General features: G+C 44.4%; 4 protein-coding genes and 1 pseudogene across 4 annotated transcripts; 1 reads left to right on the forward strand and 4 right to left on the reverse strand.

The window, feature by feature from the left end:
- Positions 1-21,420: 21,420 nt before the first annotated feature.
- Positions 21,421-21,969, reverse strand: LOC136548393 (uncharacterized). Its single transcript, XM_066539942.1, has 2 exons — positions 21,646-21,969; positions 21,421-21,543 (listed from the first exon to the last, which is right to left on the reverse strand). Exons 1-2 carry the CDS (start codon positions 21,967-21,969, stop codon positions 21,421-21,423), a joined length of 447 nt encoding a protein of 148 aa, XP_066396039.1.
- A 1,402-nt stretch (positions 21,970-23,371) lies between these two features.
- LOC136551331 (uncharacterized) lies at positions 23,372-26,732 on the reverse strand (annotated as a pseudogene).
- Positions 26,733-34,704: 7,972 nt separating this feature from the next.
- LOC136551332 (rapid alkalinization factor-like) lies at positions 34,705-35,552 on the forward strand. The gene has a single exon (XM_066542901.1). The coding sequence runs from the start codon at positions 34,928-34,930 to the stop codon at positions 35,291-35,293; it is 366 nt and encodes a 121-aa protein (XP_066398998.1). The 5' UTR covers positions 34,705-34,927; the 3' UTR covers positions 35,294-35,552.
- A 1,955-nt stretch (positions 35,553-37,507) lies between these two features.
- LOC136551333 (rho GTPase-activating protein 5-like) lies at positions 37,508-40,668 on the reverse strand. Its single transcript, XM_066542902.1, has 5 exons — positions 40,352-40,668; positions 40,104-40,224; positions 39,877-39,996; positions 38,526-38,756; positions 37,508-38,429 (listed from the first exon to the last, which is right to left on the reverse strand). Exons 1-5 carry the CDS (start codon positions 40,666-40,668, stop codon positions 37,773-37,775), a joined length of 1,446 nt encoding a protein of 481 aa, XP_066398999.1. The 3' UTR covers positions 37,508-37,772.
- Positions 40,669-54,654: 13,986 nt separating this feature from the next.
- On the reverse strand, positions 54,655-56,688 carry LOC136551334 (uncharacterized). The gene is made up of 2 exons (XM_066542903.1): positions 56,290-56,688; positions 54,655-56,173 (listed from the first exon to the last, which is right to left on the reverse strand). Exons 1-2 carry the CDS (start codon positions 56,551-56,553, stop codon positions 55,007-55,009), a joined length of 1,431 nt encoding a protein of 476 aa, XP_066399000.1. The 5' UTR covers positions 56,554-56,688; the 3' UTR covers positions 54,655-55,006.
- Positions 56,689-72,089: the final 15,401 nt, after the last annotated feature.

Here is a 72,089-nt window from a genome sequence, read left to right on the forward strand (position 1 = left end):
TGGCCCCCATGATGTAACAGAAAAGGAAATAGGAAAGAGTCCAGAAACCAAATGTTTTCTATAGACCGGACGCTCTGGTGGCAGCGACCGAACGCTGCCACCCATCGTTCGGTCGATTCCAAGGAGGTCCAAAACCCCTAGAATCATGACCGGATGCGTCCAATCACCACTGACCGGACGCAGGCAGAGTCCGGTCAATCCTGACTTCGTCTTCTTCGCTTGATTGGACGTTGGATCGCCATCTGATCGGATGCTGGGAAGGCACTATTTCAGCATCCAGTCCCTCCTTCTCAGCAGCAGTTCACCTCCTGTGAACTAACTGGACGCTAGACTTCAGAGTTCGGTGCAGCATCCAATCACTCTTTTTCCTGCAAATCTTCAAAGTCCTTCGTGCTGTCTGTTCCCAATCAAGTCCCAACTCCAATAAGATCCAAATAAACACTAATTGGGACTGATGTGAGTGACCTCTCTCAAACCCTCAATTTTTTTTAAAATATTTTTCCTTAGGCTATAATTCTTTTTAAGAAAATAGGCAATAAGAGGGCAATTGAAGATAAACGACAAAGCAACACTCATGCATGTGCAATGCAATACTTGAAAGTAAATCTAGTTGCTTATCAAGTTTGATCCAAGGTTAAGCTTCTTCACACGCTTTATGGCGGTTATCTTAACCATGTTAGACGAGCCCTATATGCATTACCAAAGATTAAACATGTTGTATATTACAATGCAATGCAAGGGACAACACAAGCTCATTTTTTAGTGAAGTTACTAAAATCAAGCACATTGAGCTCATTCCGCAATCAACAAAAAGTCACCTCATCTAGCGGTTTAGTGAAGATATCCACCAATTGATCCTCGATCCTTACACCTTCTAATGAAATATCATTCTTTGCAACATGATCTCTAAGAAAGTGATGATGGATATCTATGTGCTTGGTGCGAGAGTGTTGAACCAGATTATTTACAAGTTTTACCACACTTTCATTGTCGCACAAAAGAGGTACTTTTTCTAGAACTACACCATAGTCTAGCAAAGTTTGTTTCATGTAAAGTATTTGTGCACAACTAGCACCCGCGGCAATGTATTCTACTTCAGTGGTGGACAAAGCCACACTATTTTGTTTCATAGAGGACCAAGACACAAGTGATCTACAAAGCAAATGGCACCCTCCGGATGTGCTTTTTCTATCCACTTTGCAACCGACATAATCCGAATCGGAATAACCAACTAATTTAAATATAGCTCCTTTAGGATACCACAGGCCAATGCTTGGTGTGTGCTTAAGATGCCTAAGGATTCTTTTAATGATAATTAAATGAGTTTTCTTAGGATTAGCTTGAAATCTAGCACACATACACACACTAAACATGATGTCGGGCCTAGATGCGGTTAAATATAACAAGCTACCAATCATGGAGTGGTAGAGAGTTTGATCAACCATGTTACCTCCCTCATCTAGGTCGAGATGGCCATTAGTTGGCAATGGTGTCTTGATTGGCTTACATTCATCCATCTTGAATCTCTTGAGAAGATCATTTGTATATTTCTCTTGAGAGATGAAAATCCCTTCTCTCATTTGCTTGACTTGAAAACCAAGAAAGAATGTAAGCTCTCCAATCATTGACATCTCAAACTCCTTCGACATCAATTCATCAAACTCTTTGCAAGAATCTTCATTTGATGATCCAAAGATGATATCATCAACATACACTTGACAAATGAAGATATGCCCATCAAGCTTCTTGGTGAATAGTGTGGTGTTGACCTTCCCAATTGTAAAGCCCTTCTCAATGAGGAAGTCCTGAAGGCGCTCATACCAAGCTCTTGGGGCTTGCTTAAGCCCATATAATGTCTTGGACAATCTATAAACATGATTAGGATATCTAAGGTCTTCAAACCCAGGAGGTTGATCAACATAGACTAGTTCATTAATAAAACCATTTAAAAATGCACTTTTCACATCCATTTGATATTAGTTTCATGTCATGATGTGATGCATATGCAAGGAGAATACAAATAGCTTCTAGTCTTGCAACCGGTGCAAAGGTCTCTCCAAAATCCAAACCTTCAACTTGAGAGAACCCCTTTGCAACTAGTCTTGCCTTGTTCCTCACAACAACATCTTGATCATCTTGCTTGTTGTGGAACACCCACTTTGTTCCAATGACTCTTGCACCTTTTGGTCGCCCTTCAAGAGTCCAAACTTCATTGCGGGTGAAGTTGTTCAACTCTTCATGCATGGCATTTATCCAATTCGGATCTTGAAGAGCTTCTTCTACCTTAGTAGGTTCAAAGCAAGAGACAAAAGAGTGTTGTGCAATAAATGAGGCAAGTTTTTGTGAGCGAGTCATTACACCCTTTGATGGACTCCCTATGATGAGATCTTGTGGATGATCTTGTAGTAGAGGTGTGTTTCTTCTATTGACCACTTGAGGAGGGGGTTGTGGAGCATCAACATCTTGTGCTTGTACCATCATTTGATCATGAGAGACATGAGTGTCTTCATTTTCTACTCTCCCATCTTTATCACCATCTTATGGCACATTTGATGAAGAAGGTGGATCAATTATTTGTACATCATCTTCATCATCTTTAGGCTTGATGTCTCCAACTAGAATGTTCTTCATAGCCTCCCTCAATGGTTCATCACCTACATCATCAAGATTCTCATGTGCTCCTTGGGAGCCGTTAGATTCATCAAATTCCACATCATATGTTTCTTCAACCAAGCCGGTGGCATGATTAAATACTCTATATGCTTTGGACTTTGATGAGTAACCAACAAGAAAACCAATATCACAACATCTTTGAAACTTCCCTAGGTGTTGCCGCTTCTTGTAGATGTGGCATTTGCAACCAAACACCCTAAAGAAAGAGATGTCTGGCTTCTTCCCATTGAGCAACTCATAAGGTGTCCTGCCAAGAAACTTTTGAAGGAATAGGCGGTTTGATGCATAGCATGCGGTGTTGATAGCTTCCGTCCATAGAGCTTCGGGGGTGTTGTACTCATCTAGCATTGTTCTTGCAAGAGCGATCAATGTCCAGTTCTTTCTCTCAACTACACCATTTTGTTGAGGAGTATATGTTGCGGAGACCTCATGCTTGATTTCAACTTCATCACAATAGGCTTCTATGTTTGTGTTGTCAAATTCCTTCCCATTGTCACTTCTAATCTTCTTGAGCTTCACTTCAAATTCATTTCGTGCTCTCTTAGCAAACTTCTTGAAGCAAGATGCAACTTTGAATTTGTCATGAAGGAAGAATACCTATGTGTATCTTGAATAGTCATCAATAATCACAAGACAATAAAGATTTTCTCCCAAACTCTTGTATGTTGTTGGTCCAAATAAGTCCATGTGAAGGAGTTCTAGCACTCTTGTGGTTGACATGAAAGCTTTTGTTGGATGAGTATTTGCAACTTGCTTGCTGGCTTGACATGCACTACAAAGCTTGTCCTTCTCAAACTTCACATCCTTTAACCCTCTCACCAAATCATTCTTCATTAGCTTCTTGAGTGAGCTCATCCCAACTTGAGCAAGTCTTCTATGCCATAGCCACCCAAGTGTTGTTTTGGTGAATAGGCATGTCTTCAAGTTAGCATCTTCAGAGGTAAAATCCACTAGATATAGGTTGTTGTATCTAAATCCTTTGAATATCACTTGATCATCATCCTTTTTAGATACAACCACTTTCTTCTCGATAAACAAGCATTGGAAGCCAAGATCACACAATTGTCCAACAGATAGCAAGTTATAGCTCAGTGAGGTGAACATACGAGGATCACTGATCATTTGTTGTGTGCAACCACTATCAATAACCTAATGACTTCCACCGGTCTTGTAGTTCACCTACACACAAGGGATCAAGCTTTAGAAACCTAAACTTATTGAGGGCCCTTCACCTTCTCAACAAGTGACTTTGCAATCCAAATATTCTTAGGCCTATCCTTGTTTGGAGGTCCTAAGAACATGACTTTCATCTTTCCACTAGAATCCTTTCTAAGCATGTAATGAGTATTGAAGGCAAAAGGTCTAGCATGCTTGGGCAAGGGTTGTGGTGGTGGAGTTTGGCACTCATGGGCAAAGTGGCCTTCTTGTCCACACGCCAAACATCTCTTTGGCTTTGGCTTTGACTTGTGTTGTTGTTGAGCTTGAACCTTCTTCTCTTGGTTTGCCAAGTACCCAATGCCACTTCTATCCATCTTCATGATGGTGTTCATTAGTAGCTCACTTTGAAGATGCTTGCCTCTTGTGAACTTGCTCAATCCAATCTTGAGATGCTCTTTCTCCAACTTGAGCTTCTTGTTCTCTTCCTTAAGAGCATCATTATTTTTCTCTTTCTTAAGCTTCTTGTTCTCTTCTTTGAGCTTCTCATTCTCAAGAGTCAAATCACTATCATGATCAAGAGTTTCTAGCACAATAGTGTTGTGGCTTTTGATCTCTTCAAGATCTTTCTTGAGCTTTTCATTGTCATTCTTGAGCTTGACAAACTCATCATAATCATCGGCCTTGACCACTTGCTTGCCCTTGCTACTAGAACTTTGCTCAATGCTCTCAATGATCAAATCATCATATGATGTAGCTATATCAATCTTAACAACATTGTTAGTAGCATCATGTGGCTCATTGGATAGAAATTCTTGAGCAATGACAAGATTATCATGATTAATCTTAAGAGTATTATATTCTTCTTTTAGCTTGTTGTGGCTAGTGATGAGCTCATTGTGTATCCTCTTAAGTTTATCATGTTTATCTTTAAGCTCTTTCTTAGAAGATTTGAGCTCCTTGAGTTTGGATGATATAGCATCATTTGCTTCTCTAAGCTCAACACTAGCCTTTTTGGCTACATCACATTTAGCTAAAAGAGAATCATTCTTAGCTTCTAGTTTTTCATTTTTAGCTCTACTCTTTCTAATGATATTAGTGTATTGATTTTGCAATTTAACAAGATCATCATAAGAAGATGATTCATATTCATCATCATCACTATTGCTATCATCATTGCTAGCATGTTCATCACCACTACTATCATCATTTGATACCTTGCGATCACCCTTGGCCATAAGGCATAAGTGTGTAGAGGATGATAGTGGTGGTGGTAGTGGAGATGATGAAGAGTCAATAACAATGGCGGCCACCTTCTCATTGTCACTATCATCATCAGATGAGCCACTAGATGAATCAATGTCCATGAGCCAATCACCGATGATGTATGCCTTTCCACTTTTCTTCTTCTTGTGGAAGTCCTTCTTCTTGCCATCTCTCTTCTTGTATGGCTTGTTTTTCTTCTTCTTATATTCTTCTTCATTGTTTGAGTCATCTTTCTTGCCCTTGTACTTGTTCTTGTACTTGTCTTTCTTGGGCTTTGTGCATTGATGTGCTAGATAACCAAGTTCTCCACAATTATAGCAATCCATCTTCAAGATTGGCTTCCTTTTAGAGCTTGTGAAGAACTTCTTCTTGCCATTGAACTTGATGCCACTCTTGTTGAGCTTCTTTAGCATCTTGGTGGTTCTTTTCACCATGAGAGCAAGGCTTGCATCATCAACTTCATCATCACTTGAGCTATCATACTCAAGCCTTGTTTTGCCCTTCTCTTGGCTAGCATTGAATGCTAAGTCCTTTTCTTTCTTCTTAGTGGAGGATGAGCCATCTTATGGTGTGATATGCATGTACATCTCATGAGCATTGATCTTTCTCAAGATTTGTGTCGGTGTAGCGGTGGAAAGATCACCTTGATGAAGCACGGTCACAATATGTCCATATTTGTTGATGGGGAAGACACTCAAGATCTTTCTTACAACATCGGATTGTTGCATTTGAGTGAGTCCCAACCCATTGACTTCCTCTACAAGAACATTCAAGCATGAGTACATTTCATTAGCACATTCTTTAGGAAGCATCTCAAAAGAGTTAAGCTTTTTCATGACAAGATGATAGCTTCCTCATGCCCACTCTTTGTTCCCTCATGGAGCGCACAAACGTCCGACCATAGTGCATGGGTGTCTTTATGGTTCCTCACCCGGTTGAACACATCTTTGCAAATGACTCTAAAGATGGTGTTTCGAGCCTTTGCATTCCATTTTTCATAATTCACCTCATCGCCTTGTAGGTGTGTATCATCCCGAGGTTTTGGGAAGCATTGTGAGGCGGCTCCAAGTATTCCAACATCTAGAGCTTCTAGATACACCTCCATGCGGATTTTCCAATATGGAAAATTATCCCCCTCAAAGATAGGAGGAGGTTCATCCCCTTGAGACATCTTTCTCTAGGCGGTTAAGCCTAAAATTATGAGCATGAGGCTCTGATACCAATTGAAAGGATCAAGATGCCCAAGAGGGGGGTGAATTGGGCTAATTCGAAATTTCTTTGCAATAATTAAATCCTACGGTTAGCCCAATTAACCCCTTGTGCCTAGAAAGTGTTTCTATTGATCTACCACACAAAAGTTTAGCAACCTATATTCTAATTCTACTCTAGCATGGCAATTCTATGAATGTAAATGATAAGAATTAAATTGCTCAAAGTAAATGCACAAAGTAAAGAGAGAAGGAAGAACACGGTGATGTTTTGCCGACGTATCGGAGAGTCGCCACTCCCCACTAGTCCTCGTTGGAGCACCCACGCAAGGGTGTAGCTCCCCCTTGATCCGTGCAAGGATCAAGTGCTCTCTATGGGTTGATTCTTTGACACTCCATCACGGTGAATCACCCACAACCCCTCACAACTTGAGTTGGGTCATCCACAAGCTCCATCGAATGATCACCAAACTCCCAATCATCACCAAGCCATCTAGGTGATGGCAATCACCAAGAGTAACAAGCATGAACTCTCACTTGACCATGACAAGCCTAATGAGAAGGGTGGATGCACACTTTGCTACTCTTGCTTTCACTAATGAGGGCTTTCTTTGGGATTCTCATATCTCAATCACCTCACTAGGACCTTGCCCTTCTTGACACTCTCAAAGGTGTTTCTTAGTTGTTGGAATGAGCAAAAGTAAATCCACACACGAATGGAGGAAGTATTTATAACCATGACAAAAAAATGAACCGTTATATGCCTCTGTGGGGTGACCGGACGCTTCGGTCATGTTGACCGGACACCGATTAGTTCTCCCTGAACTCTAGTGTTTAAGTTGTGACCGGACGCGTTCGGTCATGATTTTCCCTCTCTAGAACCTTACTGGAGTCGATCGAACACTGGGACTCAGCGTCCGGTCACTTCACCTCTCAGCGTCTGGTCGCACCAGATGATTTCACCTTGATCAAATGAACTGACCAGACTCTGTGCCAGCGTCCGGTCACCCCGGAGCCAGTGTCTGGTTAGTATTTGACCTTCCATTCACTTCCAACTCTCGATCATATGTGAATGAAGTTTGCTCCAATGGATCTAAGGGCTTTTTAGGAGCTACCTAGTGCTAGATTTAGCAAGTGTGCTCCACACCTAACTCACTAGACTCACCAAGGTCAAGCTACCCATCCATACCCCCTTAATAGTATGACCAAAGAAAAAAAACAAAGTCCTAAACTACTCTAAGTGTCTCTTCCACTCTAATCAACACTTAGAACTAGTCCATCCTTAACCTTGTCATCCATCCTTTGAAAACCAAAATGATTTCCATCGTAGGGGCATGACCACCATGATAGCCCAATCGATCTCCATTACCATGACCTAACTTAATTGCTTCTGCAAAACACACGTTAGTCATAGTAATCATGTATTGTCATTAATCACCGAAACCCAACTAGGGGCCTAGATGCTTTCAGGCCCCTTTTTTCTCTTCGAAAACAATAGTAACACATTTTCTTTTTCTTCAACACAAAAAAATAGGACTGAGTAGTAAAGAACTAAAGATCTAGAACAAAACCTAAAATGACGACAACAACGACATAACAAGGGACGACCATTCAATAAAGCAAACTGAAATTAAAAAATATTATGATGGCACAAAGGGGTTGTAGGACAAGGAATATGTGGCAGTGTATTTTTTTTGGCTTTTTTGGACTTTAGGTAATGCAAAAATAGATTCAATCTAAAGGGGAAAACAAAGGTATACCTAACGGGCAACAAGGTCTCTGATACCACTTGATGTAGACGAGGCCCGATCTTCCAATAGGTACGATAGTGTCGATTGGTGGAGACTCAACGTTCACGATCTAGGCTTCGAACCAAGACTGATTCGGACCCTCGCAACCATTACACCACTGCTCCATTGGTTATCAACCACGCAAACACGATTGACCTCGCTGAGAACACAAGCAAGAACAGGATGAATGCAATCTGAAATTGTAAATAAATATGAGGCTTATGATAATAAGAAGGAGTTCAAGTCTTTATTCAAAAGAACTAATCACCACAGGCGAACAAGATCAAGAACTGGGGCCTTGGCTCACAGCAAGCAGCCTTGACGGCACAGTTGTAGCAAAACGATGTCTGTTTCATAAGGAAATCAAGAACTAAACAAAACCCAAACCCTAAGGAGAGCGATGACTGCTAATTATAGTCTTGGGCATCACCCCCTGGACGCGCCCCCTAATGGGCCTAAACATGATACACAGTCCAATGGACCAAAAGACGGTGTCGCAGCACCCTGGCAGATTCTGGACGCTGAATTATTTCAACAATTTTCATTGATTTCGAAGAGCTTTTGCTGTGAGACCACCTGCATTGGCTTCCTTGTCTAATTAGCTTTCCATCCATATATGGATCGTTAAAAACAGAGTCCAGATGTGTCCTAGGTGACCAGTTTAAGGCAGACTAGTCCTAAACTCCGAGATGGGCTCGAACTTGAGTTGCTTTGGGCCTCCACCTCGGGGACTCGAACTGAATTAGCCTCAGGCCTCCTTCTTGACTTGGAAACCCTTGTTGGTTTCCTACCCCTCCATACCATGTGCCAAACATGGTCATATGCATGGGTGTCATGTCCTCATCAGACCTTGCCATATCAATAAGTGTTCTAGTTTTCCTCTCAACAAGGCCATTTGATTGTGGAGTGTACTTAGCCGAGAATTGATGTCTAATTCCAAATTCATCACACAACTCATCAATTCTAGTGTTCTTGAACTCACTACCATTGTCACTTCTAACTCTCTTGATGGTTGTTTCAAACTCATTGTGTATGCCTTTGACAAATGATTTGAATGTTGCAAACACATCACTTTTGTCCACTAGAAAGAATACCCAAGTATATCTAGTATAATCATCCATTATCACAAAGCCATATTTGTTACCACAATGCTAGTGTATTGAGTTGTCCCAAACAAATCCATGTGTAATTACTCAAATGCTTTTCTTAGGATGGGTATTTCCAACTTGTTTGCTGGCTTGACAAGAGCTACAAAGCTTATCCTTCTCAAACACAGTATCTTTCAAGCCTCTAACCAAGTCATGCTTAACCAATCTATTCAAATGTTTCATTCCAACATGACCAAGCCTTCTATGCCATAACCAACCCATGCTAGACTTAGTGAACAAACATGTAGATAATTTAGCTTCACTAGCATTCAAATCAACCAAGTATAGATTTTTATGTCTAAAGCCTTTGAAGATCAAGTTAGAGCCATCTACACTTATGATCTCTACATCATCTACCACAAATATGCATTTGAAACTAAGATCACACAATTGAGCCATGGATAGCAAGTTAAAATTCAAGCTCTCTACTAGCAACACATTCAAAATACTCATGTCATTGGATATTGCAATCTTACCAAGCCATTTGACCTTGCCTTTGCCATTGTCACCAAATGTGATACTATCATAACCATCATTGCCATTGGTGTTGATTGAGTTGAACATTCTTGCATCACTGGTCATGTGTTGAGTGCACCCACTATAAAGAACCCAATGCCTTCCTCTGGCTTTGTAATTGACCTACAAAAGAAGATCAATTCTTTTTAGGTACCCAAACTTGCTTGGGTCCTTGAGTGTTAGTGACCAAGCTCTTTGGCACCCAAATAGCTTTCTTCTTTGAGCCCATCCATGGTGTGCCGATGAACTTAGCTTTCACACCATTTGTACCCTTAGTAAGCACATAGAAAGAATTAATTTTAATTGAGGATACATTACCATTTTTGCTCTTGTTCTTGCATTCATGCTCTTTATGACCAACTTGCTTGCAACTAGTGCAAAATTGACCATTGTTCTTCATAAAACTAGTCTTGTTAGGAGCAAAGGCCACCTTGCCTTTCTTGGGGGTATAGCCCAATCCCTCTTTATAGAGAGAAGCTCTTTGGCTACCTAAGCACATAAGCAAGCGGTCCTCACCACCATAGGCCTTAGCCAAGGTGTGAGTGAGCTCATTGACCACCTTCTTTAGGGTCTCATTCTCAACCATTAGTAAGGCATCACAAGTGAAACCATCACTACTAGATGAGGTGGAAGTAGAAGTGCTACAAGAAGGGTTAGTGGGAGCAACAATGATAGGCGTATATAATGATTCATCAATTAGATCACAAGTTAAGCCTACATTACATGTCTCAACATGCTTCTTCTCATTTTGCTCATCAAGCAAAGAGGAATGAGCTTTTTCAAGCTTCTTGTGAGCCTTGCCAAGCTTCTCATGGGCTTCCTCTAGCCTCTCATGAGATGCATTGAGCTCATCAAAGGCTTACTTAATGGCTTTTAGTTCCTTACACAAGCTTTTGCGTTCTCTTCTCTTAATGTCAAAGTGTTCTTTAGTATCATCTAGCATGTCAAGTAGTTCATCCTTAGTTGGTTCATCATCATCACTATCACTTTCATTTTCATTATCATGTTCCTCATCACTTCCATCATCACAAGTTTGTACCTTAGTGGCCTTAGCCATGAAGCATGATGGAGTGTCGAAGAGAGAAGGCTTCTCATTAATAGCAATGCTTGCAAGGGCCTTCTTCTTGGTGGTCTTGTCATTATCACTATCATCATCATCACTTGAGGAAGCATCACTATCCCAAGTGACCACATATGAACCACCCTTCTTCTTCTTCTTAAAGGTCATTTTGTCCTTCTTCTCTTTCTTTTTATTCTTGTCCTTCTTCTCGTTCTTCTTGTTGTCATCACCGTTGTCGCTATTATATGGGCATTGAGCAACAAGATGATCCTTGCTTCCACAATTGAAGCACCTTCTTGACTCTTCCTTGTTCTTGGATGAAGATTTCTTCCTTCTAGCACGGTAGCCTTTCTTCACCATGAACTTGCCAAATCTCTTGACAAAGAGAGACATCTTCTCATCATCATCATCATCCCATGAACTATCATCTTCACTTGATGTGTCTTGCTTTGCCTTGCCCTTGGATGATGTGGCCTTGAATGCCACACTCTTCTTCTTGTCATCCTTCTTCTCATCTTTCTTCTCCTTCTTTTCTTCCTTCCCATTATCATCTCTATATGTGTCATTGGTCATTATATCTCCCAACACTTGGTTTGGTGTTATGGTGTCTAAACCACTCCTCACTAGAATAGTGACCAATATGCCAAATCTTGAAGGTAAGCATCTCAAGAACTTGTGGGAGAAGTCCTTGTTCTTCACCTCTTCTCCAAGTGCTTTGAGATCATTAACAAGCACTTGAAGCCTATGAAACATCTCTAACACACTCTCATTCTCCTTTATCTTGAAGCTTGCAAACTTCTCCTTGAGAATGTATGCCTTTGCACCCTTCATGGCTTGAGTGCCCTCAAATCATTCCTCCAACTTCTTCCATGCCTCATGAGCTCTCTCAGTGTTCTTGATTTGCTCAAATGTTCTCTCATCCAAAGCATCATGGATGGCACTAAGAGCAATGCCATTATTTTGGAGAAACATTTCTTCGGCAGCGGTGGGAGCCTCTTCATCATCAATCTCAATCTTGGACTCTACCACCTTCCAAACCTTTCTATTGATTGACTTGATATAAGTTGTCATCTTAGCCTTCCAATAGGGATAGTTTGAGCCATCAAATTGGGGTGGCTTCTTAGTGTTGTTGATTTGAGCCATTTTTACACCGAAGGTTGTTAAGCCTCAAATCACAGTGACCATGACTCCGATACCACTTGAAAGGTCCTAATGGCTAGAGGGGGGAATAGACTATTAAAAAATTCTACAACAACACTTAGCGAACCGGTTAGACAATTATGAGGCGATGCAAGTGTTGCGCTAGCCTACTAAAATTGCAAGACACCTACCACAATTCTAGTTTCTATAGTTTCTATCCACACAATGGCTATGTCACTACACTAAATTAGTATGCTCTCAAAGACTAACTAAAGAGCCACACTAACCAAACTAACAAGCTCTCCCGACTAGCTACACTAAAGAGCTTGACAACTAGTTTGCGGTAATGTAAAGAGAGAGAGCAGGTTGGTTATACCGCTGAGTTGATGAATGAACCAATCAATCACAAGAGTGAATACTAATGAAGACCAATCATCTTAGAATCAAATGATGACACAATGATTTTTTATTGAGGTTCACTTGCTTAGTGGTAAGCTAGTCCTCGTTGTGGTGATTCACTTACTTGGAGGTTCACGCGCTAATTGGCATCATACGCCAAACCCTCAATAGGGTACCGCACAACCAACACAAGATGAGGATCACACAAGCCACGAGTAATTTACTAGAGTACCATTTGCCTCTCCGCTGGGGAAAGGTCAAGAACCCCTCACAATCACCATGATCGGAGCCAGAGACAATCACCAACCTCCGCTCGATGATCCTCGCTACTCCAAGCCATCTAGGTGGTGGCAACCACCAAGAGTAACAAGATAATCCCATAGCGAAACACGAACACCAAGTGCCTCTAGATGCAAACACTCAAGCAATGCACTTGGATTCACTCCCAATCTCACAAAGATGATGAATCAATGATGAAGATGAGTGGGAGGGCTTTGACTAAGCTCACAAGGTTACTATGTCAATGCAAATGGCCAAGAGAGTGAGCTAGAACCAGTCGAACGGTATTTATAGACACCCCTAAACAATAGAGCCGTTGGATTAATTATTGGGCTGACTGCGCATCGACCGGACGAGCAGGTCGTGTGCACCGGACGCATTCGGTGGGTGACCGAACACATCAGGTCACCTATGTCTAGTCGCTGTCTGACCACCATGTGTCCCATTCAAATGAAGTAGTCGTTGCTGCCATGAGTCCCACACTCAACTGAGACCGGACGCATTCGGTGTGAATGACCGGACACAGGAGACTTAGTGTCCGGTTGAGTCCAGAGAGCTCTCAGAACCGCTCTAGGCCGACTGGACATGGGAGACGCAGCGTTTGGTCGAGTCCAGAGAGCTCCCATAGCCAATCTAGGCCGACCAGACGCGTCCGGACACTTTAGACCAAACGCTCCCAGAGTCCGATCAATTTTAGCGCTGCACACCCGAGACTCGCTGGTTCACACCGGATGCATCCGATCGCTCTCTGAAATCTAGTACCGAGCTATGTCACATTGACCTGATGCTGAATAGTAACTCCTTAGTGTTCGGTCACTCCACTGAGCTAGAGTCCGGTCATTAATACCGGACGCGTCCGGTCGCCATACTGGACGCGTCCGGACACTCTGTGACCAGCGCGACTAACTCATTTTCAACTCTATCTTCTTTACCCTTGCTCAAATGTGCCAACCACCAAGTGTATCACCTTGTGCACATGTGTTAGCATATTTTCACAAATGTTTTCAAGGGTGTTAGCACTCCACTAGATCCTAAATGCATATGCAATGAGTTAGAGCATCTAATGGCACTTTGATAACCGCATTTTGATACGAGTTTCACCCCTCTTAATAGTATGGCTATTAATCCTAAATGTAATCACACTCGCTAAGTGTCTTGATCACTGAAATGAAATGGCTCCTACCACTTATACATTTGCCTTGAGCCTTTCATTTTTCTCTTTCTTCTTTTCAAGTCCAAGCACTTGATCATTACCATGGCATCACAATCATCATGTCATGATCTTCATTTGCTTCATCATTTGGAGTAGTGCTACCTATCTCATAATCACTTTGATAAACTAGGTTAGAACTTAGGGTTTCATCAATTCACCAAAACCAAACTAGAGATTTCAATACCTCACGAGTTCAGTGTCGACACGCTTGTGCACACATGGAGCCCTAGCTTTGTGCCTTACCGAGACCCTAGAGAGTGGCCTCCATCTGATGGGCCAAAGTACACTATGGATCTAGCTTACCATTGGAACAAGCGTGGATCTAAGAAGAGGACGAGGCACAAGATGGTTATGGATCAAATACCTGGAAGAACGAGGCATGGGAGAGGAACCCTATTTCTTACTAACCCCGAGCAATACAAGTGTGGCAAGTGCGGTAGACTGGGCTACAATTCACGCACGTGCCATTGGCAGATTAGTGAGGTGCGACCATTGATTGTGTTCATTATTTCATATTTATCGTATTGCTTCCATTAATTATGTATGTCTCAATTTATGCTTCTAATTATGTTAATTTTATGTTTTAATGTATATTGAATTTCCATTTCAATGACTTTCTTTTTTTATAGGATGGCACAATTCCACCTGCTAAACCCGGCCTTCGACGAGCAAAACCGAGGACGTCTCATAGCGAGGGAGGCAGGTAATAATCTATACCTTTTGATTCAAATTATTGTAATGAGAAGAATATATGTGTTCGTGGAATAATGGGAGACCATGTTTTATTCCATGCAGGACCTTCCCATCCTTCGTCCTAGAACCCACAAAGGGTTCTTGGACATGCAGTACGACGACAGGTACACTCCTTTCCTGCAAAGAGCTAGCCTAGATGTTATCTCTTTTCAGGTTCACCGTGGGTTGCCCACGTTCAACTCCGCGGCCATAACTACACTGGTTGATAGGTATTATCCAGAAACATTGCTTTCCTATGGATTGGTTATTCGCTTGCCTTTCTAACGTCTAATCCTGCTTTGCCTAAAATGTAGGTGACGGTCGAAGACTCACAACTTTCACTTGTCTTTCAGAGAGATGACAGTTACGCTCCAGGACAGTCAGAAGATGCTAGGTCTAAGGATTTATGACAACGTAGTGACTAGGTCATGCATGTCAAAAGGTTGGAGAGCATGAGTAGAGGCCTTCCTTGGGCATAAGGTTCCTGGCGGTGAGCAAGGAGGTCATACTTCTGGCGTTCTTATCTCCTGGTTTAGGCAAGAGTTTGCACAGTGCCCTAATGAGGCAGACGATGAGATAGTTCAATACTTCTGTAGGGTGTGGATCCTACACTTGTTTGCCTATGTTTTCTTCCCCAACACAATGGGGACACTACGTCATGGATGTGGGTCCACTGCCTCACCGACAAGGACTAGGTGGGTCAGTAAGTTGGGGCTCTATAGTGTTGGCCTCTCTTTACTAGCAGCTTTGCGAGGCATGTCATCAGACTTTAGCCTCAACCTCACTTGGAGGAAGCGTGTACCTACTCCAGTTGTGGATGTGGGTTCATGGGTCTGGCTCATCGTGATTGGTTCTCAGGGGTTCCTCCATGTCGATGGCCGATGTTTGCTTACCTTTGGGACCATGCTAGAGTTCCGCACGTGAGGTCAGAATGGGCGTACATTGAGTTCACAAACGAGCTAGACACACTGATGGCCTCTAGTGTAAGTAAATATTATTTCCCATGCTGATTTCAAATGGTTTAGCATATTATCTAACATCTTATTTCGAACTATTGTAGGTTATGTGGGAGACATACGGTGTAGAGGGGGCACTTCCTTTTTAGTTGAGCTAGTTGTGTGGGTAGGATGACGACCTCTACAGTATGGGGTGTCCTCTAATCTGCTTCTATGTTGTCGAGTACCACCTGCCACATAGAGTTGCACGCCAATTCGGTGTACGATAGCTTTGGCCACCAGAGCCGTTCTCGACTTCAGTTGACTTACACAAGTGTCCTGCTATTTCAATTGTCCTGTTGTAGTCCATTTGCCTTCATTCCTATATGAGTTGAAGTAACGACGATGTTCGTGCATTTTTCATATGGTCATGGATATGGTTTGAGATGAATGTGGAATATATTTGTATATCTGTACATGTATGGATTGCATATATTGATGTCATATTTGTGTTTGGTTTGCATCAAAAAACAAGGGATACTCTGCCAAAATTTTCTGTAGAAATTTGAATTACTTCCTATAAAAACTTCACTAACAATGACCTACGTGACTTGTAGGATTGATCATCAAAAGAACAGGAAGATTTTCGACTGGGCTCAGCACCACCACTCATAAATGGAACAGTGGGAGCTCCTGGAAGCCAACGTGGACAAGAATGACGAGCCGCATATGAACCATGAGTATAGGCGCTACCAAGCTTGGTACCAAGCCACGACACGTTGTAGGCTGAGGGTACAATGGACACAAGATGACTACGCCGACATCGAGTCCTCCGACGACGAAGACACGGCATATGACCAAGCTACTCGTGTAGGAACGCAGGTGGAGACAACACCAATCTTGGATAGAGTGGTAAGTCAGTTGCCTTAGTTTTCTCAGTTCAGTTGCATACCAACACACATATTTTATGTCTTACTAACTTGCCGTTGTCTTCTTCATTGCAAGGAAACACCGTCCGAGAGTAAGTGACAACGACACACGTAACTTCCTAGACGTAAGCTTCTCAAAAACCAGGAAAAAAATATTACGTTACATTCTTTAGGTTGACTAAATTTTGTACAACAGAGACTGGCACGTCGGCTATGTCGTGTGGCTACACGTTGTGGTTATAGGATAGCCATGATACGAGATGTGCACGTTCCTTCCGTAGGCATGGGAGGATTGGGTTCGTCTAGACACGCACATATAGGGTCCATAGGCCACGGCGTAGCGTACGAGGACGAGGACAATGAGGAGGTGGACCAGAGGCACGAGGAGTTTGGGCCGTCTCAGCTCATCGATGTTCCTTTGACACAGCCTTCATAGCCAGCAGCATGTAGACGACGCTCACCTAGCCATTACACTCCCAGCACCGACGCTCTTCGTAAGGGCAAGGGTAAGACTAGGAGGCACATGTAGACTAGTGGTAGATTCTATTATGGACTACTATGGATTTTGTGGACTTTTAGCATGGTCTTTTATGTATTGCATGGACTATTACTCTGGACTGTATGGACTATTATTATGGACTGTATGGACTACTATGAACTTTATGGACTATAATTAATGACTGTGTGAACTATTAATATGATCATGTGTATGGTTTAAGATGAAAGTGGTATATATTTGTGTACTTGTACATGTTGTATTGTGGTCATATATTCATGTCATTTTTGTGTATGGATTATATAAAAAAATAGGGGAAACTCTATCAAATTTTTTTGGCAAAAGTACATTTGTGAAGTACAGCTATAGCATCTAGCCTTTTTAGTGATTTTTCATGTCACCATCATATCATACATAGACTTTTATAGATGAATTGATTGCGCGCACGAATCTAGCCTTTTCAGTTGGGCTTTTAAATAGCCTTTTTAGTCTGATTTCAAATAGTGATTGAAAGTCTAAATTCGAATAGCCTTTTCAGTCAACGAATCTAGGCTTTCTAGTGTCCTTCGATGTAGGCTTTTCAGTGATTCTAAGTAGGCTTTCTAGGAGCATTTACAATATAATACAATGGCTAGTAAACCTGCCTCCGCCTATATATATGCGTTCCAGGATGCATTGCTAACCAAAACCAAAATCAAACTAGTATTAGATTTCATTGGAGTAGGAATGTCTGGAGGGTCGTCTAGAGGAAAGGGTTTCGACAGTGGGAGAGAAAAGAGAGGACCAAGGGAACTCCCATTGTGTGGGAGGGGTCTCTTGGTCCTGATTTCTTTGAGGGACTAGTGTATCAGCTTTCTCCCAAGAGCAAGAGTGGTTTCATCAAAGAGTGCCCTCTCAGATGATACGATAACCGAAAGGAAGATTGGCCAAAAATGCATGCACGGTGAGCACTGCTTAGTGCAGATATTCACTGAGGGGGTGGATGGAGGTCGCCGCTTCTTCAAATACCCACGAGTAGGGATGAAAACGGGTCAGATACGGACGGATATCACCGATATTACATTTGTTTTTATATTTTTGTCCGGATTCGGATTCGAATACGGATAGTGTCAACTATGTCAGATAGGATATGATTGGATATCGACATCATAAATATGTGATTTGAGTATTCAGATACGGATATGGTATCGGATGTTGGATATCCAGAATCGGATACGGACAGATCTCAACCCCTCTAAACGGATTTGGTTTCGAATACGGTCGGAAAATATCCGTACCGTTGACTCGGATACGGACAGATCTCAACCCCTCTAAATGGATTCGGTTTCGAATACGGTCAGAAAATATCCGTACCATTTTCATCCCTACCCGCGAGCATGGGTAATTGCTATTACTATTCATTTGTTAAATATGTTTCTTGATTGCACTACAACTTATAGGATATACTTATTACAGTCTTCCGAGTCTGAAGAAAACTACGGGTTCACTAGGTGGGTCAATCCTCGACCAATTTATCCGCATCAGCAGTACATCTACTACCTGTAGGATCATATCTTCGATTCAGAAAGGGGAGTTAGTAGCGGTTACAAGGATGATGAAGACAACAACAACAACAATGGTGATGGTTCCTAGGAGCCACTTTGCAATGATCTATATTGCACCTGCCCTAATCACAAGAACAAGGGGCCTCCGCCACCCCTGCCACCACCAACAACAACAATGAGAGGATACTGTGGAGAAGGTGCAACACAATTTGCTATGTGGCCACACTACTAGGAGGAACCTATCTTATTCACATGCCACATCCATGTGTTTGTTGTTTAGTTTAATTACCTAAGACATGTTAGGTTTAGTCGAAGAACCTCTGTACCCTTGTTTGGTACATGTTCTCACATGCTATTTCATGTGCTTGTTGTTGGCTTCAATTGCCTAAGGCATGTTAGGTTTAGTCCAGGACCTCTATACTCTAGTTTGGTACATGTTCTCACATGCCATTTCATGCGTTGTGCGTGTTGAATTACGTAATGCACTACTCCAGAATATTAACATGAATATTATGACCACAAATAATGAAAACAACAACACAATGAAAAGTCCAATACTAGGGCACAGTAAACAACATAATAATACTAAAAGTACATGCCAATACAATAATACTAGGAGCATTTACAACACAATATAACGGCTAGTAAACCTGCCTCCACCTATATATATGCGTTCCAGGATGCATTGCTAACCAAAACCAAAATCAAACTAGTATTAGGTTTCATTGGAGTAGGAATGTCTGGAGGGTTGTCTAAAGGAAATGGTTTCGATAGTGGGGGACAAAAGAGGGGACAAAGGGAACTCCCATTGTGTGGGAGGGGTCTCTTGGTCCTAATTTCTTTGAGGAACCAGTATATCAGCTTTCCCCCAAGAGCAAGAGTGATTTCACCAAAGAGTGCCCTCTCAGAGGATACGATAACCGGAAGGAAGATTGGCCAAAAATACATGCATGGTGAAGACTGCTTAGTGCAGATGTTCACCGACGGGATGGATAGAGGTCGCTGCTTCTTCAAATACCCGCGAGCATGGGTAATTGCCATTACTATTTGTTTGTTAAATATGTTTCTCGATTGCACTACAACTTATAGGATATACTTATTACAGTCTTTCGAGTCCGAAGAAAACTGTGGGTTTACTAGGTGGGACGATCCTCGACCAATTTATCTACATCAGCAGTACATCTACTATCTGTAGGATCGTATCTTCGATCCAGAAAGGGAAGTTAGTAGCGGTTACAAGGACAATGAAGATAACGACAACAACAATGGTGCCGGTTCCTAGGAGCCACTCTGTAATGATCTATATTGCACCTGTCCTAATCACAAGAATAAGGGGCTTCCGCCGCCACCCCGCCACCACCATCAACAACAATGAGAGGATACTATAGAGAAGGTGCAACATAATTTGCTATATGGCCACACTACTAGAAGAAATCTATCTTCTTCACATGCCACATCCATGTGTTTATTGTTTGGTTTAATTATCCAAGGCATGTTAGGTTTAGTCAAAGAACCTCTGTACCCTTGTTTGGTACATGTTCTCACATGTCATTTCATGTGCTTGTTGTTCGCTTCAATTACCTAAGTCATGTTAGGTTTAGTTCAGGACCTCTGTACTCTAGTTTGGTACATGTTCTCACATGTCATTTCATGTGTTGTACGTGTTGAATTACGTAATGCACTACTCCAGAATATTAACATGAATATTATGACCACAAATAATGAAAACAACGATACATTGAAAAGTCCAATACTAGAGCACAGTAAACAACACAATAATACTAGAAGTACATGCCAACAAACTAAATAACACAGTACATGATCTAAGTACGTCCATACTTGAAGTGCATTACATGACAACACAATGAAAAGTCCAAGACTAGATAATATTGTTCATGAATAAACCATAAAACTAGCAAGTCATGGAGACTACTGAGTGCAACGAGGCCACTTTTCATTCCTCATGGCATCGGGATTCTCCTCTATCGCTTCTTTCGCTCAACGCGCACACTCTAGCTTCTCTCTCTCCTCCCTGTACACAGCAATACGCCTCCTTTCCTCATCTTCCTTGTGCTCTTTTTCTGCAGCCTCCCCTACGTCTCTTCTCCTTCATCTCCTTGTCCTCTGCCTCCCACTTCAACAGTTTCTACATCCACTCCTTGTCTTCCTACTTGATCTCAGTGTCGATCCACTATTCAAAATCACAGAGCGGTGGAGAGGTCTACAATACATTTAAATGTTACACACCAAATAAACTATGCATGACTTCATATGACAAAATAATTATTACACAACATCAATTTCTTACCATCTTGTTAATGTGGCGCTGACGAAGTGTAGGCTCAAACGTAAAATTGGCACACATCCGATACCTCTGCCTATACGTGCCCTCTTCATCGGACTGGGCTACCTTGCAAAGTTCACCGTAAAAGCACATGGACACTAAAACACCACTAGGCAGAGGCAATGGATCGAAGGCATTTTCGATCATCCGACCATAACTACAATTCAACCAATTTCATTGTAAGAACCGAAAGCAATAAACCCTAAAACCTAAACCTAGGATGTCTCATTTGATGAACAACAATGAACCCATAATATAACATGATACGTTGAGGTTAGCTTGGCTTGCTAGCTTCTCCACGCCTTGACATCCTACGGTTGAATAATACAAATATTAATATATACCAAATCGATGTGAAAAAAAAAATTAGGAGGGAAGTGATGATACCTTGCTCTCGAAGATCTATGGATCAAATCTAAGTTTCCAAGATCTAATATGATGATTCTTGAGGTATGGCGAAGTGGGGAGAGAAAAACCCGAGAGGGAGGAGTAAGAAAAAGAAGAAGCCTCGGCCAGAAAAGGGGGTGCTTATTTTAAACAGCAGCACGGCGCCGTAGATCTTGACACCGTGCTCGGCGCTAAGGCGCCAAAGTCTATGGCGCAGTGCTATCTATCATGCCACCGTCACATTTGCATCGACGTCTATGTGGCCCCGAAACCGAAGCACCAAATATGCTGACGCCGAGACATATTAGCTCAATTAACCTGGCGCCGAGCTGAAGGTCCAAGGATTTGTAAAAAACTTAAAAACAAAAGGAAAAACAAAAAAAATCGGAGACATAGGGGCTGCCCGGGGAGACGATGGTTATCCGTATTACCAGATAGGTGAGCATGTAGATACCGGCCATGAGGGAGGTGGTGGCGGACCAGCGTCGGCGCACGAGGATGCCGTAGAGGTTGGCGACGCTGACCGGCCAGAGGAAGTCGAGGTCGAGCCAGACGAGGCCGCGGAAGAAAGGCGGCCGGTCGGCCACGATGTAGTTGTCGAACTCGGCGATGAACCACCGGAACACGTCCACCAGCGGCGGCGGGTAGAGGCTCAGCGGGAGGACGACCTGGGAGTCGAACAGTGGCGCCGCCACGGCCATGATCAGCGAGAAGAGAGCCGCCACCGCGTCCAACGCCGACGAGGCCACAGCCATTGCGATTGCAGGTAGTACCTGCGATGTGATGTTGGTTTGATTGAGTGCTTAATTGGTTGAGCGATGGGAAGAGGTGACGTGCCATGTGCAAATTTTACTCTCTTCATCTCTATCTAGTACTATAGAATTGTTTGCCAGCGTGTCGCAACATGGAGGCTATGGCCTGATGCTGCCACTGCCAGCTTCGAAGCCATTGACGAACTGGTGATTCTAGAATTTTTTTTATCTGGTTTTCGATGTCTTACATTTTGCGTGAAGAGACATGGAGAAGACATGATGCATACTCTCTTATTGTTTAAATTTTTTAGATGCATAGTCGAATTTATATACATATAACTAGAAAAGCTAAAAGGACTTACAATTTAGACGGAGGTATTTCGCTTGTTGGTTTCAGCTATGGCTTATCAGTCAGTCAATAGTATTTTTCTCTCATAACAAACTAGTATCAGCCAGACTTATCAACTCAAAAACCAACCAGCGAACAGGCTGAAAGTGGAACAAAAGTTGAGAAGACGGAAAGAGGTATTGCTTAAGTGGAACAAAGGTACTGAAGACGTGTATGCAACTACAATTTGAATTAAATAAAAATGAGCCTGCCTTGAGAGATGACACGTGCGCAGTCAGTTTACTGCTAGATCAACGAAAAATTGTAAGTTGATATATATATATATATATACACACACACACACACACACACACACACATATAATACACAAAGAAGCTACTTTCAGTATCCAGCAAATCGTAAACATACAATAACTTTGAAAGATCAACGAAGATAACAGATCTTCAAAAAAGGACTATACTAATAGCAAACATGCGCTCACGATTAGCTTAGCCGCACTGGAAAGTAGGCATTTCAGGATTCTTCAAGCAGCACACACAACGATAAAAGGAGAAGACAGGAACACGTCAATTCCACACACCCATCTCAGTTTCCAGATATGAGATATGGAGCGTAGTACATACAGTACATGCTAATGCTGTTAAAGTTTCAAATGCTAGTGTGCAAGCACTGCTAAGGTGCGAACAATAGCCGTGACCAACTGGTATAGCCACCAAAATGTCCACAATGGATGTAATAACAAAGACAAACAGGTGAGATGAAACCTAAAGCGAGAGCCAGCCAGCAAAAGGCTTAACATAGTGGCATCAGGTAGCAAACTAATGAATTGGCCTGTTTACATGACACAAGGTACAGTTAACAACCAAAATAAACAATCCAGTACCACAGCTTTGTCAACATCGCACTGCAGAGAAAACAAATGAATAGTTAACAATAGCTGAAGAAGTGCCATGTGTTCAATCATGCTAAACTAGTCTATTCAAATTTATGATACATTGTCAAAACCATACCTTGACTTTTCATGGTGCCAAAATCCTCTATCAAATCGCCAATGTTTCACTTGGTTTTTCTGACCAGTAAAACTTCTGGTAGTGATGCAGGATCAAGTTCCAAGTAACCACAAAGATGGTCGTTTTCATTTGTCAAGCGGAAGGCAGGAATCTGATGAGAGAACATAATCAAGTCACTCCTTGCTATTCTCATGGAACTCCTGGATTCACCTTTCTGCTCTGGCATGAATACTGTGCTAAACCCCTCCACTTTAGTAAGACATGACACTGTTATATTTCCATTAGAAATCTCCATGACCTCGACCAGAAAATATCCACATCTACTGTAATCTTCGAAGCTCCATGCACGGCTCCAGTTCTTGTATATAGCCCATACCTGGCCAGTACATGGAAGGATTTCATATTTTTTTCCCTTTACCCGTCAGCGTCACCTCCATATTGTGAGAGAAGACTTCTGTACAATCATAGATTTCACTTTGCCTGCTGACTTCAAATATTCCACAGCCAATAGACAAACCATTTTGTGCCAAGCGCTTCTCCACTTGTTCACATGGACAGTGCTCAAGCCACTTTATGTTAATTCTGCAGTCTTCTGAATCGACGCTCTTTATTAAACCATAGTACTTTGGGAACTTGTCAGTATCACAATACAGTGCCCATACTTGCCCTTTCTTGAATTTGTCAAATGATCTCAAACTAGTAAAGTTGCAAAACTCTGTATCAGGGTAACAAAAGCTAGTTGGAGATTCTGGTGGAGAGCTATCATTCCACCCATCACCACAATGATCAATCACTGAAGCTTCTGAGCCATTATCTTGTTCAATCTTTGTATTCTGATTCAATTTCTCAACTTCATCCTTCACATCTGTACCAGTACCATCCTGACTCTGTTCGGTCTTTCCAACTGGCACTTTACAAGAGCTGGTAGATGAAACATTACATGCAGTGTTACCATCTCTGGTGCTCATAAAACTGCTGTCAAGGTTCACAGGAGTAAACGCTTTCTCCAAATTAGAAGGTAGTGATGCAGTATCCAGCTCAAGAGCACCATTTGGGATGTGTTTCCTCTCAGTTTCTGCCAACCTGTGAAAAGGGATGCTGTGCGAGAAACTAAGGGTGTTGCCACTAGGTATCAGAAATGGTGCTTCATTGCTTGATTGAACAAATAAGCTGACAAAACCTTTAATCTTTACCAAGGGAACCACATAAGTGCCTAAACCCGTAGCAAAGTCTGAGGTGATTTCAACAATATCATAATCATAATGCCTATGATCATCGGAATCTGAACTCCACTTGATGTCCCATCCCCTGAAAAGTGCCCAAACTTCACCTTTCTTAGGATAAATCTCATATCTGTTCCTCTTCCTTCCTTTTGTCCAAGAAACAACATGAGAAAACATCTTGGTATCTTCAGTCAAGAGTGTTGTTCCAACTCTGCAATTTCCACATGCAACAGGCAGCTCCTTAGAAGACCATTCCTTCTCAGCATCACACAAAGGATCATGCTCTAGCCATGTGTACTGCAACATGAAGTTTGGAGAGTAAACCTGATTAATTCGAGCATAGTATCTTGGCATGCCATCAAGATCATCATAAATTGCCCATATCTGATCAACTGTGAATCGATCTGCATCCCTGTTTTTCTCAAAGTCGTAGAAATCTGAATCTGGACATGAAACTGTAATATTGCAGGGAATACTATTGTTCACAGATCTAGCAGCAGCATCGCTTCCAGTTCCAGAACTTGCAGTTTGTTGTTTTCTTTTTGTTCCTTGCAACACATTGTGATTTAAGCCACTGATCACTTCTTCTTTTTCATTTGTCATCTTCTCTTTGCTTGGAATACTATATTTGTGTTGGCTGTTTGCTTCAGCAACTTCATTTTCTGTTGTATGATCACTTTTGCCACCAGTATAGGAAGAATGTTCTTTTCTTTGCAGGAGAATCAGGAAGATGATCACTAACCTTTCCACACCCATCAGACCCATCTTCAACAATGACATTATTTCTCTGCTGGCTTGCTATACAAGGATGCTGCCCAGATGGTTTATCTGCACTTGTGGCAGTAAGAACATCATCTTTCGTAGCAACCTGGCTACCATTTATGGCAACAGGATGACTGGATCCTGTAGCTACCTCCTTTCCCTTCATTTGCTCGTTTACTAGATGAACTTTATCAGAATTCACAACTGGTGATTTAGTTCTTTCTTCGCCATTTTCATCATTGAATGATGGCCTTGTAATCATTTCTCTATTACAAGCCCCAGCTTCAGCCATAAGGTTACTGTTTGCAGTTGCATTATTGTTCGGGAAGGCTGCCCCTTGAGAACTCGCTACATTCTTTGATCCTGAATTGAAAGGGGGTTTTGTAGATTGTGGCTGGGTAGTGACAGAAGTATTCTTATCCACAACTTTCGGAGATTGCTGTTGATGGTCAGTGACAGGAGTTTGATGACCATTGACAGGGTTTTGCTGACAGGGGGCCCTTTGATAGTAGAGTTTTTGGTCAGATACATGTGTGGGTTGACTCAGAGGACACATTTCCTGTTGCATACCAGATCCACCCCATGGATGAGAATTTACCACATTCTTTTGCCCTGAACTGAAAGGGAATTTCTGTGATCGTTGTTGCTAGTTAATGTCTGGAGTTTGCTTACCAGAGACATCCTGAGGTTGCTGTTGCTGGTTGGGGACAGGAGCTTGATGACCAGTGATAGGATTTTGCTGAGTAGGGACACTCTGGTAATTGTGTTGTTGGTTGGCAAAGTGTGTCCATTGATTTGGGGGGAACATTTGGTGTTGCATCCCAAATCCAGTCAATGGATTTGATGCTTCCACTCCGACAGAAGGTTTCTTAGACAAATCATAAGCAAGGAAACTCTTTGAGCAGATCTGGCACCAGAGAACTTTCATCAACAAACTATATGGATACTGGTATTTGGTTCCACAAGTCAAGCAAATGGTCCAGAAAGTTGAATATCCAGCATCAGTGTTCTCCTTATTGGCCCTCTTAGCAACATAGTCAGTTTTCTTTGATGGTCGTCCACGCTTCTTTGGTGCAGATTTTGGAATAACTGAGTTCCTTTTTGAGTCATGACGCGAACGGTTTACTTTATCTGTCAGTATCATGTGAGCTTCTCCAATTAGCTTAAAGGCAGCTTCAGCACCCACAAACTTGTTCTTATCTGGATGGAGTAAGAGAGCAGGTTTGTGGTATTGTTTCTTGAGTAACATGTCATCTGCAGTTGTTTCTACTTGAAGGATAACAGCTGAGAAATATTTTCAAGGCCAGGGAAAAGCTTTTGAGCCTTGAGGGCAATCCTTTTAGCACCAGCATAGTTTGCTTCTTGCAGCTTTACCACAGCTAAATCCTTAGCTCTTGAAGCTTCTTCCTTGTTGCACTCCATTCTGATGAACTGCCAAAGAGGGATTGGTTATTAATCTTGTGGAGTATTCTAACAGCAAAGTATATCGTTTGTCTTCATCAAGATCCTGCATAAGCAATAAGAGATCAGTTAGGTCATAGAATTGGAATATTCATACCAGTGTGTGATATATTAGCACTTTAGAACATATCAACTGGGTATGAAAGAGTACAAATATATAATTTCAAAAATAGCATTGCAAATTAAATACTAAGCCTTTCCTCTAGAGAATAAAATCCTATACTTTGGTAAATAATAAGGAGAATATCAATAAAACACAGCGGAAAAATGTTGATTGTTTCTACTAATATTGTGATTTGTTTATTGAACAAAAGAGAATGGATTATGTGAGTTCAAGCTCCTGTCTTTGCCATGTGAAGTCCTATTCTGTTGAATTTTTTCCAATTTCTTTTCATTTTTCTTCATTTCAACAGAAGAATTGATGAAAAGAAATTGAAAAAGTAGTTATTCATTTTTCTTCATTTCAACAGAAGCACAATACTTTATCCATGTGGAATGAGAATTGATGAGACTTGATCCTTTATAGATCTATGTTTTGTCTTTGTATTATTCTTTCATATTTTAACAGCTCTCAACACATGAGATAATTGTGGAATATAAACTCTCGTTGCACATCCCTTCTTACTTGTTTCCTGAAAATAACAACTAGCCATGAGAACAAGTCCCCTCTTGAACCTACTGCTTTGACACGCCTCTTTTATGAAAACAGAACATAAGCATATACATATTCATATTTGCCTGCCTTGTTACATTTCATCTGAAATCATGTAATTCCAGTATTCTAACGTTCTATTTTCATACATAATCCTATAACAGAACACCTAAAGTATATTAAGAACAGATCTTGAATGCTTTGCAGAATCATTTGTAACAATATGCTTTTGCCCTCTAACATCTCAGCGATTGCAAATGGAAATTTGGAACACCAACGAGAGCAATCAATTTGAAGATTTAATAACAAAAGATGCAGATATATGAAAGAATGAACTGAACAAGTGTAGATAGTTGGACTAATGTGACCTCTATTGCATTGATGCACTGAGACATACAAACTGACAAGTGATATGTATTCTCGACTATGATGAAATTTGCAAGGAAAACCCAAAAATATTGGGGAAATGAAATATCATATCCATTCTTGTTTGCCAAATAACATCTCTTTAATAGATGTTCCATTACTTCGGTTTATGTAAATGGGACAGACACCAGAAACAGCAAGTAGTACAAACACATATTGTGCTGCAAACAGAACATGGATAAAGTAGTGTTTTAATATAAAGGGAACATCAAATCAGCAAATTTTCGCTCTTGAGTGTACAGAAGCAGACTTCTACAGTTACTCTGTATTCTTTGTCAACCAGCATTTACCAATTGGGCATATCATAACACAACAGTGGTTTTTTCCTTGCCAGAACTACAACTGATAAAGAACCGTTCATAAGATCATATACAACTCCTAAGAATCCAGCAGAACTTAATTGCCTTAACTTTGCCCACTGTACGACAACCTTAAAGCACTTTGAAATTCAGCAAGATTTCATAACAGATCTACATGAGCCTAAATACACTAAGGGAGTAAGGGATGCATAGTTTCCCCAAAAGAATACATCAAACCATATAGGTCGCCACTTCTCTCAGTAAATCCAGTATGATCGACAAAAAAGACACATGAATTCCAGATTTTCTGGCGGCATTTTAATTTAGCAGGTGTGTCAAAAATCCAGAACTACAAAAATCTGCAGAGAGAAAAGCAATAGCTACAAGGATGGGGAATGGAGAAGAATACCGTGCAGTAGACAGTGACGGTGATAGATGGCAGGTGGTGGAGTGGATGCTGGTGGCTTCTTGTTGCATGCAGACTGGCCATACAATGAAAACACAATCATAAGAAATGCACTAATGTTTTTTTTTGAAACAAGAAATGCACTAATGTATGCAGAACCAAAATATAATGAAAACACAATCAATGAGACATTCATTCATTTTTTTTTTTTTTTTTGCATTGATGTGCCGGCAAATACACCAAAGTGCTATTACAGGTATTCTCTTGATGAAAATTTACATAAAAAACTAAACAAAGATGGGAAATAAATATCACATTTATTCTTGTTTTCCAAATGACACTCCATTTAGATATATCGTAATAAACTTGATTTTGTAATGCGCCCGTTGCACAAAGGCAAAACAGTACAGCACTCTAAGTAGCAAGCAATTCAAACAGGCAATGTGTGAATCACTCAAACGGTCAAACCCACGAGTTTCGGCCAGTGTTCATACTCTTCGAGTTAAATCCTACAAAAATTTAAAACGGATCTACGAGAAACGCCCACCCCTTTTCGCCCCTTCTCTGGTGAAGCCCCGCACGAGGACCACCAAGAGAAAAGTTCCCATCCCTGTTCTCCCGTCTCAGCCAAACGGAATGAACGCTACCACAGAATGCGGAAACACACGCACGCACCCACGCGGCCGCGCACATAGAGACACAGCTGTGGTTCCAAGATTCTGGCCACGACATTCCGTCGGGCGAGCAGGCGTGCGCTGGAGACCTAGAAAAAGGACATCGATTTCGCGGAGAGAAGAGGTGGAGGGACACGCAGACGGAGGCGGCGACGGCGGATGGAGACCGGGCGCGCCACGCTGCGCGCGGGCCGGGACCGGGAGGCGGGTAGGCGGAGGGCGGGAGGGGGGCCGGGGAGTGGAGACGCGCGGTGCTTGGGGTTGAGACCACAGCCTTGTTCGCGCGCCACGCCGCGCCGCTTTGGCCTCCGATCTCTCGCCGCGTTTGAAGCAGATGAAGGAAATCAGGTGGCGCGCAACTTCCCTCCAAAACGAAAAGCCCGCTATGCTCGGCCCCGTTCGGCTTGCTCTTTGGCTTTTTTTTTTTTTTAGCCGGAATAATATTTTTCTTTTATAATAATATAGTCGGAACAGTGTTTTCAGTCAGTTTCAGTCAAGTTTCAGACCAGCAAACAAGGCCGAAATAGTATTTTTCAGTCAGTTTCAGTCAAGTCTCCCTTTCACAACAACGAGCAAAGAGGGGAAAACGGGTATAGTATTGATTTGCTTCAATCGTCGTTTGATTTCTTTTTTCTTTTTGGGTGGATTCAAAAGTCGTTTGATATTATAGCTAAATTGGAGCCCAGTATTTATAGCTGGCTAATATATCATATTAGATGTGCTATTCTCATGTCTTTGTTTTGTCTAGAGAGGGTTGGTGAAGTTGAGAAGAGCAGTGCAAGGACGAAACAGTAATTTGGCACTCTATATTAGTTAGATTTGGCTAGCTAGTCCCGTTCGTGTGCCCTTAAATTCGGCTTAATCCGCTTATTTTTTCATCTGGAACAATGTTTTTCTCTTACAAATTCATCCAGCATTCTTCCAAACCATTCAGGTTCCTCCAGAATTCAGACAAGTGAACGGAGCCACAATTGTTAGCTAGGCACATCTAACTATTAGCTATCTTATTTAGTTGGACCTGTTCGGATCCATAGTAAATTATTATTAGAAATAGTGGATCCAGACGGGGGTTTAGTTATTTAAATTCTTTTCTAGTTCGGAAATGCTACATTTTTCTAGTCACCTTCAAAACCAAAAATCCAATTGTTTCTGCTCTTACATCTTTGGCAACAGCTAAGCTCTTCACGAAGCAGACATACTCCTAGACTTTATTTGGTTATTAACATATCATAGTTAACACCAGCTGGTTAGCTATTATGTGGGTTGTATATGGTTGAAATATTGAAAATGTCTAATGCCTTGTCATTGTTTTGTCTAGAGAGGATTAACAAAGCTAGAGAAAAGGGAGCAATGGAAGGACAAAATAGTATTTTGGCAATATATCAGCAGAATTTGGCTAGCTAATGAGATAGATATTAGTTGGCTTATTAGTTGAAGTTGTTTGGCATATCTCTAGTTTGATTATCAATGGAGTGATTCGGGGGTAGGTGGAAAGTGATCCTAGTGGAGATTGAATGAGGAGGTTTTTTTTAGCTCCTAGAGTAAATGGAGAAGTGATTCATATATGTTCCCACTAGAATCTGATTAGAATTTTGTTGTTTAGCTCAATGAGAAGTGATTCTCATAGAAAAGTCACTTCTTGTAAAACCAAAAGTCCAGTTGATTCAGATCTCACATCTTTGGCAACAACTAACCTCTTTGCCAGACAGGCAATATGGGAGAATTTGATTGTTTTGCTCCAAAATCTTAGCAGGACTATAAGCCAGGTTGGTTATTGAAACCTCCACAGAGCAAATCCAAGTATTTCTTATAAATAATTTGCTAATCCAATAAGTTTAGCGAGTTAACAAAATGAATAGCAACCTTAATTTATTTCCCCCTCCAATAGTTTCATATATTAGCTTCCTAAATGATTTTGCTTGGGAACTCAAAACTATTTCTAACCAACCAAATATTTTTTTTAACAGTTCCTTTGTCTCTTACTATTTTCTCACCTAAAACCCTTTATTTTCTTAATTTATTCATGCGTTCAATTTCCTCCAATCTCCCAAGAAACACTTTGGACGAGGAGCGAATACGGATCGACTGCGTAAACTTACAAGTTGGAGAGAATATTTGGCAACTTTTTTATTTTTAAAGAGCTCTTTCACCAAATTATTGGAGATTTTTTTTAATTTTTTATTAAAAGGTCAAAATAGGGAGATATTTTTAAAGAACTCTTGAGGATGCTCTTAGGACATACTCCCTCCTTCCCGAAAAGGAAGACGTTATGAGATGCGTGCAGATCAAACTTTCTTAATTCTGACTAGGTTTATAGAAAATACGTGCAATATTTATACCTCTAAATAAGTTTATTATAAAAATATATTCAACGATCTATCTAATAATACTAATTATGTATTATAAATATAGATATAAATATTTTTTATATATAATTGGTCATAGTTAAAAAGTTTGAGATAGAGGGATTATATGGTACTTCTCTCTCTCTCTCTTTTGGGTCGGGGGGGGGGGGGGGGGGGGGGGGGGGGGGGGGGGGGGGGGCAAGGGGATAGAGGCGGAGGGAGGGGACAGCGGCCAAGCATCTCCCCTCCTAACTTGCTAGCGCCTTAAATCCTGGAATAAATCTAGAAAAATATGGGCACCCGTGCCAAGTTAATTCTGGAATAAATTCAGGAAAATGCGAGCACCCGTGCCAAGTCAAGGACTTAAACCCGGATGGGCAGGTTCCACCACAAGGAACCTAACCAACTGAGCTAGGCTGTTCACGCGCTATTGCATAGATGATCCCGTAGTATATCCTTTAGTTATTAGACTAATCAAGACGCTTAAGTCAGTTTATCCCCAGCTAGCCCTAACTTGAGCTTGTTTGTTTTTCAAACATGGTATGTTTAAATTCACTCCGGTGGCATGTGTTCTAGGGCAAATCTAGGGCAGCCAGCCTTTGGGGTTTTACTTGGCCCACATGAAAGAAGCTTCTTCTTAGGTGCAATATTGTGAGTGGTCTTTCCTGTACACCGAGTTAAAGAAAACAGAAAAAAATCTAGTTTTCTCGCCTCTCTTGGCAACAAACAACATTGTCGCCAAATAGGTAATTTGACAAAAGATCACATTGATTTTGCTCCAAACTAAGACAATTTTAATATAGGTTGGTTACTTAAGCTTTCTAGGTTTTATACATGCCTCTTCCTATAGCCAATGAGTAGGTCACCAAGACATTACGCATTTAAGGATTTACCGTTAATTACTAGCATAAAACATAAGGGAGATATAGAAGCATGACCCTAGCTTCGATTTGACCTAAACACACTATACACATTCTATGGGTTATACTTCCTTGTCCTCAAATAAATCAGTTTCTAAAGTTATCTTGAGTTAGAAAAAAGAACACCAGGATATATGACATCAAATTAGTATTACTAGATACATCATAAATATTGGTGTGTGTTTAAAAAATCTAGTTAAACTTAAAAAGGATTGACTTAACAACTCCAGAAGTTGATTTATTTAGAGACGGATAGAGCACTTGTGACATGTGTACCCCACGTCCCCACGCGCAATGCTTTATAATATTACAATGATGATTAACTCTACCTAAGAACCACATTCTCATATCTATGAGTGCCTTGACCTTTTGTAATCTTGGATTTTGTATATTATTGTAGTTTCCTTTTAGACACTTGTCCATATGCAATCATGAATTGTTGATGTTTGCATCGCTCATTCATCATGTGCAGGGACTGAAGAATAATTCGGTCTGGTTTTAGGTGCAAATCTAGTTGTGCCAATTTTCAAATTTCACTGAATACACCAGGAAAAAAAGAGAGATATATATGGTCAAGACTCAAGAGGCACATTGTACGTGCAAATCTAGTTTCACGTGCTTCAGTTGCAAGAGTACAGCTGATTGGTTTGAAACCTTTTTGACAAAGGTCACTGGAATATTTTACCAAGGTTCAGCTAGCTTGAAACTGGTTGTTTCAGCTTCAATTAAACAACAGAACTACTCAACTACGCAGCTCATGCAGTAGAGTGTTTGGCTGAACTTGATTATTTACTGTTCATACTGAAAAACACTATTTATGCTGGAATATTATGAAAGAAAAATACTGCTCCGGCTAAAGAAAAAAAAAACAAAACAAGCTGGCTGACCAGCCAGCCGAACAGGCTTGGCTTGCAACTTCACATACCCTTATAAGGCGATGATAACCAAACTGAATTCTGCACCGTTGTGAGGGTTGCTTACGAGTAAAGAATCAGCTCCCCTTTTGCAACACTTCTGTTAGGAACTGGTAGTGGGCTTGGCCCAAGTGCGTGGCCCAGTTGCAAGGGAACAGGGCATGGCGGGTGAACTGCTTTCCTGTAACTGAGAAACAGAACCCTCCCACAGAACCTGCCGTGTTAGATTCAGAAGAAAAAGAACCTGCCGTGCTCTCCTCCCTTTCTCTGTGTTCTTGCTGATTTCCCGTCTAAATTGCTATGTAGCTACCGAGTTCATAACAACTTCTTACCTCCGCACTCATCATTTCAATTCTGTAATCCATTTGCCTCAGCTTATTGGAATACCTACTTCACTACATCAGTGTGGTAATACGAAAATACGAAGCTCTCCTTCGTATTCGAGAAAAAAAAACTACATCCGAGTAGGAAAATTTGTACTGACGCCTTCATCCACACCTACCCGTACTGATTTCCATTCAAGCCTTGTGAAGAAGCATTCCTCGATACTCCCTCAGTCCCTAAATAATTGTCATTTTTTTTTTGTTTTCAAGCTATAAGTTTAACTAGATTTATAAAAAAATACGTGCAACATTTACATCTCCAATAAATTTATTATGAAAATAGATTCAACGGCCTATATAATGATACTAATTATGTATCATAAAATATTAATATTGCTTTATATAAAAATTAGTCAGAGTTATTTTTTAGGAAGCGAGAACGACAGTTATCTATCCAGTGATACGTCTTCATTGTTGTTACTGTATCTAATGTAAGGCAGATGACAACTGGTTGATGTGTACCTCCCTGTGTTTAGTCGGAGAGGTGAAAATTTTTGGGTGTCACATCGGATGTGTCGGAAGGATGTCGGGAGGGGTTTTTGGATACTAATAAAAAAAACAAATTACAGAACCCATCAGGAAACTACGAGACGAATCTAATGATTCTAATTAATCGGTCATTAGCACATGTGGGTTACTGTAGCACTTAAGGCTTTTCATGGACTAATTAGGCTTAAAAGATTCGTCTCGCGATTTTGCCAAGAACTGTACAATTAGTTTTTTTTCATCTATATTTAGTACTCCATACATACGCTAAACATGCTCTTTTACTGTAGGAGAAAATTTTGTTGGAAACGGCCTTAGTTGTTCATTGTGCACGTCTTTCGTTAGCACTGCAATTATGGTTCTCACCGCCACTGTACTTTGACTAGCACCGTCATCCATCGTGGCCTCGTTTGGCAGGAGCAGCACTTGGCGATGAGCTGTGCCCAGTTGGGCCGCCGCCGCCGGCGTCCGTCCGCTCCCTCGGCGCCGCGTTCGCTTCTCTCTCCTTCCTTTTATTATTAGTTATCTCTCTCTGTCTGTCTGCGCCTCCCTCTCCGTTTCTCTCACGCGCACAACAGGACAGCTCACGGGCTCTCTGCCTCCGTCCTTCCTCTCCCCCGTTCCCCACCGCCGCCGCCGCTTGCATACGCCATGGCTAAGCTCGCGCTGGCCGTCCTCCTCCTGCTGCTGACCGTGGCGGCGTCCGCGTCGGCCGCCGGCGGGAGCCACCTGGACCTGGACCTGGGCTTCCTCTCCTCGGGGGGCCGGAGCCGGAGGGAGTGCCGCGGCACGGTGGGCGAGTGCCTCGCCGAGGAGTCCGCCCTGGACCTGGGGGAGTCCGCCGAGTCCCACCGCCGCGCGCTCTACGGCGGCGGCGGGTACATCAGCTACCGCGCTCTACAGCGGGGCAACGTTCCCTGCTCCCGCCGCGGCGCCAGCTACTACAACTGCCGCCCCGGCGCGCAGGCCAACCCCTACCACCGCGGCTGCTCCCGCATCACCCGCTGCCGCGGCTGAGGCTGAGGCGCCGGATCCGCCCGCCCGCCCCACCGCTACCGCTGCTGCCGACTGCCGTGACGTTTACAAGTACTACTAGAGCTATGGATTTTTTTTTAAGTTAGTTAAGGGGAGGGAGATCGATGGATTCATGTCCTCTTCTTTGGATTGATTTGATTGTTACTCTGTAAAACAGATTCAGAATTTGCTTTGCTGATTGCCGCCTGGCCATTATTGATGAATGACCATGGTCTGGAGCGCCACTCCTGGCTCCCTGCTATCTCTTCTGTTCCATCTCACCTGCATTGCTTGCAGGAATGGAGGAGTGCCCCCAGAACACCATCACCACCACCACCACCACCATGGAAGGAGGAAGAACATGCGTCCTTGTTTTGAATCAATCTCATGGTTTTCTACTCGCTAAACATGTTCGGCACTACAGCGTCTTCAGGGTGGATCAGAGGATAGTGATAGCCACGTTGCGTCGCGTGTGTTTGATTGGTGCCATTGCATTTGACCACAGTATCGTCAGGTAGTCCAACTCCATGAGACGAGTTGCATACATTCTCAGATCGTGAAATCACAAGCATCTACTAGTTTTTTTAGGGAAAGAAAAAAAACATATAAGCATCTGCCATGGCTGTGTCTCAACCCTTGCGATTTCTGCGGATTCTGCTGAGAGCTTGGCACGTCGTCTACAAGCAGATGAAACGAAAGTGTGGAACCATTTTAGAGTCTGTTTTTAGGGTCTGTTTGAAACAAAGGAATGCAAAATAGAGGAAAGAAAAAAAACGCAATGCAAAATAGAGGAAAGAAAAAAAAATGCAGGAATATGATATATGTGTTTTGGAAAAACAGATGAAAGGAAAAACACAGGAAAATATAGATTGAGGTGTTTGGAACACAGGAATTGTAACACAGGATTCTCAAAACATGAGATATGATCAAAAGAGATGAACATTTGTTTTTGTTATTCAAGTAAAACTTTAATTAACAAATAAACATATGTGATTACTACTTCGACGGGTACTACGTGTGTCAGAACCAAACAAATATATAAATTTGATTGCTAATCATAGAAATAATTTTTTAGAATTCTATGTTTGTCAATTAATCTTCTGCCATAAGTGCATGTTTAATTTAAATGAAATCCTCTAGGCTCTAGCACTGTGATGGCATTGGTCTTCTATCCCCTCGCGCTCTCACTTACATGTGGGGCCTACTATCTAGGGTTATTTGACCACAGTTCAGAGCCATTCTCATCCACTCGTTTGCGTTCTGTTTTTGTTGGGTCTCTTCCGTCTCGCAGTCTCTCTCTTGGTTGCTGCGCCGCCGCCGACGCAGCCACTGCCGCCGCCGTCGTCGCCCCTCCGGCAGCCAGTGCCCCTCGCGCGGCCATCGTCCAGCACTGCCGCTGGCCTGCCAGCCACCCGCGGCCATGGACGGATGGCCACGAGCTCAAGCAAAAAGATGCACATTTGCTTCTACCGGCTTCTTTTAACCTCTACGCGCGCGACCGTCTCGGGCATATGCGAAAACTTTGGATCAGAGTGGATTTTTTCTTTTCTGCGTTTTGTGAATGGAAGTGTTCCTTTCCAGAGGAACGGCAAGTTCGATTCCTTTTGTTCCAAATGGCACATGACGTCATCAATGGAGGAACTGCATTCCTTTGAAATTCCTTTGCAATTCATACAATCCAAACAGGCCCTTATTTCCCAAACACTCTAGTATTTCCTACGGTGGATTGTAGTATTCGTTTTTGGATGGTGGGTGAGAGGAATAAGTGCCGTGTCCTGCGGCGTTGCGAGTTGTGACGCAGCAACTTTATCAACCATGCTTATCATGATACAGTCTTTTTCTTTCGTAACAAAACAGCATCAGTCGGCTTATAAGCCACAAAAACGATCCAGCGAACAGGCGCGCCATGTGGATTTGCTATTTGTTTATCGAGGGAATAAATGACCTGTTTATTGTTTGTCAGCAGAGTAGCTGTAAACTCTTTTCTAGTATTTATAAAATCAATTTCACCAAGGCTTTTGCCCCATGGTTTCCCGTAAAAAAAGAACAAATCTTGCATCGTCCATATGCAATCATGAACTGTTGATATTTCCATCGCTCATTCATCATGTGCAGGGACTGAAGAATAATTTGGTTCTGGTTTTAAGTGCAAATCTAGCTGTGCCAATTTAAATATCAATTAAGACATCAGGAAAAAGAGATACATATGGTCAAGACTCAAGAAGCACATTGCAAAAGCAAATCTAGTTTCACATGCTTCCACTTGCAAGAGTTCAGCTGATTACGGAGGTCCAACTAGCTAGAAACTGGTTGTTTCAGCTTCAATTAAACAACACAATTACTCAACTAAACAGCTCATGCAGTAGAGCGTGCAAAGAATTTTACAAGGACTGAAGGACTGCCAAGAACGATTGGCTTACAATTTCACATACCATTACAAGGATGATAACCAAACTGAAATCTGCACCCTTGTGAGGATTGCTTACGAGCAAAGAATAAGCTCCCCTTTTTCAGCACTTCTTACCTCTGCACTCGTCATTTCAGTTCTGATTTCGGTTTGCCTCAGCTCATTGATACTTACATCAGTGGCATTGCTTATTCTGCCTCTTTCTTCGCCAATTGTGTTACTACCTTCCGTTATGTTCTCAGAGGAGCTAAGCCACTCTGCCTCTTTCTCTGAGGGAGGAGAACTTCTACTGTCACCTTCATCAACACTTTCCCTCACTGATTTCCATTCTAGCCTTCTTACGAAGCATTCCTCAATATCATCCAGTGATACGTCTTCATTGTCGTTACTGAATCTAACGTAAGGCAAATGACAATCGGTTGATGTGTGCCTCCTGGACACACCAATCAGATGCTCATTGTCTACTCTTAGTGCAGCGTCCTTGTCAATATCTTTTGGTCTTTCGGTAGCACTGCAAATATAGTTCTCACTGCCACTGTCATTTTCCTCATCCTGTTGGTCATGGCCATCCTCCTCCTCACCAAGTTCATCAGATAAAGATGACGAAGATGAAAATGAAGAATAGGCTCCTGCATCATCATCCTCACGTTCCCGAAGTGTTTTCAGAATCAAGGTTTTGAGCAAGTTCATGACTTGAACAGCATGCATCAGAGCTGTCAGAGGATCGGACATCTGATTGGAGGGAAATTTCGATTTTCTTGTTAGCACATGTCATGTCAGCAAACAAGGTTGATGTGTTAGAGGACTTGATTGACAAGAAGTAAGTACCTGTGTCATATTAGGTGCAAAAACCATGGCAACATTTCTTGCATTCATCTTATTTGACTCCTCTTCCTCAACAACATCAGCCATGAGCTCAACAACCCAATGAAGAAGTGCAGCCTGGGTTGCTGGAAGAAGCTTCACGAGCTCAATGCATTGCTCCTCTGTGTTGCAGTGAAGGACTTGCTCAGGTGAGAGCCTGTCAAGCACACCCTCAGGGAGTTCTCTGAACCAGGCCTGATTCATATGGACATTACATAATGTAAAAGATCAGACAAAAGGAGATTCAACGACATTGCTCTATTCATGGTTCAGCATTTACTACAGTACCGAGTTCTAATGACACAATTAAGTATAATAGAATTATTACCACACAGACATGTATTGTTTGTTTCTTTTTTTTAAAAAAAAAAGGTGCGTGCAATGGAAAAAAGAGAAAAAAAATGCAAACAAGATATCTGTGGACCACAAATTTTGATGTACAGGGTTGAACTAAACTGACAAGAAGCATAAATCAGATGTTCTGAACAATCAAAGGTTAACTGTTAACTTAAGGGTTATAGCATCTCAGTCCATACCTAATACTCAATCTGTACTACTACACTCCATTAGTGGAGCTCACAATATGTAGAGGACCTCATGTGCCATATGGGTTTTGATACACTGAACAACATGTATGCAATTTCAATTGGGGGCGTGGTCTACCACTTAATCACAACATACTGAGTAAAGTTCTGAAAGTTTAGAATAAACATTTTTCAATGGAAAAAAAATCAACAGCAACTCATACAGTATTTGAAATCTTTGATAAAAGATTGTAAAAGTAGCGTGCATTTGTAACGCAATAGCATTTCAGGAGAGGAATTTCAATACTAACACCTAACGAATTCAGTTTGGCTCCTTCCAATTGAAGACTGACAGGACTGAACAAGTTTGGCCTATGTTGTGTCAATGTCTCAATATGCCTCTTACAGAAAAGTTAAGCTACCTTCTTGAACTAGAAAATACTTGAATGATCATTCTTTGAGATTAATACTACTTACTACTTGATCCTAGACCACTAAACGTTAGAAGATGCAGAATATTGTTCCATGTCTTGATACTATCACAACATTAGGCTCACCTTCCAACTTGCCACGACATTATCGAACAACTTTTGTTTCAGTGTTCCTCTTTATGAGAAGTTTGAGAGTAGTAAGGCACAAGTGCTTGCTAATTCCTAGGGTAAATCTCTACTGGTGATCATTGATTGTTTGATTTACACGCAAATTCAAATAAATGATAGAATTTAAATGCTAGTACATAAGTTATCAGCTGTTTAATTGCTCAGCTACACAAACATGGCATTGCCAAATACCTTGATCAAACTAGCAAGGCAATGCACGTCGATGTCGTCAGGCACGATGCCGCTGTTGAGCTGCTCCCTGACATGCTCCTCCTGGCTGTTCTCCGGGGTGATCCGGAAGATCCCCTCTGCCTGAAATTGCAAAAGTAATTTAAACGGTTGAATTCGACTGCGCTCGGACACTATTTACAACTCCCAAGCCCCAAACTGAATGGCTCAAACAGCCGGAATACTCCTGCCTTGAGTCCATCCTGGGCATACAGCCTCTCTAGCATGAGCAGAAGGATCTTGGGCACCGAGTTCCCCTTGTCATCGTAGCCACACTGCATCGACTCCGGCGACACCCCGAACACGCTGGCGCTGCACGAATTCAAAAGGAAACATAAAAAATCGGGCTAGGGACAGAGCATCCGGGCATCAGCATCAGCTGGGCGCACCGGCGCAGGAGTAGAGAGAGCAGAGCTGGGGTTCCCAGACCCGAACCAACCTGGCGCTGGGGACCTGGCCGGGGATCTCGAGCTCGAACTCGACGGGGAGGCCGAGGAAGCCGTGGAGGCGGTCGAAGGTGACGTGCGCGACGTGGCGGACGTCGGTGGGCCAGCCGATCTTCATCCCCCAGGCCGCGCCCGCTGGGTCGTCGGCGTCCGCCATCTGGCACGGTAGCACCACCGACTTGCGGAGCGCGGCCAGCACCAGCGCCAGCACCTGCCCCTGCCCCTGCCCCTGCCCCGCCTTCCCCTCGCTTCCCGCACCACCACCCTCGCCACAGCCGTTGGAGCTGGGCACCATCATCACCTCAACCATGGTCACTCGCTGCGGTCGTGGCACTGGCACCTCACGGGCGCTTGGTGGAGCTGAGCTGAGCCGAGGTGAGTGACGGCAGGCAACCTCGATTTGGGGAAAGCGGTGGCCTTTTAAACGCAGACAGTCAGGGTGTCGTTGCGGTTGCGATCCGCGATTTTGAATTGGGGGAAAGCTCGTGGGGGCCCGGGCCCAGACGGGAGGGAGCTCCAACGGCCGTGAAATTCAAATGTCCGGCAAGTTTTTGCACCTGGGTACCTTGATCTTTAACTTATCACAAGACAACTGCCTTCAACCCTATTCGCTTGCTCAGCCAGCAGTAAATAATCCACGATCGTTTACGGCCTCCCGAACAGGCTGAAGGAATTTTACTGGATAATTATTTCCAAAGATTAGTTTAATAGCAAACATAAAGGGGATGGTTTCATTTCAAAAAATTCTTATTGTGTTCGAAACATATTTCTTATGCAACAAGTGTTTGACTCAGGGATGACGGTCAACGGGATGGGTCGATCCCACTTTTGCAAGAATCTACTTCGGAGACATGAAATGAAATTCTACCTAGAGGGGAAGATTTCCTCAAGATGTGAGATGACCATGTCCCTCTGAAACGACAAACGAGCGAGCATGTTCACCTTTGTTCCCATCTGTGCGGACGCAATGGAGCACGCGTGTAAACACACAAACAGAGGTGAGGGTGGAGGGGCAGGTGAGGGAGACAAGGATGGAGGAGCAAGCCTACCATGGAGGTGAGGGTGGAGCAGCGGGTTAGCCACGAGTGCCGGCAACGGCATGGAGGGGTGAGTGCCAGCTGTAGGAGCCACCAAGTGCTGGCACCGTTCTCCATGGAGAGTACGGGCGCGAACAAATGGGAGGAAGTAGAAACAAGTAAATGAAGAAGAAAGGAAGGGAAAAAAGAAAGAAAGAGGCTACAGGTAGGCCTCACAGGTCAGATGCATAATCTCACCTTTTAGTGTCCCCAAACAAAACACAAAATATGGACATTACATCCACCTCTAAAAATTGGGATGGGACCGTCCCATCCACCATGTCTCCAAACCAGGGATGACGGTCAACGGGATGGGTTGATCCCACTTTTGCAAGAATCTACTTCGGAGACATGAAATGGGAAGATTTCCTCAAGATGTGAGATGACCATGTCCCTCTGAAACGACAAACGAGCGAGCATGTTCACCTTTGTTCCCATCTGTGCGGACGCGATGGAGCACGCGTGTAAACACACAAACAGAGGTGAGGGTGGAGGGGCAGGTGAGGGAGACAAGGATGGAGGGGCAAGCCTACCATGGAGGTGAGGGTGGAGCAGCGGGTTAGCCACGAGTGCCGGCAACGGCATGGAGGGGTGAGTGCCAGCTGTAGGAGCCACCAAGTGCTGGCACCGTTCTCCATGGAGAGTACGGGCGCAAACAAATGGGAGGAAGTAGAAACAACAAGTAAATGAAGAAGAAAGGAAGGGAAAAAAGAAAGAAAGAGGCTACATGTAGGCCTCACAGGTCAGATGCATAATCTCACCTTTTAGTGTCCCCAAACAAAACACAAAATATGGACATTACATCCACCTCTAAAAATTGGGATGGGACCGTCCCATCCACCATGTCTCCAAACCAAGCACAAAATTAAATCTAACAGAATTTTTCTAGTCTGAATGCGAATTTTGGTAGTTTTGCAAATATGTAGCATAGCACTGACAAAACCTCTACACCTAAAAATATTCTAAAGTAATCATCTACCGGTGATACCAAATACATCCCGACTCCACTTGGGCTCCCCTTCCGCGTTTACAAGCAACAAATATGAAGTCTAGATCTGACACGAACTCCTTCCTATGAAGACTTGATCCGACACGAACTCTTTCCGCGTCCGATTTCAACGTGGTTGTGTCTACGCGTGCAAGTATGTTATTATTTCGTCCAATCGTGCGCACGCCCAAAAACTCCGATGAGCACGCGCACACCGAAACCGATGAGTTGTTCGGCTAGCATTAATTTCACACTGTAGCAGTAGCAGCTGGTTTTTTGTGAGAGAAAAAATACTGCTCCGGCTGAAAAAAAAAGCTAACCAGGCAGCCGATTGTGGCCAGCCGAATAAGCGCCAAGTCTCATACCCTGTGTTCGTGCAACTCCTCTGCAGACGTCTGCACTATGACGCACGAGCAATAGCTTGGACCCATCGTCCACAGAAATTTATCCCAGTCCGGCTAGGAGTACGTGACGTGGGAAACAAAGGAAACACCTTTGTTACCTCAACCAGATTTTACCCGACTCTTCTTTACTTTTGTAGACTATTTTCAAATTAAGCATCTATAATGATATAAATATAATTTATAAAAAAATGAAATTAAAATTAGAAAAAATAAGAGGGATAAACTCCCTCAGTAAAAAATAAATCAAGCTCCTAAAAACAAATTAATTGGATTTAGTTAAATATTTTCCTTTTTAATTTTGTACTGTCGTAGCAGATTATTTAGTTGTTTTATCTCACACATACAAATAGTATGTCAGACTACAAGAAGTTCAGTAGTCGTAGGTAGTTGTGATGGACACAGTTGTGGCACTACGAATTAGATTGATTTGATTTCAGGTGATCATGTCAAAACTTGAATTATGTTCTAATTGAACATGAATCAAAAGGACGAATCTAGCTACAAATGTAATGTTGTGAGTAGTTTTTTTTAATAATAGTATAACACAAGGTTACATATAAATTATAATGATATCATTTTTCCCGTGCAACGCACGCATGATTCTAGTTAGAAACAAAAACACAACATCAAACAAAGTGAACCAAAACCTTTTGGGTTTCACAATAACCTATGTTGTGTATGCCTAACCGTGGCCAATTTAATTTGATAAAATTAGAAACAGAAACACAACATCAATCAAGTAAAATAATATTATTTCTTGGACAACTCAAATCAAAAGCAGGCCATTGTAGAAATTATGTGGGGGGGGGGGTACAAACATTGCTATAGGAATTACAAGTTCATAGCCCTTCATCGGCTCAACTGTGGTGTGATACTATTGGCACAAAGTATCTGACATCCAATCCTTTTTGTTGGAGAGATTATCATGTTGTCCAAGAGAGAGAGGGAGGAAATTATTGGAAACTAATTTTGTGCTTTAGGAGATGAAGTGGTAGATGGATTCACAAAAGCTCTAACAATTCAACAATTGGAGAGTTTCAAGCATAATCTTAACTTGGGTAAGTTGTGATTTAGTGGCACTGTTAAACAATTCATGAGTGCATGTGTTCGATAAGTAATTGAATAACGACCTATGACTTGTGGCTAAGAGATTTGGTTGTACTATTGTAGATTTTTTTATAAGTCAAACGAGGTTTTCCCTACCTTAATATATTGCACTGGAGTAGTAGTATAAATTATCGAAAGGTTACAATAGAGTACGCACGCTTACAACATAACATAGTCAGCAACACACGCGATGGAGCGGAGGACAACCACAAACACAGAAAGGGAAACAAAGAACTCCCATGATACAAGCACGTCATTGGTCACCGACTAACACTACCATCAAGCTGCAAAACTTTGGCGATCTGCACTCCAACGACAACTATTAAGCTTTGAATAGAATCTATTTATTGTAAGCTCGTAACAAATTCACTCAGATATCTCTCAAGGTTATTGCCCTGCCATCTATGTGTATAGGCATGCCAGAGGGTATTCTAGGCCTCAAGATCAACAAGCATACATCGCTGACCCAAGATTAGGCACAGTGACTCCGATCCGTAGGCGCATTTATTTTCTTTCGGTTAGATTTAATTCAGAGAAATGAAAAAAAGACTCAAAGCCACTGACTTGTTACCCATCATGTGACCCGATGTTGTCACCATGCACACAGACATGGAGCCGTTGAGAGGAGGTATAATGTATCATAGAGTTCAAAGTTTGGATTAGGGTTATAGCATAAGGCCGCCTTCAGCTAGCTTGAGCGAGTTCATGGCTTGTTGGTTGGTGGTGGCCGGAGATGTTGGGACGATGAGTCGATAATAGCAGCATTGGTGTCATGAAGGTTTGACGGCTGCGAGAGAGGGTTGGAAGAAAGAATGAGCAGGTGTAGCATTAATGATAATGAAAATAGAATATGGTTAGGGAGACGTTGAGAGATTTATAGATGTATGTTGTGCAGAAAACAAGTGTCCTGCAGATTTCTAAGCCACATTTAAAAGACTCAAATGCTTAGAAGCAGAAGGTGGTTCATGAAAAAATAAGAGAGAGGGAGAGAGAGAGAGAAACTAAAGGTGTTCAATTGATAGCGAGATAACAAGAGGATGCCGCTCCTACCAGGGGAAGTACTCCCATCGTTCTAAATTATAAGACATCTTGGCTTTTCTACATATTTTTTTTGTTATGTATATAGATACCATGTACATCTAAGTACATAGCAAAATCTATGTATTTAGAAAAGCCAAACGCATTATAATTTGAAATGAAGAAAGTATATTAAAGAATGAGGATCATGAAGAAGAAAAGATACCAGTGATTTTGGGTTGTGTGATATGGTGCTATGAATTTCTCTTTGTTTACGTGAATTGTTCTATTTTTACGAAACCATCCTTGTTGTCTCATCCTCTCATCGACTGCATCCGTCTCAGGAAAAATATAATTCTATAAACTAAAAATATCATAAAGGATATAATTTTATATAAAAATATACTAATATTTAAGATTCATATAGTATTAGATTCCGATCTCATGGATTCTAATGTTCCAAACACCACTTTTCATTTTTTTTTTCTGTTTTCTATTCTTCTATTTTGCAATCACATTTTCATTCCTTTTCTCTGTTTTTATATATCTTTTGGTTTTTATTCCTCTGTTCTTTACAGGGCTTGAGATACACGATAGGATAGAATCGTTTTGACTTGGATCATATCCGGACTTGCTCATGACTGTACAGTTACGCCGCGGCGTATGTGAAGGCAAACCCAGTGGTAAGCCGCTCTGCTTTTAAGACTTCAATAAAGGAAATCACAAGCAGCTTGTTTGGCTGGGGCTGAAACGATCGTATACGATCGTAGATCATTACTGCTGACTGGTTTGATGTGAGAGAAAAATACTATTCTGACTGAAAACTTACGATCATTTACGACCAAACGAACAGGCTGAAGAACGCTGTGAGTTTTTTTTTTTTTTTTTTGACTTGGCATGTTCATCAACCAACACGAGCTACGCTGGGGCCGCGCCACGCGAAACGGACCGAGCCGGTATGCCGGTCTGTCACGTGGGGGACCAGTACCAGACTCGACGCCCCCGCCACGCCGGCTGCCCTGCCGGTTCGGGCGCGCGGCGCGCCTGGTCTACTTGCTGCTCCGCGCGACCGCAGCAGCTGCAGCGGTTTCGAATTTCTCGAGAGGGAATGCACAATTTGTGAGCATTTTCACGAAGTCTCAGCAGTCAGCACGTGTATGTGTATGCAACAGGAGTTATTGCCATGCACGCATATTACAGTCTACAGTCAATCTTCCATCATCGGAGTATTTTCACCTCAGCAGGTACTCCAGTTTGCTTGTAGCGGTAGTGCAGTGATACAATATGGGCGTGATTAGTTGCTTCGGTGATAAGGACCGAGAGGGAGAGCTGGCCCATGTTGGTGAGATGCATGCTTAAATCGTGCATGTAGTCATGTTTGGTTGCCTTTATTATTGGTCTAGTACGAGACAGATTTTGTTGGTCGCATGCATGTATCAAAGTTTTGGATGTCTGACACATGGACCTTGCACCATACGTGCATCGTGTCGTCCTGCGTCGTGAGGGAGGTGGGAATCGAAAAGACAAAGCGTGCGAGGAGAAGAACCAAACATGACAGAGAAATGAGACGAAGCAGGTAAAACGTGCGAGGATGGCCTGGCAACCGATCACACCTTATATGTTCACTATTAGAGTCCTTTTAAAAGACAGGAATCATTCTACGGTCTCCCATCAGCGCTCAGGAATCATACCACAATGCACCACCAAAGAAACTTATAAATGTTATTTTTTATGAAAGCAACTCACCATTTTAACACATGGAAGTAAGAGATTATCTCCATAGATCACTCAATTTTCATATAAGATATGGAAACACAAGACTTTTTTTTGCCAAGAGTTCAAACTTTTGTTTGAGGATTGCTAATAAGGCGCAACAAGCCCTAATATTAGAAACAAGGGCATCTACATACTCCATCCATATAAGTAAAAACCACACAAGGTGTGATTTTGCAAAAGCTGTTTGGTTTGCTGCATCTCCACCCCACAAGGACTAATCTCCTTCCCACATACCAACAAAAAGGGTGCAAGATCCTCGTCTCTTGCATACTCCACCTCCACATTTCAGATGAACTGTTTCAAACGTTACTTATTACTTTGTGTTTATTTGAAGAGTAGGATCAGAAATGAACAAAGATTCAAACAAGAGACGCGGAGTGTATGGCAGGTGCACCACGGAGGTACGACTAAAACACAAGGTACAAAACTTATAGTTTTTGCAGGTAATGACTGATGCATATAGAGGACCCAGAGACCACTGCTCAAACTCAGGATTTGGGTGAACAACCCTCCACCATGGCTAAACAAGAACATCCACCGCATGCAATCAGCTGCCATGTAGATGCTTCAATTTGACCAATCAACTAGAACACACCTTTGAGGCCCTACTCTTGCTGAACTGGGCGTCCACATACCTAAATTGCAGGCTCTACTAATCAAGGCTTAGGCACAACATGCCAGCACCCTTGAAGCAGGAACTCTAGTTACTCAATTGTCTCCTAGGTGATGATAACTCTACAACAACAAAGGTGCATAATTTTTTCAGACTACGAGCTGCTTGTAAACACTTTAATGAATGAAAACCTAACGAGAAGCATGAACATTATATGAATAGATTCATAATTGCTAAGATCATAGACAACTCAGATTCCCAGCCAACTAAATCGCAAGATTACAAGATATGAAGATAATCAAATAAGAAGGCGTATAGACTAGACTAGCTAAACAAGGCTAGACAATCTATTATCCATTCTTGTACTTTTAGTTGTCAAAATCAATCTCGCTAGTAATTGTAAGGTGATATAAACACTTGAGATTTTTAGAATAAATTCTTAGAGAAACTTTTCTTCAATTTATGTACAATACTATGTTGTTAACTGAATAAATGAAAGAACCTTTATAGAAAAAACTATGACAAGTGGCATCGTACCGCACCAGTCTTGTGTTGGGTCGTTGCGGTCTCAGAACGCTACCAACACCCAACACCACAACCACGAATCGTGTGCCGCGACTAACGAGAGTAAAAAACAAAAAATAGAAAAAGAAATTTGCGGCTGCCAGCTTGGGCCTAGCAGGGACCAAACAAATATTTGGTCTCTTTGCCCATGCCCCGAATCCAAGGAGGCATCCGAAATGAAACCGCCCCCTTTGAGAACCCCACCCACCAAGGCGCCCATCGCGCTCGTGTCGTCCAAGTGAGGGCCCACCTCCGTGGTAGCATTTGCCGACGACCTCTCCTTCCTTGTAGCTAGCGCGCTGCCTGACGCCATCGCCCCTGGTGTTAGGCTTCATGACATCGACATCACCTTCCCGAGTTCCCGTTGCCAAGTACACAGCCACGGGATGACCATCGTGGCCCCCCTCTACTGGCCTCATCGCCGGTGGCCTTGAGAGCGGGCCCATCACGATTTGAGACCCGTAGAGCTAGCTGCAGTACCTGTAGTCTTGACTTGCAGCCACAGTTTCCTCTCTCTCACCCGGTACTCCCATTCATTTCCACAGAGATGTGGAGAATTCTAGCAATGGCGGGTGGAAATCGAGGTTCGAGTTGATCAGTGATTACTTCTCCCTGTAGGGGCGGCGGAAGCCACCACGCCAATACATCACCAACGACAATCTGTTGCCCACTGGCTCATTAGACACCTCTGATGGTGCGCTGCTTGTTTGGGATCCGCCACCCAACCTTCGGTACGTGCTCTCGCCTAGCGTCTTCCCTCTCCTTACACTTCGTCTCTCACCACTACCGTTCATTTTCACAGGGACGTAGAGTTCCAATGGCGGGTAGAAGTCAGGGTTTGAGCTAATCGATGAGGGGTCACCACATCTGCCACCCAACCTTCAGTACATGCTCTTGCCTAGCGATTTCCCTCTCCTTACACTCCACATCTCTCCACCATCGTTCATTTCTATAGGGACGTGGAGGATTCCAGAAATGGCGGTGAAAGTGGGGGTTTGAGCTGATCAACAATTACTTCTCCTAGGAGGGGCCATCGCAGACACCACCAACGACAATATGGTGGCTGCTGGCTCGTCGAACACCTCGGATGGCATGATGCTTGCTTGGGAATTTGGGATCATCAAACACAATATCGGATTGAAATTAAGGTAGTAGTGTGAATTACAATATCTTTTTCTGTATTAAATTGTGTTTAGTGTTTATTTGACAGGGAATAAAGTTTTTTTTGGGGTCTTAATAGAGATAGTGTGTTCCAGTAGATAGTATATTTGTAGCCAATCTTTGATAGGGAATAAAGTTTTTGGATGTTTGTATTTTTATAAAGATGTTGTGTTAGCATATTTGTAGCCAAATTTGGCTTTTCATTTGTTTGGATTAAACATATAACGTGTCAACACCAATTTGTGTTCTTAGTTATATGGGAATAGATAGTTGGTACACATGTGTACAATATGTGATTATACTATTCTATACACTAGAAATTTGATGCATTTTGAGTTCACGCATTTTGGAAGGGGTACCTTGTCCCGCACAGGAAGAAGGAGGTAAGAGAAAATATTAAAGATTAGAGTTTAGAGAATGAGGAAACCCCTTTGCCCTTGTGCTCTATTTATAAGGGAGATACGTGGATGTAACATCTTTGGTGTTACGAGCTCGTTTAGTATCGAGATTTAGGCCTAAGAAAAATTTTTGTAACGAGTTTCTCGGATTTTTTATTCAAAACATACTTGATGTGATAAGGTGAATCCTGTGTGACTTAGTTTTGTGGACTCAAATAAACATCCAAGTTAAATTACTCAGTGCGTAAAGATATTTAGGAATATCGGACAACAATCCTAGAAAATAGATAGCGAATGGCTTGTTTATTTGATTAGGCATGACAAATAATTTCTATAAACAAAAATTTGTTGAAAGTAAATTTGCTAAATAATAAAACATTAGAGCTTTAGTTATGCTTGTACATGTGTAAAGTTGTTTTAGAAAATGAATTTTTTGGAAGTTAAAATAATATAAAATATAAACAAAAAAAATCATATCATGAGCAGGATATGAACATCGTGAATATGTTGGTACGCTTGTTTGAGTGTCAATGTGATGTTGTTGGTTTAAAAATAATGATGAGAGTACCGTTGGCCATTCAGCTCGCCTACCTCGCCGATACGGCGCGCGTGTTAATGAATGATTTGCCAGGCTGGTTGCCTTCGTGTCCCACCAGGTTTGAGTCGTCCGGTCTATGCGCTAGTGTGACGATGGTGGTACGTCCCCATTCTCTGAATCAGTCGTCTGATTTGTTGCGTCATCGCATTGCCTGTCGCGTCGCTGTTGCACGTGGTCGCGCGCAGACATATCTTTATGGCGCTGTCCGTGCCAACCAACACCCCATGCCAGCCACGCTGTGCCACGTGCGCCTCTACCCCATGACCTGTTCTCGACATCGCCGTGGCCCGCTGCCGCTGCTGCCTCGCACACTCTCTTTCTCTCCCTTCTTTTTCTACAGCCGACAGGAGGTGTCCTACCTCTAGTCCGTCGTAGCCGCCCCTTTCCCCCCACGCGAGCATGCGCAAGCGCTCTGCAGGCCCATAGCGTTTTCCCCCGTGACGTCCTGTCGTACTCTGCTTCGTCGTGCCGCGCCAACTGCCTACGTCGCTTCCTCTCCTACGCCCCGCAGCAGCCACAATGCCTCGTCATGGGCACTGCAGCGCTGCTGCATGCCGTAGTCGTCGTGCCGCGTCTATCGTCGACCACACCATGTCTGCCGGTGCCGAGAAGCTTGCTAGTGTCGCAGCCGTCGTCGCAGCGCCACCTGCCTGTCGTTTCCCCCCCCTTCGCATATGCATGTGAGCGCGCAGGCCCGACGGACCGCGTTGGACCTACTGCTCCATGGCCATCACCACCGTTGCCTGAGCCCGCATCGTCGAGAAGCCGCACTCGTCGTTGTTGTTTGCCGCTGCGCCCACCACCACCGTAGCCGCCTCGCTTATCCTCTACACCCTGCTCATGCCCGCCCTGGTTGGCTAGGTACGGGTGAGGCCGACGTCTCTAGTGGCCACCCCACCGAAATCGACCTCGCCCCGACGCTCCTCTGCTCTGCTCTATGGCCGCCGCTGTGCATGGTCCCGGCGCCTGACATCGCCTCTGGCCGTGCCGTGGCCTCCTTGGGGTCATGGAGGGACCCGTGCTGGGAGCCGACCATCTCGTCGTCGTGGCCGCGCACCTCCCCGCGTCGCTCCATCTCCGTTGCCACGACCCGCACGGCGTCGCCATCACCGAGCGCGACCACGACGCTCTATTTTGAGGTAGAAGAGGACTCAAGCGCAAATAGGATTCTTTATCGTGTTCATTTCGCAAAAATGCTTGACTCATAACTTTACAAGAAAAGGCTTAGTTAATTCTAGGAAATCTCAAGGGCCTCGGCGTTAAATGGTGCCGTCGACGCTGGGTCTCCCATCGTTGTCTGCCTGCGCGCCTGGGCCGCCTGCGTGCCCCGCTGGGCCGGCCTATTGCCGTGCGCCTTGCTGGGCCGCCCGCGTCGTTGCCGCGTGCCCTGCTAGGCCGCTTGCATCCGCCGCGCTGGGCCAGCTTGTGCCGCCCGCTCCTAGGTCGCTGCTGCGTGCGTGGCTGCTCCACGTAGGCCATGTTGGGGCTGCTGGGCCAGTTTAGTTGTCGTCGGCCCTTTTTCATTCTTGAGGTATTTTCTAATTTAATGCTGAAGCAAACTTGTAAAATCAATATAAATTTGTGTAGGTGTCCAAAAATAGTGAAACTAATTTTTTTAAGTTTCTAAAATCATGATCTACCTGATAATGCATTTTGTTCGCATAAGTTCTATATATTTTTAGGGTTGCTCTAATTATTTTAAAATGTTTAATATTATTAAAACATAAACTTGTGGGAATTTTTGTGAGACAAATGGTGATAGTGTTGACTCTAAAAATTTTACAGTAAATTACTAATATTATTAGCTGCTCACTGTAATTTTTGTAGCTCCATAATAATTAGTTTGCTAGATAGATAATGATACCCTACTTCGAATAATGATTAAATCGATAGAATAAAATAAAGGAACACCTTGGAATTGTATAACAAAAACATTTGTTGGGAAATAATGCCTTATTCGACAGCATGTATATGTAGCCTAAGTACGGTCGTCGTTAGAACTAGCTCGTTAACTTGAAAGGCGTAAATCGTATTTTACAAGTCACAATTGCAGTCGATTAATTACGTCTTTGTATTATATCGCATTGCATATCATAATAGGAACGTTGATGGATCGTGGAGTCATCGGGAGTTGCTGGAGAAATGGTGTCTTGATGGTCGTGTCATCACGATGGAAAGCTAACTTCTGATTAAATCTTACCCAGATAAGTCCCGGTGCATAACCCCTACCTTTTCGCACTTTAAATTATATTTGTGCGTTAAGTTTAAGGATTTGAATGAAACCCACTTGCATATATATCATTATCCTATGAGTCTTACTAGTATGACAGGATCGTATAAATTGCTATGCTATAGGACTCCAGTAGAAATCGAGTGATTGCCTGTCACTCGCGAGAGATAGGAAATATATTACTGTATTATTATCACTTGAAATATATAAATGAAAAGGAAAATGGTGACCGGGCAGGGATATAGTTTAGGTATTGGTGGGTGTAAGAGGTTGTGTCCTGTGGCCAACGAGGCATAGCTTGGTTATATTGTTTTATCTATCTGTGTCGGTTAAGGACCGGTCGTTGCATTGGACGATAGGCAACTCATAGACTTATTACCCCGAGCACATACTTGGGTATGGGCACATGTAAGACTTGTTACTCTCTTATCATGGGTTCTGGCTCTTTTCAGACCGACTGTCAGGGTGGGTTTTGGGTATTGGAGGTCCTTGACACGCACTGAGTCTGGGACTCAGAGGCAGGGGCTTAGAATCCTAGCTTGGACGGAGACCTAGAACCTGCGACAGGAGGGTAGTGGGTTGGTCCTGCTTATGCCTGGGGTATAAATGGAGCGTATGTTTTCGGGGTACCCAGCTGGGCTCATTGATTCGTGAATCGTCGTCGTATCGGTACGACTTGTCTAAACTCTAGCATCGTAGTAAGAACTGGAAGATGAAAGATGGTAAAAGGAAATTTGATTGCTTACCACCTACTTGAAAGTAGCACATGTACTTAAATAGAATGGTTAGTTAATGAACTAATGCGACTGCTAATAAAAATTGAATATAAGGATGCACGCTTAGTAATGCTTCCTGTAGATGCAATAAACCCACAAGCCAGATAGCCTTGCATATCCTTGAAGTCTTTTCTTTCCTCCTGTCGGATAAGTCTTGCTGAGTATAATTGAGTACTCAGGGTTTTATTTTTCCCTGTTGCAGGTGACAGGTATATGCTAAGCTGACCCTTATGTGTGGATTTCTCTTGGTGGGCTTAGAGATGATTCCTTTACATTACGATCGTAGTCTTTATTTATAACTCTTACTAAATGTTTTTATAAATAAAAATTTATAATTTGTTGTCATAGTTTATATATATCAATACTTCATCATGTCATGAATAGATAATTATTTTTGTTGTAATTCTGATCACATGTTTATATTTTTCTGTTAAATTAAATTGTTCATAACTCTGATAATATGATTACATTCTGCTGTTATAACAATAAAGATTATACTATGATATTGTATTAAAAGTGATGTAAGAAATGATTTAAGGATGTTGTAAGCTTTATTCTCTCATTTGTGATCCTGATGAAAAAATATGGACTTTCGGGTTCTCCCTTGGGGTGTGCCCGATAGGACCGAGTAATTTGATGTCCTCCTTTGAGTGCTTAGTGTCTAATGGAAGATAAGCGCTCCTGGGAGACATTAGATTAGACGGTTCTGCTACAGTGGAGGCACTCTTCCTCCCTACCCGTTTAGTTTACAAATTACATAGAGGTCCTCGGACCTCTTGACACTTACCACCAACAACTCGTAAGTCATACATGAAAATTTAAATAAGACAACTGAACTGTTAAAACTCAATTATTTTGAAAATGTAGCCTTGATCATAGATATTCCAACAAGCACATAAAAACTCACATAATTATTTTTTCTTTCATGTTTTATTCAGATATTTGATCGGAGGATGATGGAAAAACCTATGAAGGAATTCTGTGAGATGTCTAGAGGTTGGTTGCTAGATCTTACTATTCTGCTTACTTGTTAGTGGTATTATTTTAGAATGTTTCGTGACATTTGTTATTTGTAAAGGTGTCATTTTTGTCTCTTGGTGTCCTTACCAAGAAAAGCTAAGCTGATTATCTCCCGTAGAAACAAGAAGTTGATGATTTGGAGTATGAAAAAACAGCGGGTATAAATACGATGGAACGGTTTGTGTAGATGTGTTTATCTTGGCTAGTTTTTCTTCCACTTTCTTAATCTTGTTTTCATTTTTTTTCCCTTGCCAACTCGATCCAGCTTTTATGGGAGGGTGGTGGTCTTGGTCGCACTTAATTTACTGACACGCATTGGAGCAAAACATCAATCGCAGCATTTGCAGCTACATCTGTAGTCAAAATTAGCCTATACAGTGTGGAAGGTAGAATTTTATTATAACATCTAGCTGTAGGACTTTGCTGTGATACTTCCAAATAACCGTGGAGCCGTTAATTTAATTAGATTGGATGGTTAGAATCATGTGTTACTTTGTGGGAGGTAATAGGTGAAATAAGAAAAGTTTTAGATATAAAGATCTTTTTTTAGATCTAATTGATACATACATTATCTATTAGGTATGACAAATCTTTTTATTTTTGCAACTTTGGATATAATAACATAACTTAATTACAATAAACTAATTATTTTTTTGATGCACTTGTAACCCATGAACGCTCCCTAACATGTGTATGCCTAGCTTTTATACTTCTTTATTACAAGGCCTTGGGCCCAACCAACCTGGCGCGCAGGCCAGCACTCACACACCTAAGCCCAACAATCGCGGCCCACTAGCTACGCTCGTCTCCCGCCTTCTCCTCTCTTATCGAACACGCTACAGGCTTTCCCTTCACTCTCCTGACAGAGACGTTGTCAATCAGTCGGAACAATCGCTGAAGTAATGGATGTTGGTGTGGAATCAGCTCTGACTCTGATCCGGAAGCGTGGGCGGCGGGGCAGACCGGAAGACATGCTTCCGGCAGTTGTGGAAGATGCTGTCGTAGACGAGGTCGAACTGCACGCCTCCTCGCCGCCGGTTGATGACGAACGTCATGTGGTCCGCCTCCACGATCTTGTAGTGCCAGATCCCCGGGCGCAGCGGGTGGCAATCCACGTCGTTCTCCACCTGGACGCTGGGATGCTCGATGGGGATCCTGGGGTGGGTCATGGAGAAGGTGTTGAGCGCGCCGTCGTTGTCCTCCCAGTCCTCGTCCCTGTACCCCGGGTACGGCGGGTGGGCGGCGCCGGCGGGGTAGCGCCAGCGGCACATCTGCAGGACGCGGACGAAGAGCAGCGGGTGGATCGTCGTCACCCCAGACGGCACGGTGGCGCCGCCCGGAGCCCTGGCGGTGCGCCGGCTGGCGTAGCTGAAGTAGAAGGTGCCCGGGAACGTGCGCACCTGGGCGTTGATCCTGGCGGCGCCCTGGATGGTGAGGTCGGGGAGGATCCAGTCCTCCGTGGCGAAGGGCCCCCGCTTGCCGTTGCCGTTGCCGCCGAGCAGGAGGTCCGCGAGCCCAGCGGCGCCGACGAGGCGCCGCGACATGCCGAAGTGGTCGAAGCCGAAGTCGTAGTAGCGCTTGAGCCAGGGGAGGTCCAGCCAGTGGTAGAGCACGCTGCCGACGCGGCAGATCTGGAGGAGGCACACGGGGCGCAGCGACCGCCAGCCGTCGTCGGCGGCGGCGCCCATCCCGTCGATGTAGGCGCGCGTGGTGCCGTTGAGCGCGCCGGAGAGGGAGGTGACGCTCAGCACCCAGCGCTCCGAGGTGTCACCGTGCCCCTCGAACTCCCCGTCGTGGAGCATCTGCTGCAGCAGGCGGATCACCTGCGCGCCGGCCGAGTGGCCCACCAGGTGCACCGGGTGCTCCTCGTCCCACACCGGGTAGTGGCCTCGCGCGTACGTCCGCCCGAACCGTGAGTGCCCGTACGCCCGGCTGTGCTCCTCGCCGTAGTCCACCTGCCCGCCTTTCAGGTAGTAGAAGAGCTCCCGGGCCCTGTCGTGGACGCTGGTGAGCGAGCCCAGGTCCGGCACCAGCACCCGGTCGTCCTTCTTCTCCGCGCCGGCGAAATACGACAGCCCGCCCAGCCTCTGCAATGCATGCACACGAGCTTCCTACCTGTGACTAGTCTGTGACCGGAGACGACGAAACGAAACGAAACGAAAGCAGAGCATCCGTCGGAGCAAAATGAATGAAAAGTACGCACGCCTTTGCCGAAGCCGAAGATGCCGTGCACCAGCACGATGGGCGGCACGGCCCCGTCCAGCACCGCCACGGCCACGTCCTCGCCCTCGACGGCGATCTCCTTGGCCACGACGGCCATCAGGGCCTTCACGAGGGAGGCCGAGACGTCGACGATGACAGCGGTGCCGAAGATGTAGAAGGCGTAGCCCAGGTGGACGACCGCGCTGACGAGCAGCTCGGCGCCGCCCAGCGCGCCCAGCAGCGCCGCCCTCGCCCAGCTCCTCATGCAGGGCTCCCGCTCTTCACGGTCACGCCGCGGCGGCTGGCTTCTGCTCTGCGATGGAGGTGACGTGCGTTCGGGCGCACGCCGGCGGGTGCTGTGCGGCTTTTGGAGGGAAATCCGTCTGGAGAAGTCTGGTAGTTCGTAGAGGCACCTTTGCATGCTGAGTGGGCCACAAACAACTCCACGCCATTCCCGTGCTGTCTGTCTGGTCCACAAGGATTTCTTTGCTTTGGTGGGAGGCTCTCCTTTCGCTCTCATCCGCGATCCCAAATTCCTGTCACGTTGGCTGACATCTGGGGCCGAGCAGATTAGGATAGTGCCATCAGGCGCCTGCAGGTTTTCCCCCCTTCTATTCAGTTATTATACTCAATGAGTGTAGCCCCATCGAAATTGATCAATAAGTGTAGTGTAGCCCCATCGAAATTGATCTTCAGATCACATGAGTACACCATTAAGTACCAGGCCGTTTCACGACCGTGAACCGTCAAATTGGGCTTCACGTCCGTAATTGTTTCAATGTATATGCCTCGTCGTCTTAGATACCAATTACAAGCTGCTTTGATTTTTGGGTAATGCTGGAAGTCAGACGTTCGTCCGCGACGGACGTCCCTAGTGAACCCAACGTCCAGAAGCTGCTGTATCTATCCGCTCTCACCGCCCTCCCTCCGGTCAACGCAGATTAAAAAAAAATCACGCATCCGCTCCGCGACCGGCTCCGCCATGGTTCCCGCACGCCTCCTTCTCTATCGTGCCTCCCGCCCGCCTTCCTCTCCACCGTCGCTGCGCCCGTACCGCTGCGGCATGCTCCCCCACGACCGCACCGGTGTGCTCGTCGCGCGAGGCCACACCACCCGACTGCTGCTGTCACCTCCACCGCAGGCATCGCGTGAGCCCTATAGTCGGGGGCCGCAAAGCCCCCCCTCCCCCGCTGCCTTCCTCCTCCACCGCGACCGCACAGCCGGGATCCCCGCTATGCCATGCTTCGCCTGCCTGACTGCCATGTTTTGCTGAAAATGTATGATGCAAGCGTATGTTTCGAGTGTTTCTAATATTTCAAAGGTATGTTACAAGTGTTTCAGATGGATGTTACAAAAGTAGAACATGATGTTGCATATGTCAAGAGACAACCAATTTTCTCCCAAGATTCACATGCTTGTCAACACGCTACGTCCCCGTTGTGTCGACCAACACTTGGTGGTTTGGCGGCTAAGAGGTGTTGCACGAACCTCGTCCACACAATTAGACACCGCAAGAACCTCCCCACAAGTGAGGTAACTCAATGACACGAGTAATCCACTAGGATTACCTTTCGGCGCTCCACCGGGGAATGCATAAATCCCCTCATAATCACTGGAGATGGCCATGAACAATAACTAACTCATGCCAATCCTCCTCCGCTGCTTCAAGCCGTCCACGTGGCGACAACCACCAAGAGTAACAAGTGAATCTGGCAGTGAAACACGAACACCAAGTGCCTCTAGATGCAATCACTCAATCAATGCACTTGGATTCTCTCCTAATCTCACAAAGATGATGAATCAATGATGGAGATGAGTGAGGGGGCTTTGGCTAAGCTCACAAGGTTGCTATGTCAATGCAAATGGCCAAGAAAGTGAGCTTGAGCCGACCATGGGGCTTAAATAGAGAGCCCCCACGAATAGAGTTGTTGGCTCTCTGTTCACTGAGAAATCGGGGCGACCGGACACAGGACCCCAGCGTCCGGTCACATGATGCACGCCACGTGGCCCCTGCTTCAAACGCTGATCGCCTTATCTCAGCGGTCATCAATGCACTTAAGTTGTGACCGGACACACTACAGTGTAGGACCGGACACAGGACCTCAGCGTCCGGTCACTTCCAGTAAGGTTCCAGAGGCGGAAATTTGTGACCGGACGCGCCCAGCGTCCGGTTACTCACCGTCTCCTCTGTGCGCCGCCACATCAATAGGACTGGACGCTAAACAGTGTTTAGCCAGAGTTCGGTCGCCTGCGTGACCAGCGTCCGGTTAATACAAAGTAGCTCTTTTTGACCCCAAACTTCACCACCCTTGATCAAATGTGTCAACCACCAAGTGTATCACCTTGTGCACATGTGTTAGCATATTTTCACAAATGTTTTCAAGGGGGTTAGCACTCCTCTAGATCCTGAATGCATATGCAATGAGTTAGAGCATCTAGTGGCACTTTGATAACCGCATTTCGATATGAGTTTCATGTAACACCCTCGGTGTTACGTTGTACTGTTCTTGCTAAACATCGCATGAGCATCATATTTTTGTCCATCTGTGTATAACATGAATTATAAATCAATGTTAGACACTTGAAACAGTTTTGCGAAACATGAAACAATGATACGCGTCATGTCACTTGATTGAATTTTGTCAAACAAAAATGTATAGAGCGTTTTGCGAACGAACTTGTGCGGTCAAGGACAAGGATAACTGGCTAGTACATCTAGTAGGTTGGAATTGGAATTCGACATGAAACTGTTCAAAGTTTAAAGTCGTTTCGCGAGGTTTGGAAAGGGGTCGACGAAGCCATGTTTGGCAGGCTTTGTAGGGAAATTGGCTTAAGAAGGAGCATGGTGTCGTGGCATGGGTCGGTAGCCTTACGTACCCTCTTGTGTCTAAAAGGATTGGTTTGGCGTTTGGACCTTCGAGTTGAGTTTTGTGATCGCTTTAAAAATCGTGCAACTCACCTCTCTATGACTGAGCCGCTGCTGGCCACGGCACCGCGCTGCTCGGCCTTGCGCCGCTGCTGGCCACGGTCACCGCGCTGCTCGGCCTAGCACCGCTACTGCCTTCATCCAACTCGCGTCGAAGCGCAGGCCACGTCCTCACTACCGCCTGGTGCCAGCATGTCGCGCGCTTGGTCCGCGCACTGCTGCCTCTGCTGCTTGCCACCACGCGTTGGCGCACGGCTCGCCTCGCCATGGTTGACGCGTTGCATCTTGGACGTCACCCGTGCCCTGCCTGGCGTTGGCCGAACGTATGCCAGGTCCCGCGCTGCTGCTTGGGCGGACGCATTGGCTCGGCGCTCTCCATGCACGCGTAGCACACTGTGCCTGGTCCTTGGCAAGCTCTGCCTCGCCGTCGCATCACGATACTCCGACCGCACTACACGCCAGCACTCGTCGCGCCCGGTACTGGTCCCATGGGCTCACCGCGGCTGCGCTCGCGTGGGACGACCGCCTGCCCCGCCATCACTTCAGCATCACGTCACGCTCTGGCTTTCCTTGTCCGACGCCGTCTGCGGTGATGTAGGTCCGTATTTCGTCGGCTTGCAGGTCGGCCGCGTGGACAGCCACCTGGAGCACACCTCATGGCCCTTGTCATTCGTGGGCATTGGTACTTTGCGTTGACGGCTCCGAATGTGCCGAGCCGAGCCATGCCAAAGCCCCTGTCTCCGCTGTCGCCATGACCGGCGGGACTCCCTTCAATTCGCCATGACCGCTGCACATTAATCAAATTCATCGCTTCCTCAGTTCTACTGGGCTGTTGGACACGCAACCGTCCCCACCTTGCTGCATGGACGACCGTGCGGAGCCTCAATTTGAAATCGCCGCTCCACCGGGTCCATAAGACCGGACGAACGCGCACCGTCGACAAGCCACGTGCCCTTAGCTCCTCGTTTCAATTCCTTGCGCTGATAGCCTCATCTCCCCCGCCTCAGTACCCCACGCACCTCGTCCATAGCACTGACATAGTCCAGTCATCCCGAGCGCGGCCATGCCAGCGTCGTGCTCCGTCGCATAGCCGGTGCGTACGCGGTCAGCTCGACTCGGGCCGCCTCTGGTCGAACCAATGCCTCGACCGTCTCCGTGGGTAGTCCCTTGAGCTCATTAGCTAACTCGTTTGTCCCATTTTCATTGTCGTTCACGGGAACATATCCGTCGTCGTAGGGAAAGGACCTTCGTCGGGGAGGGAGCTCGGGACAGCGCCCTGTTCGCCGTATCACCTCCAGTCGCTGCGTGTTGTTGTCGAGGTAAGCATCGGTGCCTTAGATAGGAAATTGAGGGTCGGAAGGGGCTGGCGTAGCCGCCCAGTGCCCGCGCCGTCGGGCGGGTGTGCGCTCGGATGCCAGGGGATGTCACCGCGGTGAAGAAGGGAAAGGATAGGGTTGTAGATGAGAAATCTATGACTCAGGGTAATAGTGCATGGGTCCATTTTGTGAATAGGGTAGAGCACAGGGGCTCTTGCGCATAAGAGCCAGCCGCGCTCGGTTCCTCTGTGGGCCGACTGAGGTGGGCCGCATCGCGCGTCGCTCACGTGGGCCGCGCCGGCGTCTGCTTGTGCGCGCGGGCGGCGAGGCCGGTTTGGGCCGAGCCGTTGCTGACGTGGGCCGCGAAGTAGAATTCAGTTTCATGTTTTCAGTAAATTTGTTAATGATTATTGAATTTAGTTTCAAGCTAAACTTTGATAATTCGTAGTAAATTGTGTAGTTCTCCAAAAATAGACTAATTTTGTTAGGTTCACAAAAACACCATCTAACTGTTAGTGTAGTTAGTTCACAGTTAGCTATTATGGTGATAGGCTCGTAAATTCTAATTAGAAAGCTTGGTATTATGTAGCTTCATATTTGCAGGAATATTTGTAAACAATTGGTGATAGCTATCGACACAAAAACTTTATAGTAGTTTCTCTGGGCCATTATGTACTTGCTGTAAATTTTGTAGCCTTAGAATGAGTTATTAGATAGAGTAGCTATTACCTTTGCTTTATCGTATATTGCGTAAATTAGCATTAGGAGCAAGAATACTTATAGTTGCTATAAGAATGAATGTCATGTTTCATACTTGTTAGTGGTGACGGTATGTAGCTTAGCCTTTAGTGAGTAGACCTCACTTAGTAGTTTAATCGATGTACTTTTATTTTAAGAATTTCTGTTGCCGTATTATTAAACGTTGCATCATCATTTCATGTAGATCACGAACTGGTAGACTTCGTGCCTATCGGCGAGCCAGAGTACGACGAGGTGATCGAAGAGTACGAGGAGGAGATCCTCGTGCAGGAGGAAGCCTAGGAGCCTGTTGGTGCTGACCGGCGCCTACCCAAGGCAAGCCCCGGAGCATAATCCATATTTTTATGATCACTATATATATATATATATATATGATGTGCATTTAAGTTACATGCATTTTATGGAAACTACCTGCATAAATATATCTACCTATGAGTCCTACTAGTACAGGTCAAGTAGCTACTATGCTCAGGAGATTGGTAGCGTGAGTAACCTGCCGTTACTCGCAAATAGGGGATAAAATATGATCACTCATGATAAAATGGTGGAAAGGAAAATGGTGATTGAGTAGGGATATGGTTTGGGTACTGGTGGGTGTAAGAGGTTATGTCCAGCGGCCAACGGGGCATGACTGGGTTACACTTTTTCCCTATCCGTGTCGATTAAGGACTGGTCGTTGCAATGGACTCTAGACAAGTCACATATCTATTGTCCTGAGCGCATACTTGGGTATGGGCGCAGGGAAGACTTGTTGCTCTCTTATCGTAGATCCAGCTCTTTTTGGACCAACTGATTGGAGGCAGGGATGGTGGAGGTCCTTGCACCACACGAAGTCTGGGACTCAGATGTGGGGGCTTGGAGTCTAAGTTTGGATGGGGACCTGGACACCCGGGACAGGAGAGTGATGGGTTAGTCATGCTTCTGTCTGGGGTATAAGCGGGGTGTGTGTTTTGGGGCACCCAGCTAGGCACATTGGTTCATGAATCACCGCCGAGTCGGTATGACTTGTCTTAACTCTAGCATCATAGTAAGAACTAAAAGTTGAAAGGAGAAGACATGGAACTGATTGCTCAACTCTTGCTTGAAAGTAGAACATGTGCTTATATAGACTAGCTAGATGATAATTTAAAATGGCTTATAATAAGACATAAATAAGGACTCACTATTAGCATTGCTTTCTGCTAAAGAAAACCAGCAAACCATAAAGCCTATCATATTCCTTGGAGTCGGGAAATTATTCCCAATAGTTGGATAAGTCTTGCGAGTACATTGTGTACTCAGGATTTATTTACCCCTATTGCAGGTGATGCTTGAAGAGTAACTCTGTGTGGAGGATCCTTCTGGTGGGCTCAGACAGAATCCTCACCCCTACCGCTAGATGTTATTTTTAAATTTTGTTGTTATCATTCCACACTCTGGTATTTGGTATTGTCATAATGTACTTTTTAAGAAACTCTGATGTATGAAATGAACCGGTATTGTAACTCATTCTTATTATTGGATCCTTAGGAAAATTGTGGATCTTTCGGGTTCTCCCTCGAGGTGCGCCCGACGGACACTGCTCGCTGTAGTCTGCTTTCGGGGTGCTTAGTGTCTGGTGGAAGACGAGCACCTCCGTGAGTATGCTATTTCGGGCGGTTCTACCACAGTTGGTACCAGAGCCAATAATGGTTACGAGTTCATCACCCTTTTTCAAAAACTTAAAAATTTGACCAACAAAAGTTTTGTGAAAAGTAGGATGCAATTGTACTAGGTAAATAAGTATAAGCCCTAGCAATATGGTCTATCTAGGATAGCGATACTGGTTTTATCTAATCAATTTTCTGCAGGTACACTGACTTACGTTGCGTAAGAAATCACTTAGTATCGCGGAAAGTGAGTGTGCGATGTGCCAAAAATTTTACGAATGCCGCTATATTCCGTCTTGAGTGAACGTATAGGTCGAAGCATGCATCATGATAATAGCATCTTACTTCAACTGAAATCCCCCTTCACATATAACGAAATTAGTAAATTGATAGGGCTAACTAATGTAATGCTTTAATAAATGTGCTATCATTCCCCCTAATTCCATGCTTCTGATCCAAGAAGATGTTCTAATGGATGGTTCATCTCTCTTACAGATGAATCTAAGGTCTAGACGTGGGAGCACCAGTTCTGGGGTGGCCCATGAGGGCTAGGGTGATAGTGGCCGAGCCATTGAGCGTGGCAATGGGGGAGGTCAGCAGGTTCCATCTCTGGCTCCTCATCCTTTCCCGTCGCTACCACCACCTCCGCCAATGACTCCCACAGAGATAATGGTAGAGCTATTGGCTGCTCGCCAGGAGTTAGCTACTGCTCGCTAGGAAATAGCTCGTGCCCTGGACATTATGGCACAGGCTGTCGCGGGCCTCGCCGGCGGAGCCCACAGGGGTCACGGTGGGAACAGGGGTGGTTCCCGTCGTCCTGAGGGATTGTCCTCTTACCAGGACTTCCTCAAGACTCACCCACCCACATTCACCCCGTCTGATGAGCCTCTGGAGGTGGAGCACTAGCTTCGTACTATAGAACAGAAGTTTTGGCTCCTCGGAGTGGTCGACGAGCAGAAGGTGCGCTTTGTAGCGCAGTAGCTTTTGGGGTCCGCATGTGCTTGGTGGGACACCTTCTAGGCCATGGAGTAGCCGGATCATCCGGCAACTTGGCAAGAGTTCTCCACCATGTTCTGAGAGTTCTTTATCCCTACCGGTGTCATCAACCAGAAGGTGACTGAGTTCCTGGAGCTACACCAGGGGAACAGGACGGTGATGGAATATGTGAACAAGTTTAATCACTTAGCTCAGTATGTTGGCAGTCATGTGGATACTAATGACAGGAAGAGGGAATGCTTCTTTCGTGGTCTAGCTCCCCTCCTTCAGGAAAAGCTCTACACGGCAAACTATTAGACCTTTGGGGCTCTGATGAATGCCACCATTGCTATTAAGGGTTTTCAGCGAGAGTCTCAGGCTGATTGGAAGAGGAAGCGGGTGGCAGCTGGATCCTCTAGCCACCCTCACACATAGAAGATATAGGTTGTCTGATGGGGGCCCTATCAACCATCTAGCGGGCCTTCGTTTCGGTAACCCCAGCAGACGTCGCAAGCTTCCTCTACACAATACCGTGCACCTCTGTAGCAGGTGCAGCCTCAATAGTCTTAGGGATAGTAGCTCCCACCTCATCAGGGGTTCAGGAACAAGCTAGGTGCTTGTTTCAAGTGTGGCAAAGATGGCCACTATGCCAGGGAGTGTCCCCAACATCAGCTAGTTCAGTCAGCTCAACCGTCCACAAATTCCAGGCTTATCAAGAGGACCATCGTCAAGAAGAAAGTGCCCAGCAGGTCTGGCCAGGTGCACTTCACAGATGCTGTGCAGGTGTTGCAGTAGGAGCTGGTGATGGCTGGTATGTTTACCATCAACTCCCATCCAGCTTTGGTGTTGTTCGATTCTGGTGCATCATATTCCTTTATGAGCATGGGGTTTGTAGAGCGGCACAACTTACCACTTATGGCTATACTATATGCCTATAAGATCCGTACTATGGGTTCACAATTATTCATCAATACCCGCACGGATACCGTAAGTTTAGTATTAGCCATCCACACTTACCGCCTACAGTTCATGGTCATGCCTGGGCAAGGTATTGATGCTATTCTTGGAATGAACTGGTTGCTGGTGTATGAGGTAGTATTGGATATGCAGAGGAGAAGCGTGGAGTTATAGCTTTCTTCTTCTAAGGATAGGATGTCTCTTATTGTACCCTTAGAACTAGTCTTACCTGTTGCTGCCCATGCTGAAACTGCTCCTGATATTATCTCCATTCTGGTAGTATGTGAGTTCCTGGATGTTTTCCCTGAAGATCTTCCTAGGTTGCCACCGGACCGTGAGGTAGAATTCTCCATTGAGCTAGAGCCCGGTACTGCTCCTATCTCCAGACACCCGTACCGCATGGCTCCAAGGGAACTAGCAAAAATGAAGAAGCAACTGGAAGAGTTGATGGATAAAGGTTTCATCCATCTGAGTACTTCACCATGGGGTTGCCCATCCATTTTCATGAAAAAGAAGGATGGTACCTTGTGGATGTGTGTGGATTACCACCCCCTTAATGTGGTAACAGTTAAGAACAAGTATCCCTTGCCCTGCATAGACACCTTGTTTGACCAATTAGCTGGTGCTAAGGTGTTCGCAAAGATTGATCTCCGATCAGGCTATCACTAGATCAAGATCAGGCCACATGATATACCAAAGACCACTTTCTCTACTAGGTACGGGCTGTATGAATACCTAGTGATGTCTTTTGGTCTCACCAATGCTCCTGCCTTCTTCATGTACCTGATGAATTTAGTTTTCATGTCAGAGCTAGATAAGTTTGTGGTGGTTTTCATTGATGACATCCTGATCTATTCCAAGAATGATGAAGAGCATGCCCGACACCTTCGAATAGTACTAACTTGACCAAGGGAACATAAGTTGTATGCTAAATTCAGTAAGTGCGAGTTTGGTTAGATCGAGTACAGTTTTTGGGGCATGTGTTGACACCTAAAGGCGTTTCTATAGATCCCAGCAAGGTGCAAGATGTATTGGATTGGAAGTCTCCTAAGTCTATGCACCAGATCCATTAGTTCCTTGGTCTAGCTAGATATTATCAGCGTTTCGTTCCTAATTTCTCCAAGATAGCCCAGCCCATGACCAAGCTGCTCGAAAAAGAAGCTAAGTTTGATTGGGGTCTAGCTTGTGAAGAAGCTTTTCAATCTCTAAAGACTTTTCTGACCACTGCTCCTATGTTGGCTCAACCAGATATTGATAGGCACTTTGAAGTGTGCTTATGCAAGATGGGCGTGTGATAGCTTATGCTTCGTGCCAACTGAAGAAGCACGAGGTGAATTACACCACTCATGACTTAGAGCTGGCCACTATGGTCCACGCTCTAAAGATTTGGAGGCACTATCTGTTGGGCAACAAAGTACATATTTTCACTGATCATAAGAGCCTCAAGTATATTTTTACTTAGTCTAAGCTGAATATGAGGCAAAGGAGATGGTTAGAGTTAATAAAGGATTATAATTTGGAAGTCCATTATCACCTACGAAAAGCCAATGTTGTGGCAGATGCCTTGAGCCATAAGTCACATCAGGTTGAGGAAATACCTTTGTCTCTCAACCACACAGAGGTGCTAGCTCATATTGCATTGACCTCAGAATTGCTGGAGCAGATTATTCAGGAACAGAAGGAAGACCCCGAAGAGATTCCTCACATTAGGAAATTGATGGCCGAGGGTCATGGCCCTCACTTTAGCATTGATGAGCAAGGGGTCGTGAGATACAAGGATAGACTGGTGGTTCCATCCAATGAAGAGCTAAAAAGAAAAATTTTGAATGAAGCTCACCATTCAAAATTGTCTATTCATCCTGGTAGTAACAAGATGTATCACAATCTGCGTCATTTGTACTGGTGGTCCAACATGAAGTAGGACATCGCCCAGTATGTCGCTGAATGTGACACATGTGGTAGAGTTAAGGCAGATCATCTACATACCCTAGGATATTTGCAGCCCTTGCCCATTCCTGTTTAGAAGTGGGAAGATATTTCTATGGATTTCATTGTGGGTTTACCCCGCACAACCAAGGGTTATAACTCTATTTGGGTCATTGTGGATCGCCTCACCAAGTCCACTCACTTCCTCCTAGTAAATTCTAAATACTCTGCCAGACAGTATGCCGAGTTGTACCTGGACTAGATTGTGACTCTACATGGAGTTCCACTGACTATCATCTCTGATAGGGGATCATTTTTTGTCTCTTGCTTCTAGGAACAACTCTAGGAGTGTCTTGGGACAAGTCTCCTCCGTAGCTCAGCTTATCACCCCCAGACTGACGGCCAAACCGAGAGGGTAAATCAAGTGCTTGAAGATATATTGAGAGCCTGTGCCATTTCTTTCCTTGAGAAGTGGGAGGCCTGCTTGAGGCTAGCAAAATTCTCTTACAATAATAGCTACCAAGAAAGCATCCGTATGGCACCCTTTGAGGCTCTATATGGAAGGAAGTGTAGGACGCCACTCAACTGGGTCGAAGTGGGAGATCGTGGATACTTTGGGCTAGAATTCATCGAGGAAGCTCGGGAGCAAGTCTTTCTTATTCGGAGTCATTTGAAGGCAGCTCAGAGTCGGTAGAAAGCATATGCCGACAAGCGAAGAAGGCCTTTGGAATTTGAAGTTGGGGATTATGTGTACCTTAAGGTGTCTTCTATGAGAGGAGCGCATCGGTTTGGTATCCATGGTAAGCTAGCTCCCCAGTATGTGGGCCCTTACAGAATCTTGAAGTGGTGTAACCTAGTTGCTTACCGTCTACAACTTCCAGATATTCTCTCTGCAGTACACGATGTGTTCCATGTGTCACAACTGAAGAAATGTTTATGAGTTCCCGATGAAGCTATGGAAATTGAAGGACTTCCTCTCTAGCCAGATTTGACTTATGTGGAGCACCCTGTAAAAATCCTAGATGAGAAAGAAAGAGTCACTAGAAATAGTGTGGTAAAGTTGTACAAAGTGCAATGGCAAAACCATTCTGAAGATGAAGCCACCTGGGAGCAGGAGAGTTACTTGTTGGAGCATTATCCCCATCTCCTCTCTGGCGCTGGTAGTTAGTGTGGTGTCAAAATGTATTCCTCGCCTCTTTCTCACACTAGGCACATGAAATCTCGGGTCGAGATTTTGTTTTAGGGGGGTAGATTTGTAACACCCTTGGTGTTATGTTGTACTGTTCTTGCTAAACATCGCATGAGCATTATATTTTTGTGCATCTATGTATAACACGAATTATAAATCAATGTTAGACACTTGAAACATTTTTGCAAAACATGAAACAATGATACGTGTCATGTCACTTGATTGAATTTTATCGAACAAAAATGTATAGAATGTTTTGTGAACGAACTTGTGTGGTCAAGGACAAGGATAACTAGCTAGTACATCTAGTAGGTCGGAATTGGAATTCGACACGAAACCGTTCGAAGTTTAAAGTCATTTCGCGAGGTTTGGAAAGGGGTCGACGAAGCCATGTTTGGCAGGCTTTGTAGGGAAATCGGCTTAAGAAGGAGCAAGGTGTCGTGGCATGGGTTGGTAGCCTTACGTACCCTCTTGTGTCTAAAAGGATTAGTTTGGCGTTTGGACCTTCGGGTTGAGTTTTGCGATCGCTTTAAAAATCGTGCAACTCACCTCTCTATGACTGAGCCACTGCTGGCCGCGGTCACCGCGCTGCACGGCCTTGAGCCGCTGCTGGCCGCGGTCACCGCGCTGCTTGGCCTAGCGCTGCTGCTGCCTTCATCCAGTGCACACCGAAGCATAGGCCACGTCCTCACTGCCGCCTGGTGCCAGTATGTCGAGCGCTTGGTCCGCGCGCTGCTGCCTCGGCTGCCTGCCACCACACGCTGGTGCATGGCTCGCCTTGCCATGGTTGACGTGTTGCGTCCTGGACATCACCCGCACCCTGCCCGACATTGGCCGGACATATGTCGGGTCCCGTGCTGCTGCTCGAGCAGATGCATTTGCTCGGCGCTCTCCACACACGCGTAGCGCACTATGCCCAGACCTTGGCAAGCTCTGCCTTGCCGTTGCATCACAGTACTCTGGCCATGCTACACGCCACCATTCACCGCACCCGGTACTGGTCCCGTGGACTCGCCATGGCTATGCTCGCGTGGGATGACCGCCTGCTTCGCCGTCACTTCGGCGTCGCGTCACGCTCTGGCTTTCCTTGTCTGACACCGTCCGCGGTGACGCCGGTCTATATTTCGTCGACTTGCGGGTCGGTCGCGTAGATAGCCACCTAGAGCGCACTTCATGGCCCTTGTCGTTCATGGGCATTGGTACTTTGCGTTGATGGCTCCAAATGTGCCGAGCCGAGCCATTCCAAAGCCCCTATCTCCGCTGTCACCATGACCGATGGGACTCCCTTCAATTCACCGTGACCGCTGCACATTAATCAAATTTGTCGCTTCCTCGGTTCCGCTGGTCTGCTAGACACGCAACTGTCCCCACCTTGCTACGTGTACGACCATGCGGAGCCTCAATTTGAAATCGCCGTTCTGCCGGGTCCATAAGACCGGACGGACGTGCACCGTCGACAAGCCACGTGCCCTTAGCGCCTCGTTTCAATTCCTTGCACTGATAGCCTCGTCTCCCCCGCCTTAGTACCCTGCGCACCTTGGCCAAAGCCCTGACACAGTCTAGTCCTCCCGGGCGCGTCCATGCCAGCGTCGTGCTCCGCCGCATAGCCGATGCGTACGCGGTCAGCTCGACTTGGACCGCCTCCGGCCGAACCAACGCCTCGACCGTCTCCATGGGTAGTCCCTTGAGCTCATTAGCTAACTCATTTGTCCCATTTTTGTTGTCGTTCATGGGAACATATCCGCTGTCGCGGGGAAAGGACCTTCGTCGGGGAGGGAGCTCGGGACAGCGCCCTGTTCGCCGTGTCGCCTCTAGTCGCTGCGTGTTGTCATTGAGGTAATCATCAGTGCCTTAGATAGGAAATCGAGGGTCAGACAGGGCTGGCGTAGCCACCCAGTGCCGCGCCGTCGGGCCGGTGCGCGCTCGGATGCTAGGGGATGTCACCGCGGTGAAGAAGGGAAAGGATAGGGTTGTAGATGAGAAATCTGTGACTCAGGGTAATAGTGCACGGGTCCATTTTGTGAATAGGGTAGAGCATGGGGGCTCTTGCGCAGAAGAGCCAGCCACGCTCGGTTCCTCTGTGGGCCGACTGAGGTGGGCCGCGTCGCGCGTCGCTCACGTGGGCCGCGTCGGCGTCTGCTTGTGTGTGTGGGCGGGGAGGCCGGTTTGGGCCGAGCCATTGCTGGCGTGGGCCGCGAAGTAGAATTCAGTTTCATGTTTTCAGTAAATTTGTTAATGATTATTCAATTTAGTTTCAAACTAAACTTTGATAATTCGTAGTAAATTGCGTAGTTGTCCAAAAATAGCAAGACTAATTTTGTTAGGTTCACAAAAACACCATCTAACTGTTGGTGTAGTTAGTTCACAGTTAGCTGTTATGGTGATAGGCTCGTAAATTCTAATTAGAAAGCTTGGTATTATGTAGCTTCATATTTGCAGGAATATTTGTGAACAATTGTTGATAGCTATCGATACAAAAATTTTACACTAGTTTCCCTAGGCCATTATGTACTTGCTGTAAATTTTGTAGCCTTAGAATGAGTTGTTAGATAGAGTAGCTATTACCTTTGCTTTATTGTATATTGCATAAATGAGCATTAGGAGCAAGAATACTTATAGTTGCTATAAGAACGAATGTCATGTTTCATACTTGTTTGTGGTGATGGTATACAGCTTAGCCTTTAGTGAGTAGACCTCACTTAGTAGTTTAATCGATGTACTTTTATTTTAAGAATTTATGTTGCCGTATTATTAAACGTTGCATCATCATTTCATGTAGATCACGAACTGGTAGACTTCATGCCCGTTGGCAAGCCAGAGTACGCGAGGAGATCAAAGAGTACGAGGATGAGATCCTCGTGCAGGAGGAAGCCTAGGAGCCTGTTGGTGCTGACCCTGCTGACCCGGCGCTTGCCCAAGGCAAGCCCCGGAGCATAATCCATATTTTTATGATCACTATATATATATATGTGATGTGCATTTAAGTTACAGGCATTTTATGGAAACTACCTACATAAATATATTTACCCATGAGTCCTACTAGTACAGGTCGAGTAGCTGCTATGCTCAGGAGATCGGTAGCATGAGTAACCTGCCGTTACTCGCAAATAGGGGATAAAATATGATCACTCATGATAAAATGGTGGAAAGGAAAATGGTGACCGGGCAGGGATATGGTTTGGATACTGGTGGGTGTAAGGGGTTGTGTCCTACGGCCAACGGGGCATGACTGGGTTACACTTTTTCCCTGTCCATGTCGATTAAGGACTGGTCATTGCAATGGACACTAGACAAGTCACAGATCTATTGCCCCGAGCGCATACTTGGGTATGGGAGCAGGGAAGACTTGTTGCTCTCTTATCACGGATTCAGCTCTTTCCGAACCGACTAATTGGAGGCGGGGATGGTGGAGGTCCTTGCACCACATGTAGTCTGGGACTCAGGTGTGGGGGCTTAGAGTCTAAGTTTGGACGGGGACCTGGACACCCAGGACAGGAGAGTGATGGGTTAGTCCTGCTTGTGCCTGGGGTACAAGCGAGGCATGTGTTTCGGAGCACTCAACTGGACACATTGGTTCACGAATCGCCGCCTAGTCGGTATGACTTGTCTTAACTCTAGCATCGTAGTGAGAACTGAAAGTTGAAAGGAGAAGACATGGAACTGATTGCTCAACTCTTGCTTGAAAGTAGAACAGATGCTTATATAGACTGGCTAGATGACAATTTAAAATGGCTTATAATAAGACATAAATAAGGACTCACTACTAGCGTTGCTTTCTGCTAAAGAAAACTAGCAAACCATAAAGCCTATCATATTCCTTGGAGTTGGGAAATTATTCCCAATAGTCGGATAAGTCTTGCGAGTACATTGTGTACTCAGGGTTTATTTACCCCTGTTGTAGGTGATGCTTGAAGAGTAACTCTGTGTGGAGGATCCTTCTGGTGGGCTCAGACGGAATCCTCGCCCCTACCGCTAGATGTTATTTTTAAATTCCGCTGTTATCATTCCACACTCTGGTATTTGGTATTGTGATAATGTACTTTTTAAGAAACTCTAATGTATGAAATGAACTAGTATTGTAACTCATTCTCATTATTGGATCCTTGGGAAAAATGTGGATCTTTT

This window comes from Miscanthus floridulus, chromosome 4 (assembly GCF_019320115.1).
Source record: "Miscanthus floridulus cultivar M001 chromosome 4, ASM1932011v1, whole genome shotgun sequence".
Classification (NCBI taxonomy): Eukaryota; Viridiplantae; Streptophyta; class Magnoliopsida; order Poales; family Poaceae; genus Miscanthus; species Miscanthus floridulus.

Coding starts and splice junctions, on each gene's coding strand:
- LOC136548393 (XM_066539942.1), bottom strand. CDS start 21,969: ATGGCTGTGGCCTCGTCGGCGTTGGACGCGGTGGCGGCTCTCTTCTCG. Junction 21,544..21,645: donor TCTACATGCTCACCTATCTG/GTAATACGGATA, acceptor TTGGACCTTCAG/CTCGGCGCCAGGTTAATTGA.
- LOC136551332 (XM_066542901.1), top strand. CDS start 34,928: ATGGCTAAGCTCGCGCTGGCCGTCCTCCTCCTGCTGCTGACCGTGGCG.
- LOC136551333 (XM_066542902.1), bottom strand. CDS start 40,668: ATGGTTGAGGTGATGATGGTGCCCAGCTCCAACGGCTGTGGCGAGGGT. Junction 40,225..40,351: donor GGCCAGGTCCCCAGCGCCAG/GTTGGTTCGGGT, acceptor GAATTCGTGCAG/CGCCAGCGTGTTCGGGGTGT. Junction 38,430..38,525: donor TTGCACCTAATATGACACAG/GTACTTACTTCT, acceptor CCCTCCAATCAG/ATGTCCGATCCTCTGACAGC.
- LOC136551334 (XM_066542903.1), bottom strand. CDS start 56,553: ATGAGGAGCTGGGCGAGGGCGGCGCTGCTGGGCGCGCTGGGCGGCGCC. Junction 56,174..56,289: donor TCTTCGGCTTCGGCAAAGGC/GTGCGTACTTTT, acceptor CATGCATTGCAG/AGGCTGGGCGGGCTGTCGTA.